The 70,643-nt window shown below is 44.7% G+C and overlaps 3 protein-coding genes across 8 annotated transcripts; 1 reads left to right on the top strand and 2 right to left on the bottom strand.

The window, feature by feature from the left end:
• Nucleotides 1-19,608: 19,608 nt before the first annotated feature.
• Nucleotides 19,609-39,358, bottom strand: CLHC1 (clathrin heavy chain linker domain containing 1). 6 transcript variants are annotated; one of them, XM_079968717.1, is made up of 12 exons: nucleotides 39,333-39,358; nucleotides 35,447-35,714; nucleotides 34,092-34,279; nucleotides 32,239-32,372; nucleotides 31,772-31,973; nucleotides 29,462-29,580; nucleotides 28,258-28,345; nucleotides 26,301-26,407; nucleotides 24,282-24,456; nucleotides 22,451-22,653; nucleotides 21,381-21,560; nucleotides 19,609-19,939 (listed from the first exon to the last, which is right to left on the bottom strand). In XM_079968717.1, exons 2-12 carry the CDS (start codon nucleotides 35,627-35,629, stop codon nucleotides 19,743-19,745), a joined length of 1,776 nt encoding a protein of 591 aa, XP_079824843.1. In that variant the 5' UTR covers nucleotides 35,630-35,714; nucleotides 39,333-39,358; the 3' UTR covers nucleotides 19,609-19,742. The 6 variants fall into 6 exon arrangements, with proteins under 6 accessions (XP_079824843.1, XP_079824841.1, XP_079824846.1 ...); XM_079968715.1 differs by lacking the exon at nucleotides 39,333-39,358 and adding an exon at nucleotides 38,918-39,269; XM_079968720.1 differs by lacking the exon at nucleotides 39,333-39,358 and adding an exon at nucleotides 38,918-39,269 and having other exon boundaries at nucleotides 35,609-35,714.
• Nucleotides 39,359-39,608: 250 nt separating this feature from the next.
• On the top strand, nucleotides 39,609-44,600 carry RPS27A (ribosomal protein S27a). The gene is made up of 6 exons (XM_079969083.1): nucleotides 39,609-39,701; nucleotides 39,787-39,851; nucleotides 41,647-41,701; nucleotides 42,062-42,147; nucleotides 43,840-43,971; nucleotides 44,416-44,600. The coding sequence occupies exons 2-6, from the start codon at nucleotides 39,804-39,806 to the stop codon at nucleotides 44,563-44,565; spliced, it is 471 nt and encodes a 156-aa protein (XP_079825209.1). The 5' UTR covers nucleotides 39,609-39,701; nucleotides 39,787-39,803; the 3' UTR covers nucleotides 44,566-44,600.
• Nucleotides 44,601-47,186: 2,586 nt separating this feature from the next.
• On the bottom strand, nucleotides 47,187-70,414 carry MTIF2 (mitochondrial translational initiation factor 2). Its single transcript, XM_079968641.1, has 14 exons — nucleotides 69,992-70,414; nucleotides 68,184-68,400; nucleotides 67,613-67,733; nucleotides 66,029-66,200; nucleotides 61,168-61,328; nucleotides 59,277-59,453; nucleotides 58,849-58,988; nucleotides 57,182-57,306; nucleotides 55,883-56,087; nucleotides 53,137-53,389; nucleotides 51,463-51,603; nucleotides 50,365-50,529; nucleotides 48,368-48,508; nucleotides 47,187-47,554 (listed from the first exon to the last, which is right to left on the bottom strand). The coding sequence occupies exons 2-14, from the start codon at nucleotides 68,391-68,393 to the stop codon at nucleotides 47,385-47,387; spliced, it is 2,181 nt and encodes a 726-aa protein (XP_079824767.1). The 5' UTR covers nucleotides 68,394-68,400; nucleotides 69,992-70,414; the 3' UTR covers nucleotides 47,187-47,384.
• Nucleotides 70,415-70,643: the final 229 nt, after the last annotated feature.

The following is a 70,643-nucleotide window of genomic DNA, read 5'->3' as shown; positions in this document are numbered from 1 at the left end:
TCACCGCCAGCAAAAACTAAAAAATGAATAGAAAAAGAACCTGCCCACATGATGCTGACACAAAAACCCTGCGCACTATGTAAAAGCAAGAAAGTTTACTACTCCCCCTACACCAGTGTGGTGTAGTGGTTAAGAGCAGTGGACTTGTAATCTGGTGAACCAGGTTCGATTCCCTGTTCCTCCACATGCAGCTTCTGGGTGACCTTGGGCTAGTCACACTTCTCTGAAGTCTCTCAGCCTCACTCACTTCACAGAGTGTTTGTTGGGGGGGGAGGGAAAGGAGATTGTTAGCCGCTTTGAGACTCCTTAAGGGGAGTGAAAGGCGGGGTATCAAGTCCAAATTCTTCTTCTTCTTCTTCTTCTTCTTCTTCTTCTTCTTCTTCTTCTTCTTCCACCCCTCACACTGATCCATGACATTATTGTCTCACATCAAATGTAACTGATCTGTAGAAAGGTCTGAAAGCAGAGACACTGCATGTACTTTTGTTACCCAAGAAAATCTTTAATAAAAATAATTTGGGGTGTGGGGGGGAGAGAGAGTAAGTCCCACCAGTGGCGTAGTGTGGGTTGTCAGCACCCGGGGCGAGGCAAGTAATTTGCGCCCCCTAACCCGTGGATTTGCGCCCCCTAATCCGTGGATTTGTACACCCTAACCCTAACCCCCAGATGTTGCGCCCGGTGCAGCCGGGCCCCCCTGCACCCCCCCACGCTACACCACTGAGTCCCACTGAATTCAACAGAACTCACTTTCTAGTTGGGTGTGCCTAGGACTGCAGGTCTGAGAACTGCTTGCAATCAGATGTGTGCCTTCTGGCACCTTGCATTTTGTTTATCTTGCCTCCTTGCTCTGGAGTGCTTTGGGAATTGTTTGTTTAGCTCAAGTTCCAGCAAGATCCATAAATAGGTCATGTGCGACTTCCTCACACACCCTCCCAAATACGGGTTAGGCTTCCAAGGGTTTTTATACAACCCAAGCAGAATTTCTGGAGAAGAAATCACAGGGTGAAATCCAGCTTCTCTTAAAACCAACGAGGCTTCTTCTTTGATCTTGACAAGAGGGAGATAACAGCCTTCCAAAGTCCATCCTTGTAGAATGCAGCAGCTGGGTTGGAGAGGCTTCCTTGGCTGTAACTCTGAGAGCACTTATAGGGTCAAGAGTGAGGAACATCCTTCAGAACGAGGGTCAAATTCTCTTCCGGAGTACCTTGTGGGCAGCGGGAGACACATGGCAGCTCTGGGCAGAGTGTCAGCAAAAGTGTGCAGGGCAACGAATGCAAAATTTACATCTGTCCAAAGTTGCAGAGAAAATAGTTACCTTCCACCAAGCGGTGAAAGCAAGAAAGTACAGAGGAAACCTAGAAGCCAGTACAGTGGTACCTTGGTTCTCAAACTTAATCCGTTCAGGAAGTCCGTTCCAAAACCAAAGCATTGCAAAACCAAGGCACACTTTCCCATACAAAGTAATGCAAAACGGATTAATCCGTTCTGGGCTTTTAAAAACAACCCCCAAAGCAGCAATTTAACAGGAATTTTACTACCTACCGAGACCATTGATCCATAAAATGAAAGCAATAAATCAATGTGCTGTACTATAAAATAAATAAGACAGTATTGTAGATGATAAAAATTAAAATTATTTTTTTCTTACCTGCACTGATGATAGTCATTGTTTGCTTTTATATCCATTTCCGCAGTCAATCAATCAGTAGCTGAACTAGGTTCCACACAGTCACAAAAACAAATTAACCAAAAAAGCCTCAGAAACAAAAATGCAAATTAGCAAAAAAAAAAAAAAAAAAAAAAGTGCGCACCAAACTTAATCCGTTCTGGAAGTCCGTTTGACTTCTGAAATGTTCAAAAACCAAGGCACAGCTTCTGATTGGGGCAGGTGCCCCGGAAACAATAGCCGACAGCCACATTGGACATTCGGCTTCCAAAAAACGTTCAAAAATCAGAACACTTACTTCCAGGTTTTCGGCATTTGAGAACCAAGGCGTTTGAGTACCAAAGCATTTGAGAACCAAGGTGCCACTGTACTGTATTCTTTGCACGTTGGATAGAGTTGCACTCCTGTGCTTTATTGTAACTGTTGAGATAAATTAACAAACCCTTTCTGCTTTCTTTGTGAGGTAGCTACCCTCAGTAAGAGCACTGATGCTGGTTTGTGCCAATCATATCATGCGGAAATGCCTCAGACTCTTCATCTCAGGGTTGTGGGTTCAAGCCCTAAGTTGTGCAAAATATTCTTTAAGTAACCTCTAGGCAGCAGGGGTCACAGATCTGGTCAGGGAGAGGGAAAACTTTATTCCTTGTTTATTTATTGCACTTATAACCCACCTGTTTTCATCCAAGGAGCTCAAGCTGGTGTACACGGCACTCTCTCTTCTCATTTTAGCCAGACAAACTTGTGCGGTAGTTTAGGCTGAGAGGCAGGGACTGGCCCAAAGGAGCTTCATGTTTGGGTGGGGATTTGAACCCTGGTCTCCCAGAACATAGTTGGACACTCTAAGTAGTAGTAGTAGTAGTAATAATAATAATAATAATAATAATAATAATAATAATAATTTATTATTTATACCCCGCCCATCTGGCTGGGTTTCCCCAGCCACTCTGGGCGGCTTCCAAAAAAATATTAAAAGACTGTGCTACATCAAACATTAAAAGCTTCCCTAAACAGGGCTGCCTTCAGATGTCTTCTAAAAGTCTGGTAGTTGTTGTTCTCTTTGACATCTGGTGGGAGGGCATTCCACAGGGAGGGCACCACTACTGAGAAGGCCCTCCATCTGGTTCCTTGTAACTTGGCTTCTCGCAGCAAGGGGACCGCCAGAAGGCCCTCGGTGCTGGACCTCAGTGTCCAGGTAGAACGATGGGGGTGGAGACGCTCCTTCAGGTATACTGGACCGAGGCTGTTTAGGGCTTTAAAGGTCAGCACCAACACTTTGAATTGTGCTCGAAAACGTACTGGGAGCCAATGTAGGTCTTTCAAGACCGGTGTTATATGGTCTCGGCGGCCGCTCCCAGTCACCAATCTGGCTGCTGCGTTCTGGATTAGTTGTAGTTTACGGGTCACCTTCAAAGGTAGCCCCATGTAGAGTGCATTGCAGTAGTCCAAGCAGGAGATAACTAGAGCATGCACCACTCTGGTAAGACAGTCTGCAGGCAGGTAGGGTCTCAGCCTGAGTACCAGATGGAGCTGGTGGACAGCTGCCCTGGATACAGAATTGACCTGTGCCTCCATGGACAGCTGTGAGTCCAAAATGACTCCCAGGCTGCATACCTGGTCCTTCAGGGGCACAGTTACCCCATTCAGGACCAGGGAATCCCCCACTTCTGCCCGCCTCCTGTCTCCCAAATACAGTAGTTCTGTCTTGTCGGGATTCAATCTCAATCTGTTAGCCGCCATCCATCCTATGCACTATGCCACACAGGTCAAAGGGAGAGACTCTCTCTAAGAAGGGGAGAGACAACTGAAGAGATGAACTTGTCTCCTGCAGAATGCTTATTGCAGGATTGCTAAACTTTACTGGCTGAATTGCTGAACTCCAGCTAGGTGGGGAGAACCTTAGAGCAGGGATCAGCAAACTTTTCGAGCAGGGGCCCAGTCCATCGTCCCTCAGACCTTGTGGGGGGCCGGACTATATTTTGAAGGAGGAAAAAAGAACGAATTCCTATGCCCCACAAATAACCCAGAGATGCATTTTAAATAAAAGCACACATTCTACTCATGTAAAAACACACTGATCCCTAGACCGTCCATGGGCCGGATTTAGAAGGCGATTGTGCTGGATCCGGCCCCTGGGCCTTAGTTTGCCTACTCATGCCTTAGAGCTTGGAGCTGCAGTCACAGTACTGTAGCCTCTCTGCTGCCACCTGCTGTGCCTTACTGAAATGAACCTCAGTTGCTGCTGCAACCTCTCTGCTGCCACCTGCTGGAGTTCTCTTTTGCAGTGTACCTGAGTTGCTGCTGCAGCCTCTCTACTGCCACCTGCTGGTCGGAGTTCCCACAGACTTCCTATGTATTAGCTGGACCTTGGAAGAAGATGGGACATTCCAAACTAAAATACATTTTTGTGCTGCATCGTTCATTTCTTGATCCGCGGCTGCTTGCTAGTTGAGCAGCGTTCAATGGGAGCGTGTGCATATTATGTGCGAGAAGATTGCCACTCAGATATCCAAACTGGAGTCGCTGGTTTCCTAAAGTAGAGGCTGGAGCCAGAACTCAATTAAATAAGAATATCCCCAGGATGCTGAACCCACTGGCCCTGAGTGCCGGCCAAAGGGTACATTTGCAACAGTTGTTGTTGTTTAGTCGTTTAGTTGTGTCTGACTCTTCGTGACCCCATGGACCAGAGCACGCCAGGCACTTCTGTCTTCCACTGCCTCCTGCAGTTTGGTCAAACTCATGCTGGTAGCTTCGAGAACACTGTCCAACCATCTCGTCCTCTGTCGTCCCCTTCTCCTTGTGCCCTCCATCTTTCCAGGGAGTCTTCTCTTCTCATGAGGTGGCCAAAGTATTTGAGCCTCAGCTTCAGGATCTGCCCTTCCAGGGAGCACTCAGGGCTGATTTTCTTCAGAATGGAGAGGTTTGATCTTCTTGCAGTCCATGGGACTCTCAAGAGTCTCCTCCAGCACCATAATTCAAGAGCATCAATTCTTCAGCAATCAGCCTTCTTTATGGTCCAGCTCTCACTTCCATACGTCACTACTGGGAAAACCATAGCTTGAACTATACGGACCTTTGTTGGCAAGGTGATGTCTCTGCTTTTTAAGATGCTGTCTAGGTTTGTCATTGCTTTTCTCCCAGGAAGCAGGCATCTTTTAATTTCGTGGCTGCTGTCACCATCTGCCCAAGACAGTAAAATCTCTCACTGCTTCCATTTCTTCCCCTTCTATAGTTCTACATATAACCCCCTCTGCCCTCTATCCAGTGAAGCAGGAGGCAGCATCAGAATTCAAGGATGTAGTCTAGCCAGACGGAAAAAACACTCATGGTGGGGGTATGAAGCAGGGTCACTAGTATAGATGGCTGGGGAACTTCTGTGGCCTGGGGAGAGTCCTGAGGACCAGACAGAGGGCTCTAAGGTCTGAGGTTCCCCACCCCTGTAGTAGTTGATAAGTTGCATTGAACTGAATCATAGAATCATAGAATTGTATAGTTGGAAGGGACCCCAAGGGTCATACAGTCCAACCCCCTGGAAAGCAGTAATCCTACCCACAGCCATCCCTAGGTGGGCTCGAACCACCAACCTTCTGGTCTAACAGCCAGGCACACTGACTCACTGAGCAACAGGAGGTATAGGATAATGACACTGACTTCTGAGTAATCATGATGTACTGAACTGAATCCTAGAACAATAGGATCCAGAATGCAGCAGTCTGATTAGTCCGCAGGAGCCACCCAATCCAGCTCCAGGTGGAAGTGAATCCGCAACCTGATTGGCCTGCAGGAGCAGCCAATCAGGCTCCTGGATGAAGTAAATCAGCGACCTGATTGGCCTGCAGGAGCAGCCAATCAGGCTTCTGGAGGAGGTGAATCCTCAACCTGATTGGCCTACAATTTGCCAATCACGCGGGGCTCATTGTGTAAATAATGCATATATAGCTAGACATTTTGGGGAAAGTTTCATTCATTAGCTTCTATGAGCTGAATAAAGAGCATGAAATTCACACTTGACTCCGAGTATATTTCACATGATTAGGTTCCTTTACGTGTACTTCAACTAAGCGAGCCCTCACGCTGTTATCCGTAGCTTAAATGCTATGCACACGTACTTTAGTGTAAGTCTCACTCAGTGGAGTGGAACTCACTTCCAAATAAGAATTTTTAGGATCAGCTGCAAAGGGGTCCACTGCTCACCCCGACTCCCTTGTTTGATTTCTCAGAAGTTTTCGATCAGGCTCGGCTGTGCTCAGCACAATTTATAAATATTTGAATTAACAAGTAATTAAAAGTTAAGACAAACGAGGGTAATAACCGACTTTATGGAGGGCATAATTCAGTGGAGTTTAATTGAACTGTCTGAGCTTGCTCGGGGACAAGAATCCCAATGTCATATGTTCCTTTTGCATTTCTGTCTAGCCTCTTCGCCAAGTTAAGATGTGTTCAGTTCAGAGCTAATATATGCTTTGAAAGGTGTGGGGCGCATTGGCAGCTATCAATGAAAGCGGGGTGTGTGCATTTATTGCACTCAGTTGTTTACGCTGGAAGAACCTCTTCATCTGCAATGAATTCCCATCAGCTCAGTTTCTCTCTTTTTAAAAAAATAATTCTTTATCGGATTTTACAAACATTTTCCAGCATGTCATCCTTTTAAACATCATTTCAAAATTTTTGGCTATCACAGCCTATGACTTCCTTCAACCTCAAATGATGGTTTTCTAAAATCCTTTCTAATTATTCATTTTGTTACTACAGTTATTGCTATAAATTCAAATCTTAATTCTTTTCACAATAATTTATATATTACTCCTTACAAAACTTCTTTTAACCCTACAAACTTGACGATAATGCAACCAATCATTCACCATACATTTTACACCTTCATATGGCTTTAGCGTCCATTTGTTCTCCATCTCTATTACTAATTGTTCATAGGTGGCCCAATTTTTACACATACAGTATTTGTCTTTTTTACATGCATTGCCTCAAGTGGCGAGAGCCACCATGGTGTCTTACGTTCTAATAGATTTCTCCCTTTGCTAATATGTTGTTCATTATTCCTTTCAAGGGTGCAATTAGGGTTTGACTCAATTTTTTGTAATATTTTGCTGTAAATCCATCCTGTCCTGGCACTTTCCCCATTTTTAAATCTTTTATTGTTCGCTGTATTTCTTCTTCTTCTTCTATTGGTTCATTCAGTCGGTCTTTTTTCTCCTTCGGGATCTTTTGCACATTTTCTTTTTTCAAAAATTCTTCTATTCCAGCTGCATTTTCCTTCCCAGCCTTTTTGTATAACTGTTCATCCGCTCAGTTTCTCAGGAGCCTACATGCCTTCATTCAGATGCTGCTCAGATGACAACTCCCATTGTTTTCACTGCGCTGAATGTTTGATTGTAAGCTCCTCGGGGCAGGAAGAGATTCCAAGAGTCATCTAGTCCAATCTCCTGCAATGCAGGAATTTCAGCACAATTTGCAGTAGTACCGGATCCTTCTTGAAGAGAAAGCTAGAATTCATATCTAATAAAGATGACTCATTAATCTTTTTTTACTTCCATCAGCCCTCACTTTTGGCATAAACCCATCATCAGACAGCTGCATATATAATAATAATATAATAATTTATTATTTGTACCCCGCCCATCTGGCTGGGTTTCCCCAGCCACTCTGGGCGGCTTCCAACAAAGATGAAAAATACACTAAAATGTCACATATTAAAAACTTCCCTGAACAGGGCTGCCTTCAGATGTCTTCTGAATGTCAGGTAGTTGCTTATCGCTTTGACATCTGAAGGGAGGGTGTTCCACAGGGCGGGCGCCACTACCGAGAAGGCCCTCTGCCTGGTTCCCTGTAACTTGGCCTCTCGCAGTGAGGGAACCGCCAGAAGGCCCTCTGTGCTGGACCTCAGTGTCTGGGTAGAACGATGGGGGAGGAGACGCTCCTTCAGATATACTGGACTGAGGCCGTTTAGGGTTTTAAAGGTCAGCACCAACACTTTGAATTGTGCTCGGAAACGTACTGGGAGCCAGTGTAGGTCTTTCAAGACCGGTGTTACATGGTCTCGGCATTGCAGGGGGTTGGACTAGATGATCCTCAGGATCCCTTCCAACTCTATGATTCTATGATAGACCTATTTGAAATAATCAGACAGGGCATGCTCAAAAAAATATAAAGGCCTCTTTCTCTCCTGGTTCACCCACAGAACAATAAACACATGAGCACATTTCAAAGGATTCTCAGGAAAGGATGTATCAGGTATTAACAAGAAAAATGCTGAGCCTAGGTTAATGAAATGGACCAATTTTTAGAAAATCAATGCAGCAGCAGAAGGGAAATCCAGCACATGAACAGATTCCTTTGAAGCAAACCGAGCGAAAAATGGCCCTTTCTTGCTTGTATGGATTTTGGCAGCCAAACTGTGCAACGTCTCCCCGCTGAGAGAAAACAGCAAACAAGAAACAGCCACACTTTTATCTGTGTCGTTAACGAAAACAATGCTGCTGCTGTTGTTGTTTTTTTAAAGACACGCCTGTGCAGTTGTCAAGCTCTTTCAGCAACACATTTTTACTACAGCCAGTTTGCAATCAATATGGCGGCCTGACCTCCTGACCGCAAAGCCCAGGTATTTAAAAACAAATCATACAGAAATCAAAACATACAATTGTATGGCTTTGTATTTTTATTGTTAGATCGTGTTCTGAAATATGTGCAGATTGCTTAATTTTATTGTATACTTTTGTGGTTTATTGTTAGTTTTGTTTATGACTGTTCTGTTATATTTTTTGCTACTGTTAGTTGTTGTTTTTTTAATGTTGTAAGCCACCTTTGGCATGATTTAACGGGAAAGAGGCAGACAAGTGAAGGGCGATGATAAACGATGGTGATGATGGAGCTGGAAGAGGCTTTGTAGGCCATCGAGTCCAGGGATGTGCAATGTGATGCCACTGGACTACAACTCCCATCACCTCTGTCCATTGGCCATGCTGGCAGGGGCTGATGGGAGTCAGAGTCCAACAACATCTGGAGGGCACCACATTGCCTGCATTGGCCAGAGGGCTGGAATAGATCAGGAGTTGTCTAGAGACCCTAGCAGATTTGCTGTGCCTTGAAACAAACAAACAAACATGACAAGGAACAAGTGTACACACTCAGAGGATGACCTGCAAACCGCCCTAAATATCTTCGCAGATGCTTACGAGAAGCTTGGCCTATCACTCAACATCCAAAACGCGAAAATGCTATATAAACAAGCATAAAACAACCCCTCTGCAGTGCCACAAATCCAAATCAATGGTGTAACATTGGAAAGTGTTGATCACTTCTCCTACCTGGGAGACAAGGGCCAACACTGGTGCTGAAATCCAGCATCACCTGAGCTCTGCGAGTGCGGCTTTATCCCAATTGAAGTGCGGAGTGTTTGAGGACTGGGACACTTGCAGGGACACCAAAATGCTTGTTTCCAAAGCTATTGTACTACCAACCTTAATGTATGCTTGTGAAACATGGACCACTTACAAACACCATCTCCAACTCCTCGAAAGACTCCATCAATGGTGTCTCTGAAAAAAATTTACACTTGGGAAGACAGGCGAACTAATACCGTGTACCGGAAGAAGCAAAGATCACTAGTGTTGAAGCAATGATTCTTCAACATGAACTTGGTTGGATTGGTCATGTTGTTCAGATGCCTGATTATCGTCTTCCAAAGAAACTACTCTCTTCCAAACTTAAAAATAGAAAGCGTAATGCTGATGGTCAACAAAAGAGGTTTAAAGACTCTCTCAAGGCAAATCTTTAAAAGTGTAGAATAAACACCGACAACTGGGAAACACTGGCCTGCGAGCGCTGCAGTTGGAGAACAGCCTTTACCAAAGGTGTCATGGGCTTTGAAGACACTCAAACTCAGGACGAAAGGGAGAAACGTGCTAAGAGGAAGGCATGTTTGGCAAACACTCACCGTGATCAACTCCTGCCTGGAAACCTATGTCCCCACTGTGGAAGGATGTGTGGATCCAGAATTGGCCTCCACAGTCACTTACGGACTCACCGTTAAGACCATGTTCATGGAAGACAATCTTACTTGGCTATGAGTGATCGCCAAAGAAGGAGAGAGAATAGCAACTGTTGCTTTGACTTATCTTTCCCCTACTTTTGTTGAGTTTTAGCCCTTCCAGAAAGCATTGGGTGGCAGCGTTAGGGGAAGTCCAGCAGGACAACTTAATAAAGCAGAATAAATCCACCACTTAGTCACTATCAGTGTGTAATGAACATGCAGCAGAAATGCACTTGCCATAAAACACCTGTCTGGAAGGACTGCAAAGAGGTTAATAGAAGAGACCCTTTGTCATGTGGGGCTTCTTGAATCACAGTATTATGAACAGGCAAGGCTAGTGGGACTGGGGTGGGGGGCATTAGGGGCCAAGGAGCAAGGGAGGGAGAGGAATTTCATATATCGATTCCAGCTAAATAACCTAAATAACCTGTTCACTGACTGCAGGCTTCTAGCATAACTAATTGCTATTGACAAACACATCATCCGTGAATATGCCTAATCCTTTATCAAAGCCATTTCAGCTACTGGCCTTCACTATATCTTTCAGCCTTGAATTATTTCAGTTTTAACTGTGAAAAAAGGCGTGGCTAATTGGTTTACGACCCCAATTAGGCCCAGCTTACAGCGATCTCCGGGTCCGGCACGTTTCCCTCAAGCTGCGCCGATCCTTCGCTTCGCCACGACATGCAGAGTGAAACACAGCGGAAAACTGTTGCTTCTCGGTGTATAAGATGCAAACACACCCAGTCGTTAGTGTGTTTATTCAGTCCTTTATTGCAGTAATAAAACAACAAATCAGCGTTTCTCAGATTCTCCTGGGCTGCTAGCATTCATGGCTGCTTCCGTCTCCCTCAGAGACAAAGACAGGCAGTGAGGAATGACTCCTCCCTCCTTCCAAATCACACGTCAGAATGGACAGACGCCACCCAGAACTCCTTAACCCTATGAGTTCTGAAAACACTAACACCCCCTCTTCTGTCCATTCCTGAGAGAACGTCACGCCTTGCAGGAGTCTTTGACCAACCATCCTGCTCATAGAACTCAGCGTGTTTGCTGATCAGAAGCTTACTCTGATCACCTCCTGGATATGCAAACCGCCATGCTTTAGAAGACGGTTCATACCCACAGAAGATCATTTTCTGGAACTTGGGTCCACCTGGCCTTTGCAAAGCCTTTGGCACCGGCACCAAGGCTGGTGACCCAAATGAACGGAAGAAGTGAACCTGAGGTTTCCTTCCATGAAGCATGAAAAACGGGGTGTCACCTACCACTGAATTGTAGGACCGATTCCAGGTGAAATTCACATTCTTAATTGCCTCCATCCAAAAGCTTGGAGGTAACCCAGAATCTGACAGCAACACCTGTGTAGCCTTAACCAGAGCTTCACTTCTGAGCTCTGCCACCCCCCTCTCTTGAGGAGAAGTCACCTTGTGACGTATCCCTTTCTGGTGAAAGAACTTCTGCAGAGCAGACCCAGTAAACTGTGCACCTCGGTCACTATTGACTGCCTGCACCTTGGTGGAGAACCTTAGTTCCACCTCCTCAACCCAACTTTTAATCAGTTGTGCTGCATCTTCCTTGGATTTCAGAGCATGTGTCCAGGAATTCTGCGTATGATCATCCTGCATCGTTAACAGATACCTGGCCCCTCCCAGACTGGGCTCTGCCATGGGGCCCAACAGATCTATGTGAACAAGCTCAAAAGGTTTTGTGGTTACCCTGTCCACCCTGGGGTAACTGCACCCTTTTACTTTTGCCCTTCTGCAAGCCTTACAACTTAGGGTTTTTCCACATTCCCGAATTTTACAACCTTTGGTACACTCCTGTAACACCTGGATTTCTTCAAGAGAACCATGGGCTGTCTTCTTGTGCCAAGCACATGCACATGAAACATGAGTGGGAACTGTAGCACGCATAGCTTGTGCCCTCTCACCCTCACCCCTCAGAGGCGTTTTAAGAATAAAGAGATCATTCTGCCCCTTTTCAACTCTGACAAGTTGCTTCCCTCCCTTGGAGATTGTACAAACAGCTTGTTTAAAGCAAACCTTAAACCCCTTCTGCAACAAATAAGGGACAGATAAAATACAGTGACGCAACCCAGACACAGTGCAAACCTCCAACTGCTCCTGCAAAACAGAAAAATAGACATTTGCAACGTTAGTCACATTTTTCTTTTCTCCATTTGCAAACTGAACAGTTTTTCCAGCTGGAACTGCCTTGCAATTCCACATCTCGACAGCAGGGGTCTCTGGAATCAGGTTTCTATTTGCCCCGGAGTCGATGACAAAGCAGAGTTCATTGTCTCTCTCAGAGCTGTTCTCAAACATTGCAAGACTGGCTGTCAGCTGATAAGCATCCTCATTGTCTCTAGCATGTCCGCTTTGCGCATTCCCACGCCTGGCTCCCTTGCCTGGCTGGTTACCATGGAAACCAGACTGGTTCCCATGTGAAGCGACCTTGACAACATCCTGCCTCGTCTCCCTGCTTCAGTGGGGGCAAGAGCGACGCAGATGGTCAGGAGAATTGCAAATAAAACAACGACGACGATCACCAGTGGAAACAGGGGAAAAACACTGCCCAGGGCTCCTTTCAGCTGGCCTGGCCCCCCTTCTTCCGGAAGAGCTCTCTGTGCCAGCCTTGCCCTCGCTGAAACTGCATTCCACTCCGTCACTCACAGTGGAAAACTTTTCAAACTTGCCTTTGGAATTCTTCGCCCCCCTGACTTGCTCATCAGCGCTCCTTGAGGCTAATTCATCAGGAACTGGGGCTGCAGCCATCTCTGGGCTCTTTATTGCTTCTCCAGGGCTCTGGCCTCCTGCTGAGCTTTCACACAAAGCCCTCAGCACCTCCCAGGCAGCCCTTGCTGACTCTATGCCCTCCAAACTAGGCAAGAGCGATGCGTGTACGCATGCTTTCAGCATACCAAGCTCTCTTTGCATTCTCTGCTGGCTATCTTCAGGCAACGCAGCCTCAAAGCCTGCAACGTCTGTCCCATCAGCACCTGGATTGAGGGGTAGTGGCTCTTTCTGGCTTACATCCCAAAGCCCTGTAGCCAAAAACAAACCCCGCACTTTTCTGGACCAGATTTCCCATCCTTGGGTGGTGAGCTTTTCAAACGGAATGTCCCCAAGGACCTGGCTGTCTGCCATGTTCTTCCCGGGGCCCCAGCTGTACTCACGTAACCAGTCAGCTCTTCCAGCACCCGGTTTTCAGCCGCTCTCAGCTCTCAGCTCTCAGCTCCTGTTCCCAGCCAGCTGCTCTGCCTCAGAACGCAGACCTCCGTCTTCGGTAGCGTCTTCCCAGCTGACTTCAAAGCACACCGGCACACTTCGCAACAGCTTTATAGCAGTAATTAGTCCCATAACCTGTGAAAAAAGGCGTGGCTAATTGGTTTACGACCCCAATTAGGTCCAGCTTACAGCGATCTCCGGGTCCGGCACGTTTCCCTCAAGCTGTGCCGATCCTTCGCTTCGCCACGACATGCAGAGTGAAACACAGCGGAAAACTGTTGCTTCTCGGTGTATAAGATGCAAACACACCCAGTCGTTAGTGTGTTTATTCAGTCCTTTATTGCAGTAATAAAACAACAAATCAGCGTTTCTCAGATTCTCCTGGGCTGCTAGCATTCATGGCTGCTTCCGTCTCCCTCAGAGACAAAGACAGGCAGTGAGGAATGACTCCTCCCTCCTTCCAAATCACACGTCAGAATGGACAGACGCCACCCAGAACTCCTTAACCCTATGAGTTCTGAAAACACTAACAGGTCGGTGGCTCCCAATTGGTGATCCACAGACCCCAGGAGGTCCTCGTAACTTACTCTGGGCGTCCATGGTACCATACACATAACAAAAACTACCACGGAGATTGTAGGAGTGCAAATATCCAGTGTGTGGGGTCAGATGGGATTACTATGAGGAATTATAAAATATGTGATACGGAAGGGGGGGCATGTCTTCTTCACCACAATATATCCATTTATTTCCAATTGTCAATGTCAACAGGAACTAAAATCTATAAAATTCATAGAAAATCAACGTGCCAATTTGCTCAATTTCTCTAGGACTCCATGACACCTCCCCTGTCCTCCATAATCCCTCAAGCAAGGCGTCAAGACCCTAATCCTGTCAAATCACTCTGTCAACCTTTTCTCCAGGCAATACCAGGTGCCAGACTTTACATATTTGGACTATTGTCCTCTCATCACCGATACTCAGGAAGCGCTTATCCGCGCATATCTCCAGCTCTGCATATTCCCCCTCCCTCCTCGGTATGTTATTCTCTGTAACCCAACCTCTCTTTAATGTATGCATGATGTAATCTGTGTAACCCAACCTCTCTTTAATGTATGCATGATGTAATCTCTGTAACCCAACCTCTCTTTAATGTATTCATGATGTAATCTGTGTAACCCAACCTCCCTTTAATGTATTCATGATGTAACTATGATGTATTTTGCACTGTATTCTGGGACATGGAGGGAAGTTTCAAAAACTCATGTCACCCCTTTCTCGCTGTTCAATCTCACCTTGAACGTGTTGCGCAATAAACTTGGATCTTCTGCTGCTTGCTCCTATCTCCAGCTGAGCTCATTTTCCTCTGCAGGGACCTGCGGACTTAGTCCGACGAGCTGGGTGGCAGAGCAGCCTTGCACCCAGATTTTACCGTGACATTAGAGATGCATATATATTTGGCTGAAAGCCTTCTGTTGATTTGTTTCATCAATGTGAAGTATCAGAAGATGGGCCGGAGGGTGGAGACAGATTATTATAAACACCCTTCCCAGAGTCTTGCTGGTTCAAGCCTCTGTGTGTATTCTTATTAATCAGAGTTCAATCCTTCCTTTACTTTGAGAACGCTTCAGAGATATCGATATTTTCAAAAGCAGCTTGGCTCTTGAAAAACAGAGGGTTAGCAGTGCTTAGTTAATTGGGAACCACTGGATTAGATGAAAATAGTCTTTCCTTTTCAGTGGTCTGCGTTTCCCCCCTGTTATAAGCTGTTATAATATTATAAACCTTTTGCATACCAGGTGTGAACAACCAAACTCATTGTACATCACTGGGAGTATCCTGGTGTGATTGTTCTTGGGGTACTGCATATTTTCCTGGGGAGTCCCTCGCTCTCACACACTGTAAGGCATTTAGACAATATTTGCTGTAACTGAGCACACAACAGCATGCTCAGTCTTGACTAGAGACCAACTGCGAATGTCCAAAATGCTCAAGCTTCCCATTGGTTGCCATGGCATTCTTCCCCGCCCCCACCCTGGACCGTTTCATAGCAAACCCTCACCCTGAGACATTGACTTGCATTCAGTCCTAGCCAGTGGCAAAGTCAGAATACACATCAGACGAGCCAGAAACATCCAACAGTCTGCTTTTTCATTGGTTACTGTACCCAGAGGGGAGTTTTAGCTAATAAAGCCATTGCAGGTTGAAAGAGAGATAACAGTCTCCCCAATTTCTGCTAATATAAGCCAGCCAGCACAGCTGTGCTTATCTGAGCGTTTTATATACCACAACGTGACTATATGCTAGGTCTGTGTCTGTGAGGGCCCTCAAAAATATATTCATTTAAAAATATTCACGTTTCAAAGAGAGAACAAGAGAGCAAGTCTGAAGTCCTCTTATTTAGCAGAGAGAGAGAGAGAGAGAAAGAAAGAAAGAAAGAAAGGGGACTATCTAGTCATCTCACCTGCCTTAAAGCCTTCTGGTCAGTGATGCGTTTCACAGTAACTTGGCACAAATGTTTAAATTTAATTAGCATCTCATTAACATTATTTGAAAAACCCAAATTGCTTATATTTAAAGGCATTGAGGACCTGCATTGAGTTTTTAGCTGTTTCACGTTTTTTTGAGGCCCAGTGTGTAAGAGAGCTGGCCAGCTCTGGTTGCTGCTGCAAAAATTCTGACGTTGGTCCTGGTTCTGCTCATTTGATGTTCTGCATTGCATCTGGAAAGAAGGGAAGTTGTTGCCATGCCTTGAACCAGGCGTGGGGGATCTTTCCTAGCCAAGGGCCATAATACCTTGGTGGAAACCTGCTGGGGGCCACATTCCAGTGCGGGGTCGAGCCGGATGCACATATAATTTAAAGACCCTTAACACCCATATAGACTCAATCACACTCTTTCAAAAAGCTGTTTCCCATGGAAAAAGAGACATATATTTAGATTGTTATGAGAAAAAACTGCTCTTTCCCTTATCGGGTACCCAAGAGCCCATATAGAGTCCTTTTGTAGGTTCTCTATCGGTAGGAGAAAATAACAGAGACCAACCAGAGAATATTGAGAAGCAAAGCAGCTAGTAAGCCTGATCTTTATTAACTGATGCAACAGGGTGCTCCCCCACACACACAAGGGGGGAGGGACCCCAAGCCATGTGCACAAGCCCTTATATAGACATTTTAAATTGCCCGCCCTGGAGTCCAAGAGCACCCCCAGAAACATCATACATACATCACAGAAAGGGCAGCCTACAACAGAAATCTGAGTGCGTTGTTTTTTTCTTGTCTGCTAGGTTGCTTGATTGGATTACCTAGGCATCCTGGCGGGATGCGGGTGATGCTCTGGTCTAAACCACTGAGCTTGCCGATCAGAAGGTCGGCGGTTCAAATCCCCACAACAGGGTGAGCTCCCGTTGCTCTGTCCTAGGTCCTGCCAACTTAGCAGTTCAAAAGCACATCTAAGTGCAAGTAGATAAATAAGTACCACTCTGGTGGGAAGGTAACGGCGTTTCCGTGTGCTGCTCTGGTTTTGCCAGAAGCTGTTTAGTTATGCTGGCCATATGACCAAGAAAAACTGTCTGCGCACAAACGTCGGCTCCCTCGGCCATAAAGCGAGATGAGCGCCGTAACCCCAGAGTCGTTCGTGATTGGGCTTAACTGTCAGGGGTCCTTTACCTTTACTTTACCTAGGCATCCTGGCCACTCTTTTATTACTCAATTCCTGAATACAGGTCACAGGTCACAGGCTCACACCCTATTCATATCTTAGATGTGCCCTTAAGACAGGATTTGTGAAAGAGACAATGGGGAGATTTCCCCTTTCCTTCGACCTTGCAGAGAAATATTTGAGGTCATTTTGGGAGAGACAAAATGGTTTCAGGACTTCTCTGTGGGTTTCAGACATGTGGTTTACATATTTGTATGTGTTTCCTTGGTACATTTAGGAACATCTATTTTTTATATATAAGACCTTAAAATTCTTATAACAAGTTCTTAGTAATCAGAGACGTAGCAAAGTCAGGTGGTACGCAGTGCGGGGTTTTTTTTGTCACGTCCCCCCAGCAGAGCTGCCCCAGTCTCCGAAGGGATCTCTGCGCCTTGCCAGCAATGTCTGGCCAAGCGAATGCCCCAGGCACATCCACTGCTTTCTCCACCTGTCTGGGCTGGGTGGTCAGGTTGGTTCCGGAGGGGAAAGCGAGCTTCCTATGGAGCGCAATTTCCAAAAAGCCACAGGGGCAAGGGCAGGGGGGAAGTTGTCCAATGGCAACAGCAGCCGCTTCCCCAACCTTAACTGATAAGACCATGTTTTTAACCCCCACATATCTCATGGTAATATGTGGGAAGTTTTTTTGGCGTGAACTGTAAGAATCTGATCTGAAATTTTAAGCAATGTAGTTAATGTGTTGTTTGTTATGTTGTTTTATGTGTGATGTGCAACTTGAAAATGAATAAAAATATTGTTAAAAAAGAAGACCATGTCTATATCTATGGCTATAAATGTAGTGGTTTTCTATCTAACTACATATATTAATTAACATAGCAAATTAAGGCTGATTATGTTATCACTAATTACTTTTGTTGTGAATGATCACTGTGTTTATGTTGCATACTTTAAACTCAACCACTTAAGAGATTTTCTTTACAATTAATTGGCATGCAAATTCTGTTGAATAAATGCACAATAATCTAAGCCTATATTTTATACATTCCATAGTCATTTTACTCCAATGTTTAAAACATTTTAAATATTAGTATTGCTACCTATATGACCTATTAGTCACTTACTACAAGAAATCTCTAAACAACTTATAAAAAAGTTAAGGCACAAATGTGTAGCCAAAACCATAACAATACATTTCAGTAACACCATTTCAATAATCCATAAAGAGACCCAGCAGAACCCCCTCCCTGCAGAATATTCCATCAAATAAGCCATTATCTAGCTAATCATAATCCATCGTTTTAGCTTAGCGCCAGAAAGATGGTTTATGATGGTGCCAGGTTGACCCCTAAATAAATTTGTTAAAGTGGTCCTGGATTCTTCATTCTTTTAGCAGCTTCAGGTGTTTTAATAAGACATTAGTACTAATAAGGGGGTCTTGCTTCTGAATAATCATGCATAGGATCATATTCTACACCTAACTATTTTAACGCCTGCAAAACAGAACCTTTTCCAATAAAACCCAGCAATGGCACTTTTTATAAGATGCTACTGCTTATTTTTATTTTTAGTGATTGTAATTTTAAAATTGCTTTTAACGCTGTATTTTAAATGGCTGCAACCCAGCACAGGGCCTTAGAGCAAAGGGTGGTTAATGAGGAGGAGGAGGAGGAGGAGGAGGAGGAGGAGGAGGAGAAGGAGAAGGAGAAGGAGAAGAAGAAGAAGAAGAAGAAGAAGAAGAAGAAGAAGAAGAAGAAGAAGAAGAAGAAAAGCAGCAACAGCAGCAGCAGCAGAAATGGAGACAGGATAAACTTGGTGCTCGGGTTTCCAAAATAAATGTATTGTGGGTGTCTTCAAGTGACTTCCGATTTGCCCAGCCTCCTCACCTAGGGATTAGCCCTCCTCACTGAATCCCAATGTGCAAGGACTGGCTGCAGTTACTGAAGAAAAAGTGCTGTTTGCACATGCTCAGGACCGCTCTTGCTTGCAATATTTTCATGAGTCCAAGGTGAAGCTGGGCAGGGGGAGAGGGAGAGGGAAATCATGCAAAGAGGGACGGCCCTTTATTTTTATGGTGGGCTGTATGGTTCTCCCTGTCCACTCACAAGAACAACCTTGCGAGGTTGACTGAGAGAGAGACTGGTTTACAGAAAAAGATAAAACAATAAAATTGTCACCCCCAAAAAATGATTATGGCCATAATTTTTAAAAAAAACATACAGAAAGATATATACGAGTCCCAAAGCAAAAATTAAGCCTTTGGGAATAACTGCCATGCTTTTTGGCAGTAGCAACTATATTCCAAAAGTCAAATATTAACTTTACTTGGCTGGAGTCTGATTTTTTAAAAAACAACAACAACCCCTTCACAAATGAATGATCCTGGCTACATTTTCTTACAAAAAGCTTCTTTGATAAATTAAGTCTGCAATCCTAACTACCTGCTAATTGGTCTCTAAGGTGCCACTGGAATTTTTTTTTTTTTTTTTGACTACCTGGGAGTAGAGATGTTGGAGAAATAATAATAATAAAAAAAACCAAACCAAATGTTAGCCCTGTATGGCATGTGGAAAGGCCCTGAGTAAGTCTTTTGGGGTGGGTACTGTGTGCATGTAAGTGAGAGGGAGGGAAGGAGTGAGGGAGCATTTCAATCACTGGGCCCAGTGGCATAGGTGCAATTGTGCAAATATGGAATTTTCAATTTGAAAAAATAGACCAAGTCATGTGGACAGAAACTATTTCGGAAGAAGAAAAAGTTGGGCGACAAAAATGAAATTAGAGGAGAAATGAAGTGAAAATAATTTTAGTATGAACGTGAAACTCCATGACCATGAACTGCTAGCAACAGAGTCTTTAAACCTGCCCCAGGCTTTTTGCTATAACAGACTTAGCACAGCTACCCTTCTGGAACAAGTCTTATGTGAAACAAGGATGACGGTATCCAAAACCAAATCAAATACAGACTTCAAATAACACAGTCATATTTTGCCATGACAAACATCTCTCCCAATAAGGACAGACACCCAGGTGTTTAATGTATTATTGTTTCTAAGAAGAAAGCACATTCACAAGTCAGGTTTTGTTGAGTCTTCACCCAGTTGAAGCGACTCTGGAGGCAAAGAGCTCCCCCCTGTGATTTACAGGGAAATTACCAGAAAACGTGTTCCATTAACTTGGCATCCTCTGCACCATCAGGAATTTCAACCACTCCTGCTTGGGCAGCCAGGATCGTGATAAGAAACTTGGATAGTTTTTCTCTCCTGATACTCTGGCATATTTCAGCTATTTCCTTCCAGCCATCCACATTACATTCTTTATCCTTTACAATCATTTGTTCCAGCACGTCTGTAAGGACATTCAACAAAGAAAAATGTGAAACAAAGCCTTGCTGCTTTTCCTTTCTGCTTGAATCATGAGTCGTAGAAAACAGAAACAGGCATACCTTTGGATAGGATCCTAAATCCATTACAGGGCAATCTATACATGTCTATGAAGAAGCCCCACTGAGTTTGATGATATTTACTCTCAGTATTGCATTCTTAAGGTTTCGCCCAAAATAATATGCAAAGGATTGTAACCTAACATCACAGAGGTCTGCACTGATGAACTGCAACCTATGCATGTTTTCTTGGGAGCAAGCCCCATTGGACTCGGACTGACTTTTGAGGAAACATAGGTTGGATTGCAAGGTTGAACTATGTCCCAGCAGACGTAAGATGCCAAGGTAGAGCAGGTCTTTAGAACAATGGCATTCATGTTAATATTATGTTTCAAAGCTTAAATCTTAAAGCTGGGGTAAAATGAAGCCATAAATAATTGCTACATTTAGTCACAGGTTAAACATGCTGACTTTTTAGTCAGATTGTCCTCTATGAAAGGATGTTAACTGATTAGCTAATTGAGTAAAAGCAACAGAGTTAATCCATCACGTTTAGTAGAACATCTGCATTACATATCCAATTAAAGCACCTTTCCCCAACTTAAAAGGTAAAGGTAAAGGGACCCCTGACCATTAGGTCCAGTCGTGGCCGACTCTGGGGTTGCTGCGCTCATCTCGCTTTATTGGCCGAGGGAGCCGGCGTACAGCTTCCGGGTCATGTGGCCAGCATGACTAAGCCCCTTCTGGCGAACCAGAGCAGCGCACGGAAACGCCGTTAACCTTCCCGCCGGAGCAGTACCTATTTATCTACTTGCACTTTGACGTGCTTTCGAACTGCTAGGTTGGCAGCAGCAGAGACCAAGCAACAGGAGCTCACCCCGTCGCGGGGATTCGAACCGCCGACCTTCTGATTGGCAAGTCCTAGGCTCTGTGGTTTACTTGGTGTCTTCCAAATTTTTTGAACTACAATGGCTTGGGCTGATGAGAGTCAGGACTCCAAAAAATCTAGAGGACACCATCCGGGGAATTAAAGGATCTTGGAAGCAAAAACATGATCTTAACTGCTGTTAATTTGGCGTATAGCATTGGTGGCCAGTAGTTTGGACAAGGGTGCCACAAGTGAAGCCCATGGTATGAAGGCCAAAAACAGACATGGCAGTGGGAGACCTGTGATCAGATCTCTCACTTGTTTTTAAAAGTTTAATTGAAGCTGAGAGCAGAGAGGGATCCAGTTGGGACTGCATCCCTGTAGCCCCTGCTCCTGATTAAAATCCTCCACCTGTCCGCACCCGCTACTTAGCCTTGTGAGACCAAACATATCTGCAATGTACAGGTGCCTGTAGATATGGGATAAATTGCAAGTACATGCAGTGACATTTCTACTGAAAAAAAACCAGCTGTGCTCACCCCTGCCTTCCTTGGAAATATCTTCCAACAATCGTACGCAAATGACTTTGTGTTCTGTGTCGATGAGTGTCAGGACTGTTTCCCCGAGGGACAAGAAGGGTGGATGCCCATTCCACTCTTGAGTTAGGCAGCGCATGAGTTCTACATTTGGGCAATGTTGCAGTAGGAAGATATAGTCCTCTGAAAACAAACAGCAATTCTGTTAGAAAGACCATCTGAAAACAATACAATCAACCATGCCAGTAAGTGGGGCACGAGGTGCACAAAATGCCTCCAGTTCTTTGCTGGCAAGCAGAGATCTACCATCTTTAAAAAGGCAAGATGGACTTGAGGATCCCATGGATGGACAGCAAATGAACTATTTTCCATGTAGAGCTAATGCTTGTTTCAAACCATAAGCAACAGAGAGAGGGGAAAAGCCATAATCACTTCCTCTTTCTCACACACAAAGCATTGCAAAAGTGTTTGAAGATGGCTGAGAAGCATTTATTCATTCAACATACAGTGGTACCTCAGGTTAAGTACTTAATTCGTTCCGGAGGTCCGTACTTAACCTGAAACTGTTCTTAACCTGAAGCACCATTTTAGCTAATGGGGCCTCCTGCTGCCGCGCCGCCAGAGCCCGATTTCTGTTCTCATCCTGAAGCAAAGTTCTTAACTTGAAGCACTATTTGTGGGTTAGCGGAGTCTGTAACCTGAAGCATATGTAACCTGAAGCGTATGTAACCTGAAGCGTATGTAACCTGAAGTACCACTGGAAAATAGCACATGTAATTAAGGCCTGAAAAAGCAGCTACTTGATGCATCATCACCATCCCCAACATTTGAGATCACAAGGGGAAGTCCTTTTCTGGATTTCCTGGCTTCTGGAGTCAGGCATGTGAGCTACAAGGAACAGGGTCTTCTAAGTATTAGTGCTGTTCTTGTGAAACTCCTTGCTGAAGGATGCTCACTAGGCTCTTTCACTTGCCACTTTTCAGAAGATGATTAAGATTTAAACAGGTCTTTGGTTAATTTCACTGCTGTCGTGGTTGCAGTGAGATATAAGTTAACAAGGCTTGGGAATCTACCTCTTGGAAAGCGTTTGCATTGCTGAAGGTAATCCATGGCTCCGTAGATCTGTCCTTGTTTGCACAAGCACAGGGCGGCTTTTTTGTGCGCTCCACATTCAAGGTAGACAATCTGAGCCAAAGCGTAGCACTGGGACTCATTGTGCTTATCCATCTGTGCATAATTGAAGATTGCATCGCCGGCTTCCTCACAGAATGCCAGTCTAGGGGAAACAAGAGCAATTAAACATTCTAGGGACTTATCAGGCTTTGGGGTATTGTGAAGGATTTCAATGTGGAATAATTGAAATAATGATACCTAGGATCATTTTGTAACTCACTTTGACTTTAGACTTAGTGGCGGGGCAGAGTAACTAATATAAAATATAATAATAATACAATAACAATTTATAATCTAAGTGATGCAAAGTAAAAAAAGAAAGGAACAGGAAGAGAAAACAAGGAATTGAGAAAAGTCTTGCTCATAAGGCAATGTTGGTGTAGGACTCTCTCTGCATATTCCAGGAGTTTGAGCATTACCCAAATGATTCCCATGCTGGGAAAGTAACTTCTGAGATTCTGCTCAGGTGCTTCCTGTTGACCACAAATCTGCTTGCTCCCCCACTGCCACCCGCATGCTGCCTCTGCCTCACTTTCTTCTCATCCTGGCTTGTGCTCAGCCCCAATGCAGTTGGGTCTGACAGAGCCAGGCTGCCTCAGTTTCAGAGTTAACTCTTCACATTTTGAGAACAATCAGCAGGAGCATCAGTAACGCATCTGGATCTGCCTTCTTTGGAGCCAGATCACTGGTTCGCATGGCCTAGCAGACCTGTGCAGAATGGGGGGCAGCCAAGTATACTTTATTGCAGATATTAATATTGTGCAGTTTGAAGCAATAGGATGAATTAAAAACTGGTTCCTCTTGCAATAAAAATTGTCCATACCCAAAATATGGTTTCAAAGCTTTACTAAAAGAATTTTCTTCAGACAGATAAAAATACAAAAAATGATACAGTGGTACCTCGGATTGAGAACTTAATTTGTTCCAGAGGTCTGTTCTTTACCTGAAACCGTTCTTAACCTGAGGCACGCTTTCGCTAATGGGGCGTCCCACTGCCGCCCTGCCGCCGCCACACAATTTCCGTTCTCATCCTGAGGCAAAGTTCTTAACCTGAGGTACTACCTCCGGGTTAGCGGAGTTTGTAACCCGAGGTGTTTGTAACCCAAGGTACCACTGTACATCCAAATAGTTGCATACCAAATGGGCCTGAAATCAAAGGTTTGTCTATCTCCACAGCCTCCATTACAGCCTGGAGCTGTTTTCTCTCCAGGAGAGAGAGACTTCATTAGCACACCTTTGTCTTCGGTGGCTTGAGAGAGCAAACGGCACCCTCAAAATGGCAATTTGCAACTGAATATCCCTTCCATGTGGTGTAAAGTTAAACACCATGTAAGAGAGCCAGTAGATAGACATCAACAGGTAATTATCAACCTGGTGGCACTTAGAGAGCTCCTAGTACAGCTCAATGGAATTTCCCATGCCCTTTTAGCAATACACATACAGTGTGATTTTCTGTTTCAATGTGCAATTAAACAATTATACTTAACACACTTGACCCGGGCCTCAGAGGGCTAAGATGGCTGTGGGGAAGGAGAGCCAGGGGCCTGCTAGACTGTCTTGGTAAGAACAAGACTCCTGCCCCCAGGCTTCAAACAAGCTCTGAATGGGCCTGTGGCCCAGTATTGCCTACTCTGAGGCTCAGTGGCTCCCCAGAGGGCTTTCCAGCATAAAAAGCACATCCTCTACCACTGAGCTATGAACCCTCCTTGAATGCTCCGAGTGGCCACTTACCTGTGCATGGTGACCCAGTGCATCACCAGGTCTAACCGTTTCTCATTCAAGGCACACTGGATGGCTTCAGCTACCAAATGGCTTGAAAGTGGCTGCTTAGTAGCTATGCATGTGCTTATTAGAGCTTCGCAGTACATGAGCAGAGGGAGAACCTTCCCTTTGATTGGGCCAACACCTGAAAGGGGAAGTCAGTAAGTTTCTTTTTTAAAAAAATTAAGCAAGCTATGGAAGATAGGAGTGCCTGGCGTGCTCTGGTCCATGGGGTCACGAAGAGTCGGACACGACTAAACAACTAAACAACAACAACAACATGCTTTTGCTTGGTCATTTTTCTTCTCTGCACTGCTGATTCCTCCTCAGTTCAGATTCTCCACTAAGGGAGCCTTAATTCCAACCTTGGATTTATATAATTGCTTGATCTTGGGGCTGTTAAGATTTAAAGAAATGAGGAAAATCTCAGAGAGGAGGAGGGAGGGGGGAAACAAGTTGTGGAAAGTGAGGAATGGTGGGTTTAAAAGGACAGAGGGACAAATATATTTAGCTAGCTATCAGTTTTAATTTTTTTATCCAGCGCAATCACAAAGTAAGGTAGCAACCAGGAATATTTTAAAAACTGCATTTTAATACTACAGGCTTTGATGAGACTTCAGGTGTAAAGAAATCTGAGAAAATATATCTACATAATGTTCTAACCTGCTACACTAATGCAACTACTTAGGGTGCTCTTTTGGTTGATTCTGTCTGTTTGGCTGTCAGAGTCTTGTAGTACCTTACAGAATTAGAAAATTGAAAGGTACATCAAAAGCCCCTCCCAGTGCAGAAAATCTTCTGCTACAGCATCCCTGATAGGTTGGCTATTCAGTGTCTGCTACTGAGAGTATCTCTCTGCATTCTTTTAAAAATAGTCTAACTTGACATACTAATTATGCTACTCAGAGCACTATACTGATTGATCTAAAACAGGAAAGTCATATAAACCTTAAATATTAATGAATGTATTATGACGTAAGCATTTGTAGACTAGACTCCACTTTATCAGATGCAGGAAGTGTTGTCCATGAAATCTCATACCTAATAAATGTTAGTTGTTAAGGTGCTTTAAGTGGTTTGTGCTACAAGAAACAACACGGCTAGAGGAAGTTAGCTGATCTAAGAAACTGCAAGGGAGAAAGACCACATCCGAGGATCTCCCTCATTAACATCCTTTCAGCACCAGACATAAACTTCTCTCTTTATCCAAGTATTTAAAAGGTTATGGTAAATGTCCATCCAAGTATTTAAAAGGTTATGGTAAATGAGCCAGTGTGGTGTAGTGGTTAAGAGCGGTAGTCTCGTAATCTGGGGAACCGGGTTCGCGTCTCCGCTCCTCCACATGCAGCTGCTGGGTGACCTTGGGCCAGTCACACTTCCTTGAAGTCTCTCAGCCCCACTCACCTCACAGAGTGTTTGTTGTGGGGGAGGAAGGGAAAGGAGAATGTTAGCCGCTTTGAGACTCCTTAAAGGGAGTGAAAGGCGGGATATCAAATCCAAACTCTTCTTCTTCTTCTTCTTCTTCTTTTTATTGCTGGTTTCTGCTCCTAAAGGTTTGCTATTTTGCTGGATCTGTTTATGGGTCACTAAAATTATTACTGCAATGTGTTTCATTTGCTTTTATGCTATGCCTTATTAATAATTTTTTGTAAGCAGTTTAGAAACTTACATATACCGTATTTTTTGCTCTATAAGACTCACTTTTTCCCTCCTAAAAAGTAAGGGGAAATGCGCCTTAGAGAGCGAATGCAGGCTACACAGCTACCACAGAAGCCAGAACAGCAAGAGGAATTGCTGCTTTCACTGCACAGCGATCCCTCTTGCTGTTCTGGCTTCTGAGATTCAGAATATTTTTTTTCTTGTTTTCCTCCTCCAAAAACTAGGTGCGTCTTGTGGTCTGGTGCATCTTATTTCGCTTTATAGAGCGAAAAATACGGTATATCTATTGAGTGACTAATAACTCATATACATACATACATACATACATACCCCTAAATTTCTCCATGGTTTCTTCATTGTGGAGGATTCCTCTTGGACAGTTTGCTGCATATATTGCAGCAGCCTCAAACTGACTACGGGAAAACAATTCATTGAACCTGGCACAGGTTAAAGAACATAAAGGTTCAAAGGCACAGGCAGTGGATGTGAAAACAATTCCATGCTTGGCAGTGGATGTACACTAGCCAGACACAACCCCAGAAGCTGTGTAACATGGGTATGATAGTCAAACTAGAAATACATAGCAAGATGCTCTTCTTTCATGCTCTTGCTATGTCGCTGTGCACAGCAAGACAGTTGTGGTGAGGAGCAAACCATCTCTTTCCAGCCTGCTGACCCCATTTTTATCTGTTTTATTTATTCATTTTGTATACCACCCACAGGGCAATTCACAACATAAAAATACAAAATGAGTACATAAAATATATAATAAAAACCAACACAAACAAACAAAAACCCCTCCCGCAAGCCCATTTAAAAAGGAGATAAAATGTTAATCAGCCCCTGGTTAAAGAGAAATGTCTTCATCAGGCACCTAAGGATATTTAATGAAGGCGGCAAGCAATAAGCCCTCGGGAGAGCATTCCACAGATGGGGAGCCACTGCAGGCAAGGCCCGTTCTCGTGTTGCCACCCTCCAGGCCTCTCACAGAGGAGGCACACGAAGAAGGGCCTCTGAATAACCCCACTCTGAGGTTTTGTGTAGATGTTAAATAAATGGGAGGGGGCCGTGGAGAAGTAAGAGGGAAGTGAAACAGTGAAATGGCGTTTTCTCATCTGAACAGACAGAGAAAACCATCTCTCTGGTTCCATTAGTCTTTTTGGTTATGGCTCTCCTAAGAATCCATTTCTCCAGCAAACCCTTGCCCAAAGACACCATTTGCTTCTCTCCTTCCCTGCACCTCCATTTTCCTCATAAGCTTACATCAATTCCTGACCTTATTCTCTACCAGTGCCTTGCCTATCCAAGATCTCTGGGGCAGCCCATGCTAATGACTAGCTTTGGCCCTCAAATACTTCTGTGTATTAAGGAGTAGAAGAAGCAGTTCTGTTTGGCACAGCCAACTGGTAAGGGATGCTCTTTGCTTCCTGCTACATCTCCCCAGTTCTGTTTTTCCCTGCAGTTTTGCTGGCTGTGTGTGCCATGTCCCCACCTGTGTGGGATGTATTATTACTAGAGCAGTCAAGTACAACATTTTCCTGTTGCCTAGAATGGACACACAGGGGAATGTGGCTCCAGACAAGGAGGACTTCCTGTCATACTTGTGTGGAGCTTCCTCCCCGTGTGTGACCAGGTAGATGACCCTAACTGACCAGATAAAAGGGTTGGCCACACAACCATCTCTCTCTTGAACTCTTAGTCTCTTACTTTTGGAGTCTCGTGGCTCTTAGCCAGCGCATGGCTCAACCTTCACATAGGTTGTAGCCCACAAGCAGAAAGTCTGAGATGCAGCTCAGACTTCTTTTTACTGTAACCACAAGATAAAGCATGCCTTCAGATTACTGCTGTGAACTGAATGCAAGTAAAACTTTATTCTTACTTTTAAAGAAGACTGTGTCATGTTATTATTATTTTAAGGGGGAAATAAAGGGAAAACTTACCAGGAACAATCCAGACTGGATTGCTTAATTATTCTAATGAATCATCAACTTGCTTCCAGTATGTTGCAAAGGGAATGTGCTCTGCTGTTTACTCACTAGCATGAGTGAGGAAGAATAGTATCAAAACAATATATCCTCTCCTACCTTCCTTAATATTCCCACAATCTGCACACCAAGAGTGTGTCACAGAGGGGAGCGGGGAGACTGCTTGTGCCCACTGCTGCAGCTGTCAGAGGATCTCCACCATACTGCTGCTCTCTGTTCAGTCGAGGAGTCTAATGGCCGCAATGTGCTTGATGTGCTAGTTGTGGCGGGCACAGACTAAAGGGCATGCTCCATCACCTTACCTTTCAATGTATTCAATCAGGTCTTCAGCCTCTTTGCTTTTGCTGGGGTCATGTTCAAATACGCTGGAAATGCTGCTGGCAAGTGTATCTGAATAGAGAAAGCCACCCATAACAAGTTACCATTTTACACTCTCAGAAAACAGAACCACCAGGAACCACAGGTTTACATCACTTTTAGTATTACTTTAAATGATATGGCTTCTTGTAGTTTGGTGAAAGTGCTGAGAATTCTGTTTAGAGAGCTCTACTCTGCACCGCAGAATTACATTTCCCAGGGTTCTCAGGGGAGAGGAAGGTCTGTTAAACTAATTTTGGCCAATAGCGAATGTGTGCCCAAAGACATCGCCAGCTGTTTTCCAAACACTGTGCAGCATTCAGAAGTGACATAGTCTCTGTTCAAAAGGCTTACAGTGGGCAGGAAAGACAGGAATGAGAGGTGTGGGCTGGATGTAGTAGAGAAGTAAGGGGAGGTCAGCTGGAGACGATGGAACATGAAAGGTGAAGTTAGGATGGTTCAGGAAAGGATTTGCTAGCACATGAGTCAAAGGAAAGAGTGCAGGAAAGGAATCAGCTTGAGCATAAGGTGTAGCTTGTCGGAATTCTTCAGAGATATAAATTTGAAAACTGACAAATAAGGATGCCGGAGCATTCCAATGAAAACAGAAATGAGAGCAGAAGTTGCCCATGTTCTCTTATTTGTCCCATGTGTCCAGAAGCAAAAACAATCCAGTGAATACAATCGGCTGTTTCTTTCAATCTGCACATGATACATAATTGATTACGTTTCCTCTCATTTGCACAGTGTTTCCTTTGCAGCGAAATGAATGGGGCAGAATAACATAATGACAAATTTATTTTACATAAGTTACATAATTACATAAATTATGCACTTTCACCTCAGCAGACAGCAAGAAGTGGAACTGCAGCAGTGTTGCATGTGATAGAAACAGAAAACAATGCCTTCTCTCCCCCCCCCCCCCCCCCGGATGAATGAGCTAGAACAGATCAGGGGACCGAAAGATTGGCACAAGGGGCAAAAGGCAAGCCCTACTTTGGCAAATAATTTCAAAATGAAAGGGAACTTTAGCATTGCTGGTTGCCACATGGATCAATTGTTTCAGCATGCATCACAGACAAATGTTCTTCCTTGTCCTCCTTTGATGGTTTGCTGTTAGATGGCAAAATCTGAACTCGTATATTTTACCTTTTGAAAGTTTCTCATTTTCTATCATTTGAATGATGAGCTGTTGCAAGGTTTCTAAACTCCTGTCTGAACTCTCCCAGATAATCACAACGTTGACAAACTGTGATAGTCGATAAAAGCTACAAAGGAGAGAATAGTGCGTGAAACTGGCTGCCTGGCTGTGGCTCATCAAAAGGCTCTTGTTAGCTCCCTGTTAGTGATTCCGCCTAAATTTCTCTTTTCCCCCAACCACACCTTTATTCTTATCATCTTGCTCCCTTTAGTCTTCAAAACAGAGGACTTGAGTTTTCTTTGCTACAGACCTTTCCTACTGCATGTTCCTTCATCAAGTGGCTCACAATTTGGGATGAGGGAGAAATTCAATTCCGGTTGCGTTTACAGGCAAACTGACCTAATTTAGCCATTTCTTCTTCTTTTTAATGAGCAATTTCCAAAACAATATGCAGACTGAAACACAGCCATCCTTCAAAATTCTCACTTATCTGAATACTGAAATGCAGTTCTCCAGCCAAGTAACGTGTACAAATATTTATAAATCTCTGTATAAATCCTTATCAATCTCTCTCCCATTTTTTATGCAAAGATAAACATATTGTCATAATTACTTTGTATATTAGTAATACTCATGGCTAGTTTCTAACAGAGACCAACCCAAACCTCCTTTGAACAGGGCTGGATTCGGCAGCGGTTGTTTGACAAGAAGATGCTGGGGAACTGAACCAGGGCCTAAGTGCTGTTGGTCCTCCCCATTAAATGAAATGAATGTCACTATGTTATAGTTGAGAACTACTGATCCATCTGCCTGGTACTAGCCTAACTATATGGCTTAGGTCAAAGCTATCTGTAAAGGTAAAGGGACCCCTGACCGTCAGGTCCAGTCGTGACTGACTCTGGGGTTGCGGCGCTCAACTCGCTTTATTGGCCAAGGGAGCCGGCGTACAGCTTCCGGGTCATGTGGCCAGCATGACTAAGCCACTTCTGGCGAACCAGAGCAGTGCATGGAAACACCGTTTACCTTCCCGCCTGAGTGGTACCTATTTATCTACTTGCACTTTGATGTACTTTCGAACTGCTAGGTTGGCAGGAGCAGGGACCGAGCAACAGGAGCTCACCCCGTTGCGGGGATTCGAACTGCCAACCTTCCGATCAGCAAGTCCTAGGCTCTGTGGTTTAACCCACAGCGCCAACCGTGTCCCAAAAATGGGCTTTGCAATCTTCAGAGGAAGTCTTACTACCTTCACGAGCACACCCGGTGAAGATGCAGGACAGACTTTCTCAGTGGCTGCTCCTAGTCTTTGGGACTCTCTTCCTAGACAAGCTACACTGTCTCCCTTTCTTGTTATCCTCCCACTGGCAGGTAAAGCCTTATTATTATTATTATTATTATTATTATTATTATTATTATTCCAGCAGGCTTTTAGGAACTGACTGGTTTTTAAGGAAAGGGCTCTGTACTATTTTTTACTATCTGCATTCTAGAAGATACTTTTTAACATTAATTCCTCAGGTGGTTTAATTGCTTTTGAAAGATAACCCTTTATATGTTTTCAGCTCTGTCCATTTTATCTGTATTTGCTTTAATTTTTGTGTGCCTCCTTGAGTTCTGGCAGAAAAGGTGGGATACAAATACAGTCAAACCTCGGTTGTTGAACATAATCTGTCCCGGAAGCCCATTCGGCTTCTGAAATGTTCAACAACCGAGGCACAGCTTCTGATTGGCTGCAGGAGCACTCAAGCAGCAGCCACATCAGATTTTTGGCTTCCGAAAAATGTTCGAAAACTGGAACACTTACTTCCGGGTTTTTGGCATTCGGAAGCCAGAATGTTCCAAAACGGAGGCTTTTGGGAACCAAACAACTCTGTGTGTGTCTGTGCGTACCAGATGTTGAATTAATAACTACAGTGGTACCTCGTGTTACGGACGGGATCTGTTCCAGAGGCCCATCTGTAACATAAAATGCCTGCAACTCAAAGTACTGTGTCTGTACAGGCGCGCTTTGGCGCTTCTGCGCATGCGCGAGCGGCGAAACCCGGAAGTTACCCGTTCCGATACTTCCAGGTTGCCGCGGAACGTAATGCAAAAAGACGCAACATGAAGCAGACGCAACACAAGGTATGACCGTATTAGGCATTCCGCCTCTGGGATCTAAGCCATAATCCAGCCTGATTATGAGGTCTGTACCTAGAGAGGACTGCATTGCTACTGCAGCTCCAAAATAGAGGAGTGCGGTAGAAGTTGAAAGAAATAATACCCTGCAGAGCTCTTTTAAATACAAGGTAAATTTCATGTTGCAAGGGGGATCATTATACCAAAACTTCAGCAGCTCATTCTGTTTTTCAGCCTCATTTCGCTGGATAAGGGCACGGTTGAGGTCCTCTTCAATGTCTACAGTGTTCTCCAGGGGGATGTACTTTGTCAACATGTCTTCTTTCAGGTCCCTCACCCTCTGTTGGAGGTGAGCCAGGTGGACAGAAAGGGCATTGATGTCGAGAGAATCTTTCATGCTGATGCCTGTTGGGAAAAGCGGAGCATAGGTTCCGGTGAACTCGCAGCCCGATTACCTGGAAATTCAACTTTGTTAAAACAAAATCAAAGCTGTGGTCATTTTTCATTAGATTCAATTTTCTCAAAGACAAGTGTGACAGCTAAATTGCATTACTTGCTTTTCCTTCATTGAAATCCACAAGACTTAATTGAAAAGTCTGTAACTATGGCTAGCTCATGCTCCAAATTTAAGAGAAACTTGATTGCTATATTAAAGAGAGCTGCTTCTCACCTGGAATGAGGATGGCAGGGTTGATTGTCTTGGTTGGGATTGGAGAGTCTTTTGCAGAGAATGTCTGCCTTAATGCTCTTACTTTCTGTATCAAGTTTGTGGTTCTTTCAGAATTTTTCTCAATTATTTTTATCCTGAGAAAAGAAATAGTCATTGAAATATTAATCCAGCCTCTCTTGTGTAAGCGGCTTTCATGTTCAAAGACACCCCCACCCATTCTGACATGTGCCACCTTGTGGGGGCCACATGGCAATGATGGGCAGGGCCAGAGGCAAAAGTGAAGGGGGGATAATTGTTACTCTTACCTTTGCACAGTAGGTGAAATTTCAATCATGCAAAACCAGAGATTTCTACATACACATCTCTTGATTCAGGCAAGCAAAGGAGCATTATTTCTGTTCAAGGGCATATTGTTTCCAGGGAAAAGGACTAGAGGAGATTGGAGGGCAGGGACATTGAGGAGCAGTGCTTTTATTTCTAAAAAAAATGTTTAGGGGTACTCTCATTTTCCTACTCATATGGAAATACTGCCCCTCAATGAGTCCAAACTTAGATTCACAAAATGTTTAGGGGTATGCGTTACCCCTGCGTCCCCCCCAGAAAAAAAGCACTGGTGAGGAGAGAAGCCTCGGGACAGTTCCAAGGGTCAGGCAGAGAAGCATTTTGCCCTGTGCTGGATTTCTTCAGTAAGTACACCAATGGGATGTCTGAGGCAACTTTACTTAATCAAACAGAACAGCGGCTGTGGGGGAACCCACAAACATGGAGTCCACAGGCCTATAAATTACAAACGCTCTTCTATGGAGGCATTCCTTCACCTTACATACCTCCAACATTTCTCCGATGTCTTATTCAAGACAACTTACCAAAAAAAAGCCCACAGTAAATTAAAAACAATAAAGAGTCGGGGGTTGGGGGGCAGGGGAGAGACATTTTATAAATAAAGCATATCAGCAGACAGTAAACTAAATAACAAGCCATCAAAGGCTCTGACTGAAAAATATGCTTGCCAGGACAGAATTGTCAAGAGCTTGTTTAAAAGTAGACCAGGAAAATCATCCCAAAATTTAAAAGAAAACATTGTTTGCTGATTTTACTTGACATTTCTTTCCCGAGAGCTTGCCACTGTACTCTGAAGAGTTGCAGTTTCACTACTTTCTTGTGTGGCTTTGAAGCCACACCATACATTTAAAGCACTCATACCACTTTAATAGGCAGGGCTCACCCTAAAGAATCCCAGCTATAATTCCTAGCACCCATAACAATCTACAGTTCCCAGGATTCATTGTGGGGAACCCATCACAGTTCAAGTGGTGTTAAGAGTACTTTCAATGTATACAGTGGTGCCTCGCAAGACGAAAAGAATCCGTTCTGCGATTCTCTTCGTCTAGCGGTTTTTTTGTCTTGCGAAGCAAGCCCATTGACAGCTTAGCGGATTAGCGCTATTAGCGGCTTTTAGCGGCTTATCAGCTTAGCGGATAAGCAGATAAGCGGCTTAGAAAAAGGGGGGGGGAGGAAAAAAAAGTCGGAAAACCTCGCAAGACATTTCGTCTTGTGAAGCAAGCCCATAGGGAAATTCGTTTTGCGAAGCGCCTCCAAAACGGAAAACCCTTTCGTCTAGCGGGTTTTTCGTCTTGCGAGGCATTCGTCTTGCGGGGCACCACTGTATTCTGGCAGGGAACTAGACTGAAACACGATCCATGAAAAATATGACACTAAACCGTACATAATTAAAAGTTTTTAACCCCATTTTACTAAGTCCATGCTGTTGTGCTACAGACTTGCTCAAAAATATGCCATGAAAGGCCATCCACCCCACCTCCTGTACTTAAAGTTGCCAAAGAAGTCCTTACTTTTCTTCCAGCTGACTAATTCTGTTCTTATAATACATGAGAGTTGTAGACTCGCAGGCTAAAATCTTTAATTTCCCATGAAGATAACAAGCATTCTGTTGGCCCTTCTTTATTGCTTCTATGAAGGCATCATATTCCTGCTTGATTGTAGTGAGGATATTCTTGTACGCATTAGCATGCTCTATTATCTGTGTCAATAATATAGAGGCTGGTAATTTGTTTCCCCTGCTGTATAACATACTAGGCACAAGTTATGAAAAAGCTTCATTCCAAAATCTTTGGAAGACCCTTCCTTGCCAAGTCAGACCAAAGCAGCCTTTCCCCTTCCATATGGCAGATATTGCTTGTCAACGTGATGCCTGAGGTTCCCAGTGTGTCCACCAGTACCTCCTAGGGCACCTGCGAAAGGTTTAAGTAAATATCCCCTCAAAATCTACACTACAAGCGAGACTGCTTGTTCTTCCTGCTGTTTTCACTCCTACGTTGAGCTCCCTTAAACATGCCCACATTTCACTGAATGCCAGGATTGGACAGCCACCCTCCCATCTGTTCTGAAAAGAGGATAGGTGCAAAAAGAGCTTCTCTCCATGAGAAAGCATGTGGAGAAATGGCTGGTGTAGATGTCTCTCCCCCACCCCCTGGCTGGACTGGCTACATGTCACTAAGACACCTGTTTAGTTTTTGGGTTTTGTTTTGTTTTTGCTATTTTACACATTCCAGGACACAGGCCTGGTATGATGAAGCCTAGCTCAATTGCAAAATGTTCATATCCATACTGATGAATACAGGCCCAGTAGATTCCTTGGCAAATGCCACTGGGAATAGATACAGGATATTATTATTTACTGACTTTATATACCGTCCTATACCTGAAGGTCTCGGGGCGGATCACAGGATAGTAGCTAGCAGGATGGACCATGAACCAGACTGGCTGCTGTTTTTCAGCCTCATAGGAACATAGGAAGTAGACTCAGACTGAGTCATGCCATTGGTTTCTCTTGCTCATTATCATTTACACTGACGAGCAGTGACCCTCCACAGTTTCAGACAGGTCCCACCCACCTGGAGATGCCAGGGATTGAATCTGGGACCTTCCTTCATGCAGAGCAGATTTATGATCTCCTCGGTCCTCCCACATGCAATATGGGGGATAATACTACTGATCTACCTTACAGAGTTGTTGCAAGAATTGCTGTAAAAATGGATGGGAAACATTTTGCACACTTAGTCCTATATAACGCTGCACATTATTATTTTGCCACTGATTTCAGTGAAAGTCAGAATATGTTCCCAAACTCCTAAGATCGCACCCATTTGTCTTGAAAAGCAAAATGTTCTTAGCAATGCTTGGTTACCATTTCAAACACATTTCTGTATATTATGTAATACTCCTCAGCCGGTCCTTGCTCAGTACAGCCCACTTTCTCGATTTCTGAGTGGATGTAACTCTGGATGCTCTCCAGAAATTCCTTCTCCGCCTCGGGGATGATAGGAGGCAACACTGAGCACTTTCTTGCCTTGACACTGGCAGCTTTCATGACGGAGGAGCAGCTAAGCTTCTACTGCAGACAGAAGTTGAGAATTCTCAGCTGTTTCTTTCGACCGAAACACTTCAGTCAAAATCTAAAAGAAAAAAGTGACAGGGACACTGTTAAAATAATTTAGAACTTCTCTGGCCTGTCTCGCTGTCTTCAGTGGGACTTATTCGCAGATAAACTGGTGCTGGTCTGGATGCAGCAATCAAGCATCTCACTGTGGAATAGTCATGTTAAATCCATCTTTGTGCAAGTATGCAGTAGCAGTGTCCTTTGTGAGGCTGGTCCAGAGGCTGAAACTACAGTAACTAGTTTGCTTGCTGGGCAAACTACCGCCAGCGTGAAACACCATGTTTCTGGAATGTGCAACAGCCAGTCTGCTACTGGGCCAAGTTCAAGGTCCTGGTACTAGCATGTAAAACCCTCCAAGTGCCTCCATTTTCCAGGGTTTACAGAAGCTGTCCCGGTTTATGATTTGATCCCAGAATGTCCCGCTTTTCTTTAGGACGTCTCTATTTTCATTGCATAAATGCTGGAGGTTATGCGACCCCCCCCAAGCCAAGGCAATAAGTAACTATGCAAAGTTTAGAATCATAGAATCATAGAGTTGGAAGAGACCACAAGGGCCATCGAGTCCAACCCCCTGCCAAGCAGGAAACACCATCAGAGCACTCCTGACATATGGTTGTCAAGCCTCTGCTTAAAGACCTCCAAAGAAGGAGACTCCACCACACTCCTTGGCAGCAAATTCCACTGTCAAACAGCTCTTACTGTCAGGAAGTTCTTCCTAATGTTTAGGTGGAATCTTCTTTCTTGTAGTTTGGAACCATTGCTCCGTGTCCGCTTCTCTGGAGCAGCAGAAAACAACCTTTCTCCCTCCTCTATGTGACATCCTTTTATATATTTGAACATGGCTATCACATCACCCCTTAACCTCCTCTTCTCCAGGCTAAACATGCCCAGCTCCCTTAGCCGTTCCTCATAAGGCATCATTTCCAGGCCTTTGACCATTTTGGTTGCCCTCCTCTGGACACGTTCCAGTTTGTCCGTGTCCTTCTTGAACTGTGGTGCCCAGAACTGGACACAGTACTCCAGGTGAGGTCTGACCAGAGCAGAATACAGTGGCACTATTACTTCCCTTGATCTAGATGCTATACTCCTATTGATGCAGCCCAGAATTGCATTGGCTTTTTTAGCTGCCGCGTCACACTGTTGGCTCATGTCAAGTTTGTGGTCAACCAAGACTCCTAGATCCTTTCCACATGTACTGCTCTCAAGCCAGGTGTCACCCATCTTGTATTTGTGCCTCTCATTTTTTTTGCCCAAGTGCAATACTTTACATTTCTCCCTGTTAAAATTCATCTTGTTTGTTTTGGCCCAGTTCTCTAATCTGTCAAGGTCGTTTTGAAGTGTGATCCTGTCCTCTGGGGTGTTAGCCACCCCTCCCAGTTTGGTGTCATCTGCAAATTTGATCAGGATGCCCTTGAGTCCATCATCCAAGTCGTTGATAAAGGTGTTGAATAAGACCGGGCCCAAGACAGAACCCTGTGGCACCCCACTAGTCACTCTTCTCCAGGATGAAGAGGAACCATTGATGAGCACCCTTTGGGTTCGGCCAGACAGCCAGTTACAAATCCACTGAGTGGTAGCATAGTCAAGACCGCATTTTACCAGCTTCTTTACAAGAATATCATGGGGCACCTTGTCAAATGCCTTGCTGAAATCAAGGTAGGCTACATCCACTGCGTTCCCTTCATCTACCAGGCTTGTAATTCTGTCGAAAAACGAGATCAGGTTAGTCTGACATGACTTATTTTTCAGAAATCCATGCTGACTATTGGTGATCACAGCATTCCTTTCTAGGTGCTCACAGACTGTTTGCTTAATGATCTGCTCCAGAATCTTCCCTGGTATTGATGTCAGACTGACTGGGCGGTAATTATTTGGGTCCTCTCTTTCCCCCTTTTTGAAAATAGGGACAACATTTGCCCTCCTCCAGTCTGCCGGGACTTCACCTGTTCTCCAGGAATTCTCAAAGATGACTGCCAGTGGTTCTGAGATCACATCTGCCAGTTCTTTTAATACTCTTGGATGCAGTTCATCTGGCCCTGGAGACTTGAATACATCTAAACTAGCCAAGTATTCTTGTACTATCTCCTTAGTTATTCTGGGCTGTGTTTCCACTGCTGAATCATTTGCTCCAAATTCTTCAGGTCGGGCATTGTTTTCTTTATCGGAGAAGACTGAGGCAAAGAAGGCATTGAGGAGTTCAGCCCTTTCTGTGTCCCCTGTTTGCATTTCACCATCTTCTCCTCTGAGTGACCCCACTGTTTCTTTGTTCTTCCTTTTGCTACGAACATACCCATAAAAGCCTTTTTTGTTGCTTTTAACCTCTCTAGCAAGCCTGAGTTCATTCTGTGCTTTAGCTTTTCTGACTTTGTGTCTACATCTGAAGGTGCCCTGTATATCGAAGGGTTTCTTTTTAAATGTTTAATTTTTTATCATGTTTTTATGTATGTTGGAAGCCACCTAGAGTAGCTAGGGCAAGTCAGTCAGATGGGTGGGGCCTAAATAATAAAATTATTCTGATTATGGAATAGAATGCCCCTATTTTCTTTGGAGAAATGTTGGAGAGTATGGTAAGGCCCTATGCAACTTGGGACTGGGATACTTGCAAAACTGTCTCATCAGACCTTGCACACCCATTAGGTCTTTATAGGCCGAACTGCCATGGAGATCAGCGAGGAAGTATAACTCCATCAGCCCCGTCCCATGAGGATCCTAAGTGCCAACAAGACCCACTGACTGTGTGGAAGCTCACAAGGTTTAATCCCCAACATCTCCAGTTAAGGCCGGGACAGGAATCCTGTCCAGCTGCTGCCAGTTTGTGTAGGCAATACTGAACTAGCTGGACCATTGGCCTGACTCTCCTCCATAAGGCAGCTTCCTATGATGGGGCTGCCGTTCCTAGAAACCCAGAGCTGTGCCACATCTGTAAGAATTAGGTTGTTTAGTGTGGCAGCACACACACTTTGGAACTCCCTGCCTCATGATACCAGGCAGGCGCCTTCACTGTATTCGTTTCGGCGCCTGAGGAAAACATTTTGGTTATCCAGATTACAGTCTGTATGAGTTTTAATTTGTTGCAGTCTATTCTGCGGCAGGTTTCACCCTCTGCGTGTTTTAAATTATGGACGTGGTTTTCTTATTTTTCTGCCTTTTCATAAGCCACTTTGAGGCTTTTTCCCCTAGTCGGCAAGCACAAACGTTTATGAAATGAGTAAGCAGAACTTGTGCCCACACTTGCTTTTTCCTCTCCTCCCTACCAAATCCCCTTTCCTCATAAGTTGCCATGCCTTTTTATGAGGGGAGACTGCGTGAACCTGAGGGCAGGGACCATCTCAGAGATCACGTTGGTAAGCTTCTCTGGGAGCCTATTTTCGGCCAATGGGCGGTGTAGAAATGCCTTCAATAAATTAATATAACTCATAAATACGGCCCAGGATATTATGTGGAAGGGGGAGGTCCTTCGGAATTACAATGGAAATGGAGTTTCTGCCTCACACTGAGGGAGCTCCGGGGCCCTTTTAACAACGCGCGCGAAAAGCGGCTCTTCTTTCCCTCAGCTGAGGGAGCCAACTGCCAACCGGCCCGGCCCCGCCCCTTTTGCCCCTGGCCCCGCCCCTCTGCCCCAGCGCGGACTCACCCAGGAGCCAACTGTCGGCAAGTAACCAAGCTGAGCTAAATCACTAAGCAAGGCGCAGGTTGCGTGGGTGGATTCGGAGCGGTGCATGCTGGGAAAGGTAGCTCCCCTCCCTCCCCGCGTGCCCACTTAAGCCTACAACTCCCAAGAGCCCTTTCGCCACCGGCTCAACCCAGGACGCGCCCGCCTTTAAAAACTACCGCTCCCGTCATACCTCCTCATACGTTCCAGGCGGCGGTGCACGACGGGAGTTGCAGTCCTTTCCTCAGCTAGCGTTTTCCTCTCTTCCTTCCGCTCCCCAGCCTTGGAAACCCCGTGCGCGGCCGAGCGGGTTCTCTTTCCGGCGTCCGCCATTCCGGGAGCGGGTCGTTGGTGAGTGGCTGCTCCGTGCGGGGCCTGCTTCTCCGTTTCCCTCAGCCTTCCTTCGCCTCATTTCTCGCTCTCGTTGCTTCCTCAGGTCCGACGGCCGCCGCCATGCAGATCTTCGTGAAAACCCTGACGGGGAAAACCATCACCCTCGAGGTGAGGGAGGGAAGAAAGCAAGCATATGAGGGGTTCAGGGCAAGGCCGCTGATCCTCGGGCCTCTTCGCCTCGTGTCCCCAGAGTTGGGCATCCAGGCCTTTCTTTCCCCTCCCGGTAGTTTGTGGCCTAGAGGGAAATGGCGGGTTTTGCCCAGTTCCGCTCCCTGCTCCCTTCCAAAAAGGAAAAAAAAAGGGGGGGGAGGAAAGCCTCTGGCTCATAGACTGGTAGTGCATAGCTGTCGATTTTTACCTTTTTTAAAGGGAAATTTCCTTATTCCGAATAGGATTCCTCGCAGGAAAAGGGAAAAGTTGACAGCTATGGTAGAGTGGCAATGGGGGGGGGGTCCCCTCGGGGTCATCTAGTCCAACCCCCTGCAATGCAGAAATCTCAACTAGATCACCCATGACATGGCCACCCAGCCTCTGCTTAAAAACCTCCAAGGAAGGAGGAAAGCCCATCACCTCCCGAGCAGAAAGGTCTTAACTGATGTTGGGTCAGAATCTCCTATCTTGAATCTGTTGATTTGGGTCCTTAGACCAAGCTGATACATTTGTGTGTGTGTGTGTGTGTGTGTGTGTGTGTGAATGATATATTTATGAAGATGGCTATCCCATCTCTTTTCCGGGCTCAAAGGCCTTGTAACCAACCCACCCGTTTTTGCGTTAACTAAAGACCACAACAAGGGACGCAGGTGGCGCTGTGGGTTAAAGCCTCAGCGCCTAGGGCTTGCCGATCGTAAGGTCGGCGGTTCGAACCCCTGCGGCGGGGTGCGCTCCCGCTGCTCAGTCCCAGCGCCTGCCAACCTAGCGGTTCGAAAGCACCTCCGGGTGCAAGTAGATAAATAGGGACCGCTTACCAGCGGGAAGGTAAACGGCGTTTCCGTGTGCGGCTCTGGCTCGCCAGAGCAGCGATGTCACGCTGGCCACGTGACCCGGAAGTGTCTCCGGACAGCGCTGGCCCCTGGCCTCTTGAGTGAGATGGGCGCACAACCCCAGAGTCTGTCAAGACTGGCCCGTACGGGCAGGGGTACCTTTACCTTTACCTTTTAAAGACCACAACAGTTCCATCACAGCTTGATGCTGCCCAGCAACACCCAGTATTCAGAGGCATGCTGCTTCTGATTTTGCAGTTGGTGTGTGGGCACGGCGACTAATAGCCCTTGTTTTTCATGTCTTTGTTTAATCTGCTTTTAAAGCTGCCTAAATTGGTGGCCGTCGCTGCCACCGGGTATAGGGCGGTATATAAATTCAATAATAAGTTGAATGCACTTTTTTATCTCCTCCCTTGCCCCCATCCCATGTCCCCACAATAAAGATAGGTGTTTTTATATCTGAACAAAGAACCCAGCCAACAATAATATAACCGCCTTCTTTGCCTCTACCACTTGCTGTTGCTGAAAGGAAAGGTTTGAGAAGGAGATGTGCACTCTTTCCATTCTAGCCTGGTGATGGCAAGGCAGACAGCTGACAAGCCAAGCACCAACATTTTCCTACCATTTTATCTCTGTGCTGTGAAAAACTTTGTCTCCTGTATGTTAAAACTGCTGTTAAAAGTACAGGAGCAGGATTGGTGTTTGTATGTTGCTACAGAGAATATGACAAGAGCTCAGTGTTTGGTCTGTTAACCAACATTATCTTGTCAATGGCTCTGTGTGTGTTTTAAGAATTGCTAGTCTAAACAAAGTCACTGAGCTAATACGCATGTACTGTTCTAATGCCTGGATTGGAGCAGTAATGAATTTATAACTATTTAAGTCTGTAAAGCAATTCAATGGTGACTTATTTTTATAAACAGGTTGAACCATCTGATACCATAGAAAATGTCAAAGCCAAGATTCAGGATAAGGAAGGTAGGTGTTGCTTTTGTTTTGGAACTTGTGGTTTTAAAATTATTCTACTGTGGAGTAAAGCTTCCTTGCTAGAATTCTGTTTACCTGTACCGTTCTTTTCCATCAAATTTGGTCTTCTAGGAGGTCATAGAATGATGCTTGCAGGGTCAGTTCAGTATGCTGCAGCAAACAGGATACAGCTAGGAATGATGCCGCCTTTATTTAAAAATAAAATAAAAGCTAGCAAGTATAATTGGGGTACATGTAGAATGAGGCTTATTTTGCTTTCCCCAAAAGGATAATAAATAGATGGAAACGCACTAAATGTTCTTATAAATAACTGAATCAGTTATTCATACTCCACCATTATTCCTCTATTAGGAATTCCTCCTGATCAACAGCGATTGATTTTTGCTGGGAAGCAATTGGAAGATGGGCGCACTCTGTCTGATTATAACATTCAAAAGGTATGTACTAGGTGTTCTAATACAGTGGGTGGAATTTACTGTTGCTCTATTACAAACATTCTGTCTGCACAAACATTTCAGCTTGCCAGGCAGAATGTTCCTCCCTCCACCTGGCCTGTTCTGTGGGTTCTCTCAATCCCAGTCAGATTCAGTGGGGGGAGCCCCATTGTGGAACCCCATGTGCTTGCTAAACCATAAAATTTAAGAGCATGCTGTAAACTTGTACCAGTAGGATGAATCCTTCTGCTTCAAGTAGACAAAATAAGCAGGTGGTGGCAGCAGGTGGACATTGGTCCCACATATTCATTGTTAATAGGATATAACAGTTGGCTGTGGGCTTCTAAAGATGGAGACTTCATGAAAAATGCCTTTTCCCTTCTAGCACCTAAACCTGTCTGCCTTTAAAGGCACACAGAACCTTAGTAGAAACAAGCTGGAGGTTTAATTACATGAATACAAAGAGCATAGTGAACTGAATATAATGGACTTTAGCTTATCCCAAATATCAGAAGTTGTGCTGACCTGATCAAATATGAGGTGAGCGTAGCAAACTTGGATTTGAAAAGCACAGTAGGTTGCATCCAGCAGTGTTGCTCAGCTGATGGTAACAGTTCTATCAGCAGAGTGGAGAGGGATCAATTTTCTGTTATCTCTCCTGCGCCCCACATTCCCAGTGCAGCTACTCTGGAGGATTGGGGGACCTTCTACAGATCTATTCATACACTGTTTCCCATCCAAGGATTCCGGAGCAGTTTGTTGGATCAATCCATCAACCTCTGATGGATGATTTAGAAGGATTGGGTCCTGCCTCACTTTCGCTGTGCATGTGTGCCAGTATCCATACTCTGCAGAGTTACATCTTAATGCAGCTCCTTCCTTGGAAGCGTCTTTGGGGTTGAAGGTACACACAATAGGCAATAAACACTCATGGACACCATAAAGATTCAGTCGAGTGTAGAAGTTTACTTGACAGGCATAAATGCATATTGGTAGCAAATATATACAGACATTCACCACTGCCGTGGTCAAGGCATGCTTAGAGTCCAGCAAGAGTCCAAGACTCACTCTCTGCTTCTCTCACCGCAAGGCGCAAGCAAGAGACTCACAAGAAGTTGCACAGAACCATTGTTATCAGCACTTCTTGTCACACTGTGTATGTCCAAAGAACAGTTTCCACAGAAAAAGTCCTTGCATAGACAAAACAATCTCGGCCTTCTGCTGCTTCTTCAAACTTCTCTGTTCTTCGCAGTTTCTGGAATAAATAATTCTCTCTCACACACACAGAATATCCAGCACAGTTCACAGAATTTGGGTGCGTCTGCAGAGGGCTTCAGGGGGAGTTGCTTCTCACACAAGCCCATCTAGTTGCAACTCCATTTAATGCAACCCAATGACTTCTGTAGTATTTACCAGTCATTGAGATTATTTCCAGTCTATTTAGCGCACCAGCAAAGTGCCAGTTATGTGCTTTGGTATTTTATCCATTTGCTACTCTTCTCTCACTCGTCCTTAAAAGAGCACAGGGTGACGGTCTGGGAGGTGGGCTGGGCTAAGCGACTTGTCCAGGGCTATTAGCTTCGTGGCTGAGCAGAGAACCTATATTTTGCTTTCTTGTGCCCGTCCCAACTCCTAACTGTTGCATGACAACAGCTGTCAAAATTTTTGTGTCCTTTGTTGGCTTTCTAAAACTAGGAGTCGACCCTTCACCTTGTGCTGAGACTTCGTGGTGGAGCAAAGAAGAGGAAGAAGAAGTCTTACACCACTCCTAAGAAGAATAAGCATAAGCGAAAGAAGGTGAAACTCGCTGTCCTTAAGTACTATAAGGTAAGAGCAACTTCAGGTGGGAATTGACATACTGGGTCAGCGGTAATTAATTGCCTGTGAAGAGCTTGCGGGTTCTTTCTACTGATGGCTGTTTCTGCATTTAGTTAGAATGCCAGCATGAGCCCGTCTTCTGGTGACAAATGTAACTAAGTTTGTTTGGAAATAATGCATGAGCACAACTGATTAATAGTACTGGTTAGGGCAGTTATGCTGAATTGTTGGTTGGGGGGGGCATAAGTTATTTTCTTGCATTTAATGCTTAAATGGCAAATATGGCCACCCCGCTCTACTAAATTTTGTTGGGGTTGAGCGTGTAACCTTAAATGATAAGTTGGTGTTTCTAAAAATTGCAAGCAGTGGTAGTCTGGGCTGTAAGTCAAGCTTCTGTATTTTTTTCAAGGGAGATGGAAAATGCAATACGATTTAAAGCCTTTCTTCTTGCAGGTGGATGAGAATGGGAAAATCAGCCGCCTGCGGCGCGAGTGTCCCTCCGAGGAATGTGGGGCTGGAGTATTCATGGCTAGCCACTTTGACAGACATTACTGTGGCAAGTGCTGCTTGACATACTGCTTCAACAAACCAGAAGACAAGTAAATGTGTCTATTGTAATAATTAAAAGTTGCTTTGAATTTTGCTGTGTTTTTTCTGGTTCCATGAGTGTTCAAAGCAGGGGCTCTAACATGTTTGCTAAGTGGACCAGAGAGGAGGGGAAGGTAGATAAATGGAAGACATGGGGCTACTCATCATCATTGCTGATAAGAGGAGTTTGTATTTGATATCCCGCTTTATCACTACCCTAAGGAGTCTCAGAACGGCTAGCATTCTCCTTTCCCTTCCTCCCCCACAACAAACACTCTGTGAGGTGAGTGAGGCTGAGAGACTTCAGAGAAGTGTGACTAGCCCAAGGTCACCCAGCAGCTGCATGTTGGAGGAGCAGGGAAGCGAACCCGGTTCCCCAGATGATGAGTCCACCGCTCTTAACCAGTACACCACACTGGCTTCTTTGTAAGAAACTTCAGTGAAAGCCTTTTCTGTCTCTGTTAAAAATTGAGGCTACTTTAGAGCAGCCAGCCCTCTGCAGTTCTTGACCAGTACAAAAGCTTTTGCTTTGTTTCATTGAATAATACTATTGTAGAGTTGGAAGGGACTCTGAGGATCATCTAGTCCAACTCCCTGCAGTGCAGGAATCTCAACTAAAGCATGCAGCTGGCCCGTATGGGGATTGAACTCACGACCTCGGCATTATCACCACCACGCTTTGACCAACTGAACTGCCTTGTAACTTACCTGTTTAGTATGAAATACTTGCTCTGATCCAAAAATGAGATAGTACAAGTTACCTTTTATCTATTCCAAATGGCCCCTTTTTTACAGAAAATGAGGGCAATTGTTTCTGTTATAGTACATAAGCAGAGATACAGCTCTTGCTTTATTTTGCATACATTGCGTGGAACGCAACATTGCACTCTTCTAGTCATTTTCTCTCTGCAAATGTGGCATATTGGCAGCTGGAACAATCTAGAGTCACTCTTGTGGGGTGCGGGGAGGACAGAAGTCCTGTTGCAGAATTTTTACAGAGGGCTACTGCTCATTGGGCTGGTCAGGTGAATCCAACAGGGCCTACAGCAGAGACACGGGCATATTTTTTCTTGCTTGCTTTTTTTTGGGGGGGGGTCTTGTGATTGCCTAGTTTCCACACCTTGAAGTCATAGACTTAAAAAAACAAATTAAGGTTATTAGGCCTGCTGCATTTTATGGCCCATTTCTAATATAGTTGGGTGGGACATAAAAAACTAAAACAGCAGTACTGATTCTAAAGTATGGATTCATGATGGGAAAAGTACAGTGGTACCTTGGTTTACAAACACTTCAGGTTACAGACTCCACTAACCCAGAAATGGTACCTTGGGTTAAGAACTTTGCTTCAGGATGAGAACAGAAATCGCACGGCGGCAGCAGCGGGAGGCCCCATTAGCTAAAGTGGTACCTCAGGTTAAGAACAGTTTCGGGTTCAGAACGGAGCTCCACAATGAATTAAGTTCTTAACCCGAGGTACCACTGTATGAGGTTTCTTGCCATCACTAATTCCCTCTCCAAACCTGGAGCGGCGGGCTGCCAACCTTTTTGTCCCGGGTACTACTATCCACCCCGCAATGTGTTCTGACTACTATAAAGTCTCATTTTAGGAATAGGGAAGTATCTTTCTGGGCTGAGGAATCCCTTTGTGATGTCTCTGGGCACCATGTTGGCACCCCCTGCTTAGACACTAAATACCAAGGTAAAGGGGACCCCTGAGCATTAGGTCCAGTCGTGACCGACTCTGGTTGCAGCACTCCTCTCACTTTATTGGACAAGGGAGCCGGCGTACAGCTTCCAGGTCATGTGGCCAGCATGATTAAGCCGCTTCTGGTGAACCAGAGCAGTGCACGGAAACCGTTTACCTTCCCGCCGGAGCAGTACCTATTTATCTATTTGCACTTTGACATGCTTTCGAACTGCTAGGTTGGCAGGAACAGGGACTGAGCAATGGGAGCTCACCCCGTTGAGCGGGGATTCGAACTGCCGACCTTCTGATCCTTCTGATCGGCAAGTCCTAGGCTCTGGTTTAACCCACAGCGCCACCTGCGTCCCTAAATACCAAGTTACGGTAGCCCTATTTCACAACCATGGCTGTTCCACATTGGTGTAAAAAGGCTTTGGTGGGTGGAGATGCCATGGCTGCTATCATTCACCCAGCACAATCTGAGCATGGAGTCTTGAGGAAGAAGGGGCAACGATTCTTGTAAAGCATTGCAGGAATTGACTCCCAATGATCATGAAAATGTGTTTCTAGCTTGAAATACATAGGGAGTCGTGGGACTCCTGTTCATTCCCCTGGAAGCGCACAACGGTGGCAGCAGCTTAGCTTTACCTTCCACATACACACTGCTTGAATGTGGCATGTAGGTAGAGATACTACCTTCATGTGGTTCTTGAATTTGTGGCAAGCTGGTGCTGGCCCTGTAATCCCCTCATGTAATTTCAATGTGTGAGGGAATTTGTACTCCCAAACTGATTTGAATAATAGCTTGGCACACATGTCTGCAGTGACAGATCCTCACATAGTTAAGCAAGTACTCAGATCTGTTCAGCAAAATGTATTATTTTGGCCCAGCCTATAACGCACAAGTTTCAGGATGCTCCTATTGTAACACATAAAATATAGATCCAGGTGGTTTCACTGTACAGCTAAGCTCTCCCACAGTTTTTATTGAAATTTACAACATAATGATTTTTTTAAAATATTAAAAAATACATTAAAGCCCCCTATTCATTTTTACAATGCAAGCTGCTTCTCAAATGTCTCTGTGATGCAGTGCAAATAATATAATCTCGAGTTTCTCAGCCCATCACATATTTGGCTGTTTTGAGATTTAAAATCCTGGGTCCCAAGAGATCTTCTGCTCAATTTCCTTTTCATTGAAACAAACAATTTCATCTCCCACTTGAAATGCTATGTTCTTGTCCAAACTGAGCCCACAATCCATGCCAGTCTTGACTACAGGGACATCATCTTTATGGTGCTTCATTGACGATAGGTATCCTAGGGAAAATAGACATACATAAAGCAAAAACTCCAAATTGTGGAACATTTATTACAAGGCGAGAAATGTTTAGAGTGCAGAGATTGCTCCAATCCAGACCATGTCTTAACTTTTCATATAAATCACAGCACTCCAGAGCACACTACTCAGAATCAGAATTGTAGAGTTGGAAGGGACCCTGAGCGTCAACTAATAATAATATTAATAATAATAATAATAATAATAATAATGATGATAATGATAATAATAATAATAATAATAATAATAATAATAATAATAATATCTTTATTGTCATTGCCCCCTCTCGGGGACAACGAAAATTACTCCAACCCCTGGCAATGCAGGAATCTCAACTAAAGCATCCAGTGTTCTCATGGTTGCCACATATAGGATTTAACCATCAAATGCCTGGGTAAATGGTAATGTTTTCAAATTCCTCCTGAAAGTTAACAGTGTTGGAGACACACACCTCACATGAGATTATATGAACACACCTCTCCAATAATTCAACACAGTCATACGGAAGAGAATCAGTAACTGATTCCACCTGGAGCTCTGCTACCCACAAAAAAATTCTACATAGCATATTGGGAAAGGGCTGTGACTAACATATGACTGAGGAGGATCAAACTTTTTTTGTATAAAGAGGTGCTTAAATATCGGTTCCTTGTTCAGTCTATTTGCTATTTTTTTTTAGTAAGAATTTCACCTAGAGGAGGGGCAGAAAGCAGGCTTACAAAATCCAGGAGTTTCATAAAATTGTGGGAACTGGGCAGTAGAACTGGCTGCTTAGGAAATCAACCGCTACTCACCTGTCCAAATAACTTCTTGATTACGAATTAATTTAAATTTCATCTTTCTGTCCAGCTGCCCCTTCTGTACTCTGCAGCCAGCTACTGGAACTGTACTTTTTCCAACTGTGACATCAAAGATTGCTAAAACAACAGCTGTTCCTAAGGAAAACAAAAAAGCATGAGAATCCTAAAAGTGTAAAAGTGCCATTTAGACAGTCTCTGCTCATTAAAAAGCATATGAACATTAATTCCAATCAAAATACAAAAGCTAAAGTGACTTGTATCCAGTACTAAAAAAACCCTGCATCCAAACTTTCCAAGTCAAAAGCTGGATTTTGTGCCTTTTAAATAACGTAACTAAACAAGTCAGCAATCCTTCCCCTTTCTTGTTTTGTCGTACTCTGCAGCTTTAGTCTGTTTTACTTCATTCAACAAAGTTTTACTTAGCTTAGATTCATTGAAATGAACGTGATTGGTAGACCCACTGAACTCAGTAGGTCTGTTCTGAGTAAAAGTTGAAGCCCATCCCTTTTCCCCCTAGTCATGACCTACAGAAGTTCTGTTCAAACTGCCCCCCACTAAGTGCTGTAAGATTGCAGCAAACACTACAGTGGTGCCTCGCAAGACGAAATTAATCCGTTCCGTGAGGCTCTTCGTATAGCGGTTTTTTCGTCTTGCGAAGCAAGCCCATTGACAGCTTAGCGGATTAGCGCTATTAGCGGTTTAGCGGCTTTTAGCGGATCAGCTGATAAGCGGCTTTTAGCGGATCAGCTGATAAGCGGCTTTTAGCTGATCAGCTGATAAGCGGTTTAGCGGCTTAGAAAAAGGGGGGGAGGGGAAAAAAACCCGCAGGAACTCGCAAGACATTTTCGTCTTGCGAAACAAGCCCATAGGGAAATTCGTTTTGCGAAGCGCCTCCAAAACGGAAAACTCTTTCGTCTAGCGGGTTTTCCGTCTTGTGAGGCGTTCGTCTTGCGGGGCACCACTGTACAAGCAAAGTTTCAAGCACTGTATACCTGAAGGGGTGTCTCCAACCCCATCGTCCAGCCCAGCTGGACTCAAGGTCCAGCTCCGAGGGCTTTCTAACCTTGTGAGAAGCAAGGTTACAGGGAACCAGGCAGAGGGCCTTCTCAGTAGTCAACACCTGCCCTGTGGAACGCCCTCCCAGCAGATATCAAGGAAAGAAACAACTATCCGACTTTTAGAAGACATCTGAAGGCAGCCCTGTACAGGGAAGTTTTTAATGTTTGATGTTTTACTGTGCTTGATGTTTTTAATTTGTTGGAAGCTACCCAGAGTGGCTGGGGGAACCTGGGCAGATGGGGGCCATATACATGAAGAATTTTGCATTAAAAAGAAAAATAGATCCTTAGGATGTGGAATTTCTGCGGCCGGTTACAGCACTGCGCATTTCTGCAGATAATCCTGTCTCTGGTTTGTCACTATTTCATGAATATCAGTACTTTTAGAAAAAGGCAAGGTAAAGGACCCCTGGACGGTTAAGTCCAGTCAAAGGCGACTATGGGGTTGCGGCACTCATCTTGCTTTCAGGCCGAGGGAACCGGCGTTTGTCCACAGACAGCATGACTAAACTGCTTCTGACGCAACGGAACACCGTGACGGAAACCAGAGCACACGGAAACGCCATTTACCTTCTCGCTGCAACAGTACCTATTTATCTACTTGCACTGGCCTGCTTTCGAACTGGTAGGTAGGCAGGAGCTGGGAGAGAGCAATGGGAGCTCACCCTGTTGTGCGGATTCAAACCGCAACCTTCTGATCGGCAAGCCCAAGAGGCTCAGTGGTTTAGACCACAGCACCACCCGCATCCCGCTTTTAGCAATACCTATGCTGAAACTGCTATCCCTTGAATGAAAGACTTCTGGTGTATCATCACGCCAAAGGTCCAGTGGCCAGACAGCTGCTTTTGGGAAGCCAACCACTAGGGCACCTGGGTCAGCAATGCTTACCACCCCCACCCCCTTATTTCCGCCATCTCAAATTCAGAAGTATACCCAACACATGCTCCTCTAGAGAACAGGGCAGGGTGCTGCTCAGCTCCGCCAGTAAATCTTCAACAAGCCGGTAGATGATTTTGTGCATTTTCAACTTTATTCCCTTCTTGGCAGCCAGCTGCTGAATAGGTTTATTTGCGTTCACATTGAACCCGTATACAACACCTGACAATGCAACAAAAGAGGGTAAGTGTAAAATTGCTATTTTACTTCTTCTTTCTAATGGCTCAAATTAAGCATACTTTAAAAGTTCCAGAGTTGCTCTATTTACCAAACATTAAGGGCAGGGCTGAGTATATTCATGAAGAGAAAATTCAAAACATCTGCAGCATGGTAACATTTTGCACCAAGGAATGCTAAATTCTGAAACCCAACTGAATCGCACACATTTGCACGCACCTGCTTATTTTGCATAATTTATTCCACATCTGCAAGAAAGAGATGGGGAAGAGACGCCTCGGGAACTGAAAATCCTACTCTACTCCTCTCTGACTTCCATGATTTCACCAAGCATTCCACACACACACACCTCTCAAGCCTATCTTGGCAGCCATGTGGGAGAGAGACCTCCTTTACAATAAAGATGAGTTTCTTGCGATGTTAAATTCTGTGTCCTGAATTGCCACAGCCATGCAGAAAGCCATTTATTTCACTTATAAAGACCTGCAAGCTGCCTTTTCTCCCACAAAGGGCCTCAAGGTGACTTACATGAAAAGCATTACGTGAAGACTCTTAATCTTGCATGCAAAGCATTCAGAAATCAGGATGGTATATGCAGCAACTATTCCTAAACCAGGAGAGTTAATGTGCAGCTCCAATAGTTGGCATCAAAGGTGCCAGCTGGCCACAGTCTTGACAGGTAACACAATGTGTCGAGGGGATGAGATCCGCATTCCTGACTTGCCTTGCAACATGGGTGGGAAAGTGTGTCCCCGTTCTGCTCCATGGAAACCCTGCCTGCAGTCTCTGTAGCACACCTTCTGTGCACTTTAAGGCCATTTACTGAGCTGCTGGCTGCTTGCAAGGCAAAGTGCTTTGGCTCTGTAGCCATCTAAGACACATGACTTTGTACCGCTTTCTTCAATGGCCACCCTTTACCTTTAAATGTCTCTGCGAGGTTTATGTCATTTTCGCTAATATCCCCAATCCCACAGTGGACCACATCTAGTTCACACTCCTCATCGGCGTCATAGGTGTCCAGGATGTTCAAGATGGCTTCCACAGAACCATCAACGTCACCTGGGCAGAGCAAAAGTCCCAGTGAGTTTAAATTTGAGTGGCACACACAAAACAAAGAACAGCACAACTTCTTATTGTACAATCCATGAGGAACTTAAGTCTCATGCAATTAAATGAGAAGGAGCTGAGCAAGGAATAGAGCTTTGATTAAATTCTTGGAAACTGTGTCTCACAGACACACTGAGAGCCAGCGTGGTGTAGTGGTTAAGAGCGCTAAGACTCGTAATCTGGGGAACCAGGTTTGTGTCTCTGCTCCTCCACATGCAGCTGCTGGGTGACCTTGGGCCAGTCACACTTCTCTGAAGTCTCTCAGCCCCACTCACCTCACAGAGTGTTTGTTGTGGGGAGGAAGGGAAAGGAGAATGTTAGCCGCTTTGAGACTCCTTAAGGGGAGTAAAAGGCGGGATCATAGAATCATAGAGTTGGAAGAGACCACAAGGGCCATCGAGTCCAACCCCCTGCCAAGCAGGAAACTCCATCAGAGCACTCCTGACATATGGTTGTCAAGCCTCTGCTTAAAGACCTCCAAAGAAGGAGACTCCACCACACTCCTTGGCAGCAAATTCCACTGTCGAACAGCTCTTACTGGGATATCAAATCCAAATTATTATTCTTCTGAAATTAAAACCTCCCAGGACTTTCCAACAGTCTGATTAAAATGTTGTGGGGTTGCTTGGAATTCAATAAAGAAGAGTCTACAAGTACAGCCATTAACAGTCATGACTGTTAATATCTGTATTGTATTTGCGTTATTAAATGCATTTCACAAAGAATAACTGGTATGGGGAAAGGAGGTGGCAGTTGGCAAGCTACTCTGTTAGTTGATTTTTTGGCTGAGAATTGCGAGGGTGTCTGGAGGAGTTTGTGAGGACAGGCAAGCTATGGACTAGTAACTTATGCACTGCTATGGAGGAGTTTTGAAAACAAAAAGGACTAAACCCTCTCTTGGGCTCAAGGGAGAGAAACACACTGTAGTCATTAACGTATACGTGAATAATACTTGCTGTTCAACTGTTGCCAACTTGACAAGTCTCAATTTATCTTCAGGTCTTGTGTAAGGTGCCTATTTTATCATAAATGGCTAACAATGACAGGGGCCATTCTCAATGCCAGTTAAGCCACACCTGTGTGTCAGTTAAGTAGCATAAGCAAGGACCACAGTTCAAGAATTAAAGCATTTGCTTTCCATGCAGGAGGACGACCTAAGTCCACTGCCCAACACCTCCAGGCAAGACTGTGGGAGCTCTGTCTGAAATCCTGGAAAGTCGCTACCAATCAGTGCAGACAATACTGAACTAGGCAGACCAATGGTCTCTCTTGATATAAGGTAGCTTCCTATGTGCCATGTGTGCCCCCTTGTGGGCCTTGCTTTCTCCAGGCTTCAAATGGTGCTATTTAATATTATATGGGGAAGTGCACCCTGACCAGTGCTGGGGAAGAAGAAGAAGAAGAAGAAGAAGAAGAAGAAGAAGAAGAAGAAGAATAGCAGCTCTTGGGAGCAGGACAAACCCAACTGAGTAAGAAAGACTCTACCTTTGATGATGATGTGCAGCACATTTTTGTCACTCTCCCCTTTTTCTTTCGGTCGTATAGCCAGGAGATGCTTTTTGCTCTTGTACACTGCCACCCTTCTCTGCTTCCAGGACATGTTTTCCATGCCTTCTCTGTCCTTCTTGTAGGCGTCCCTGTGCTCCTTCTGCTTCACCTCGATGACCTCTAGGTCCTTCTTCGCTTTCTCTTGTTGCTCGGTGTAGGTTCTCCACTCAACAACTTCACGAGCCCTTTGCTTGGCAGAAGAACAAAAGAGCTGCCTCTCTGATCTAGCATGATAGCTGGGATCCCATCTGCAGCCCCCACCCAACAGCCCAAGGGTTCCCCTCCCACCAGCAATTTATTTTCGGTGTGCACCGAGAGCTACAGAGAGAAGTGGGGAACTGTGTTCGGTACCTGGAAGGGAAGGCAGTAGTCAAACCAATCTCTGCAGCACTGACCAGCCAGATGTTAACAGCTCAAACTAGAATGGAGTCAGCCACTGAAGCTGGTACTCAAATATATGTTGCCTCCAAACACAGCTGTTCTGTTTAAATTATCTTAGGGGTTTTTTTAAACCTCTATTTTTTGCCTTACACTTTTTTATTATTACTTTATCTATTTTAATTTTTTATTCATTTTGTGTACCACCCTATACTCTTAGATCTCAGGGTGGTTTGCAATATTTACTGTATTTTTTGCACCATAACACTCACTTTTTTCCTCCTAGAAAGTAAGGGGAAATGTCTGTGCGTGTTATGGAGGGAATACCTACGGGTGGCATGCCTATGGATTTTCCTCCTCTAAAAACTACATGCGTGTTATGGTCGGGTGCGTGTTATAGAGCAAAAAATACGGTAATCACAATATAAAAAACACAAGATACGTAATAAAAATAAGAACAACACACTAAAAATCTACCCGCCCCCCCCCCAAAAAAAAACATTAAAAAGGGCATTGGATGTCAATCAGCAAAAGGCCTGGTTGAATAGGAATGTTTTTGCCTGGCACCTAGAGGTGTCTAATGAAGGCACCAGGCAAACCTCCCCGGGGAGAGCATTCCATAAGTGGGGAGCCACTGCAAAGAAGGCCTGTTCTCATGTTACAACCCTCTAGACCTTTCGTGTGGGAGTCACACAAAGAAGTGTGGAGTTTGGAACAGACAGGGTTAAAACTCCGTGGTGTCCTGTATCTGGAAGGAGCCTGACGCAGAGAAGTGTGTCACAGTCTGTGAGCAGAGTTGCTTTCACTTCTGACTGAGAGACACAGCTCAACTGAGAGGCTGTGAATGTGTGCTTTTGGAAGCACGGAGATGGCCGAAGTTTCCGATGGAAAGAGACTGATTTATGGCTTGTAAATAAACGCTTCTAGAGATAAGAACCGAACTGCCTCTGGACTTGATTTATCCCTATTCTCACAGCGACGCAGGACCGCTGCTGCTACTCTGCTCTCCTGCCAGGTCAGAGCTTCCAAGCAGACAGCTGCCCAGAGGAAGCATGTAAAGGTAAAGGTACCCCTGCCCGTACGGGCCAGTCTTGACAGACTCTGGGGTTGTGCGCCCATCTCACTTAAGAGGCCAGGGGCCAGCGCTGTCCGGAGACACTTCCGGGTCACGTGGCCAGCGTGACATCGCTGCTCTGGCCAGAGCCAGAGCCAGAGCCGCACACGGAAACGCCGTTTACCTTCCCGCTGGTAAGCGGTCCCTATTTATCTACTTGCACCCGGAGGTGCTTTCGAACTGCTAGGTTGGCAGGCGCTGGGACCGAGCAGCGGGAGCGCACCCCGCCGCAGGGATTCGAACCGCCGACCTTTCGATCGGCAAGCCCTAGGCGCTGAGGCTTTAACCCACAGTGCCACCTGCGTCCCAGAGGAAGCATGACTGGACGGCAATTTATATTTACCCGAAGGTGGATTTATAGTCACCCGAACAAGAAGGGCTTCAGAGGATGATCTCAGGGCCCGGAGCAGTTCATATGAGGAAAGGTGGTCAATGAGGTACAGTGGCACAGTGGCCCCATTCAGAGTACAGTGGTACCTCGGGTTAAGAACTTAATTTGTTCCGGAGGTCTGTTCTTAACCTGAAACTGTTCTTAACCTGAGACACCACTTCAGCTAATGGGGCCTCCTGCTGCAGCTGCGCCGCTGGAGCACGATTTCTGTTCTCATCCTGAAGCAAAGTTCTTAACCCGAGGTACTATTTCTGGGTTAGCGGAGTCTGTAACCTGAAGCTTCTGTAACCTGAAGCGTCTGTAACCCGAGGTACCACTCTATTATGCTTCTGGTGGCTTGAGGAAAGATCAGAACAAGTGTTGCTTAGTGCACAGAGATTGTGGGGCCCACTGTGCTTTCCATGAGCTGCTGCACCCTGCCGTCTGAGTTAATTGAGTGGAAGAAAGCAGGATGCAAACAGCTTACGTTCCAGGAGAGAAAATAGTTTCTTGTGCTGCCACAGCCAAAGCCAATCCGTGTTCATTAATTCTGCTCCTTCCCTCTAGTACACGGATGGGGGCCCAATACGGCCATCCTGATATTGTTGGGCTCTAACTCCCATCAGCCTCAGAAAGATGGGAGTTGCAGCCCAACGACATGGGGAATGCCGCAGGTTCTCCATCCCTGCCCTGGTAGCTTGTCCCTGCTGCTTTCCCCCCTCAGAGGCCTGGAGCCCAAGGTGAATGTGTCCTCGTTGCCCAGTGAGAGGACCCACCTTGGGGGAGCCAGGCTTAAATGCTGAATGGGAAATCTGTGGTACCTCAGACTCTACTTCAAGGATTTCCTCTCCGGCTGAAGGAACCTCCTTCCATCCCACGATCTCCACTGGCATGCTTGGAGGGGCAACTTCCATGGCTTTGCCGTTCTCGTCAAACATCATACGCACTTTGGCCCAGCTTTTCCCTGCAACCAGAATACAGCCCTTTCTCAGAGTGCCTCTCTGGATGATGGCAGTGGTCACTGGACTAGAGGGGAGAAGGAGGGAAGATTGCGTTTGATTTCGTACAACCAATTTTACGCTACTAATTTTATTTGCTTTTTTTTAATATGGTGAGATGTCTTGAGACACGTTATAGCATATGTGGATTGTAGCCAACAAATTCACAATGCACATGCTTTCTGTTTACAGTGGTACCTTGGGTTAAGTACTTAATTCGTTCTGGAGGTTCGTTCTTAACCTGAAACTGTTCTTAACCTGAAGCACCACTTTAGCTAATGGGGCCTCCCGCTGCCGTCATGCCACCGGAGCACGATTTCTGTTCTCATCCTGAAGCAAAGTTCTTAACCCGAGGTACTATTTCTGGGTTAGTAGAGTCTGTAACCTGAAGCGTATGTAACCTGAAGCGTATGTAACCCGAGGTACCACTGTACTTTGATATCTGTTTTACCACACTTGAGCCCGGCCCTTCCAAATAGTTCAGGACAGTGTACCTAGATTCCCCACTCCTTAAGTCAGGGATGGGGAAATCAGTGGCCCTATAGATGTTGTTGGGCTTCAACTCTCCTCAGCTCCAACCAACAATCAGGCATGATGGGAAATGTAGTCTTGCAATATCTGGAGGGTCACTGGTTCGCCAACCCCACAGTTCCTTACTTAGGTGAATTATGATGGGGATAAGGACCAGTCCCAAGTTCGCCCACTACATTCCCGGTGGCTCTCCTGTGCCTTCCCAGAAGCACAGAAAGAGATAGATCGGTTGCACACTGGGTTCAACAGCCTAACCTCTCTTAGTGTTGCAATAATAGAAGCCACTTTGCTTCTAAATAACAGGAAATGGAAATGCAACAGGAAATGGAATTTGGACATCTGGAACTGGGCATGAATTAAAGGATATTTAACAAGGGAGGGGGGAATTATGAAATATTATTCCAATATGTGATCACAGTAGAGAGATTTTAAGATGGACATGGATGGAAAAATATGGAGGACTGGTGGTGGCAGTTAATGGAGATAAAGTTAACATTGAAGAAAAAAGCATGGTTGACATTTACCAATAATAATGACTGAAATGACTAGTGATTCTGTCAAGGAATGAAGGGGCGTGTGTCTGTGGCTCACCCTTTTCCTTTATCTGTGCGAGACTCTATGATGGTGCCTTCCACGGGGCCCGTAGAGTCTGCCTTCAGTTCCAACACCTCCGCAAGAGCCACGGTTGCCTCTGCTAAAGCCATCAAGTTGTCACCCTACGCCAAACAAAGACAGTTCAGAAAAGAGCTGAGTTGCTTGGGATCAAGGAAATGACACATCAGTTACGTTACGACAGGAGATGAATAGCTTCTAAAACAGAAGGCTGTTTGGGGATGAGGATGATTTAAACCCCTCTGCATGGAGACTGTCATTGTGTGGCCAGGTATTCCTTCATGTCCAGGAACATGCATCAGCATCAGGGAATTTTTCCCCAACCCACAGTACTTCCTTTGCTGGGTTGTGGGTTTTTTGATCATTTGCAATGGCATGAGGAAAAGACATCCAATCTGTATGGTCCGTCATATAGCAGCTTTGTTGCTGCCTCTGCTCTTTAAGGAGGCAACCCTAGGGCTATAGGATAAACAGAGAGAGGCCAGAAGTTGAATTCTACCTCCTTGATGCTACCGAAACCTGGCCCTACCAATGGATGTCGGTAGAGTCAAAAAGAGGGTGTTTCAAGGAAGCACCAGGAAACAGCTTGAATCGGACAGATCCAAAAGCCCAGGTGATGGTGTAAATCACACCTTTGTATTACCCTCCAAAACAGGGTTTCTAAGAACCCACAAAATGGACCTCCCTTCTGCCCTGCTGGTGAAAACACAACAGGGCTTAGCTGCAGACGGTAGCGAAATCATCTTTGGGTCCCACCCATTTTAGGATTGCAGATTTAGTTGTTTATTCAACCTCAAAAATTAACATTTGCCCCAACTAATTATCTCCCAGATCGATGTATGAAACGTCTTAGCGTTAATCTAATGATCTGCAGATCTACACCTGCAGACACACAAGAATGACACAAGCATTTTTCTTTTGCACCGTGAAAAACACTACAAATTACCTTCCAGAATTACCGTATTTTTTGCTCTATAGGATACACCGGACCATAGGACGCACCAGACCATAGGAGGGGGAGAACAGGAAAAAATAAATTCTCCCCCTCTCTGCTCAGCACCCCTTCAGCGAAGCAGCAGGAGAAACAGAGCCCATTCCATTTCTCCTCCCGCTTCGCTGAAGGGGCGCTGCACAGAGAGGGAAAACTGTGCAGCGCCTCTCCAGCGAAGCAAAGCCTGGAGAGCAAGAGGGATCGGTGTGCACCGACCCCTCTCTCTCCAGACTTCAGGCGGCTATCCGCAAGCCTTCGTAGTGCAGCGGGAACTCCTACTGCGCTCCGAAGGCTTGCGGATAGCTGCCTGAAGCCCCCGGAGCGCAGTGGGAGTTCCCGCTGCGCTCTGGGGGCTTCAGGCGGCTTCAGCGAAAGCAACGCGAAGCCTCCGGAGCGCAGGGGGAACTCTCCCTCTGCGCTTTGGAGGCTTCGCGTTGCTATCGCTGAAGCCAAGGAGCCTGCATTCGCTCCATAGAACGCACACACATTTCCCATTAATTTTTGGAGGGGGAAAAGTGTGTCTTATAGAGCGAAAAATATGGTAGCTGGAACTAGCTTATGGGAAAAGGAAATGTGCTTCTGGAAATAGCACGCTTCCAGAAATCAAATCCACCTATGACCCACGGTTAGCACCGTGACGACAGGTGAAAATTACCTTTAGTGCTGAAACATGGACAGCCTGAACATCTCCTCCATATTCTTCACAAACTACATTGTGAGCCAGGAGCTCTTTCTTAACTCTATCCGGGTCGGCTTCAGGCTTGTCGCATTTATTAATGGCAACGATAATTGGAACTGCGAGAGAAAAGGAAACGGGGGAGAATGCCAAAGTCTAAACAGCGAAGCATGGGAAGCAGCAAACCAAAGACGTTTCCCCAAAACTACAGTTCAATCGAGTGAAAGGATATTTATTTGTGAAGCTGTTTTGATCCCACCATATCAGAAAGAGCAGCTCGCAAACAGGTAAGCATCTGACCTAAGGGCCTTGGAAAAAAGTGAAGGCTTTCGGTGATTATATATGGTATTTGACCAATGGCACTTATCTCTCCATTCCTCCCACCTGTTTAAAGAAAAGTGCTGTACCTTTGGCATTTTTAGCATGTTGAATAGATTCCACAGTCTGCTTCATTACGCCATCTTCTGCAGCTACCACCAATATAACAATATCTGTGACATGTGTACCTCTCGCCCTCATGGCTGAAAATGCAGCATGGCCAGGAGTATCCAGAAATGTGATTTTTTCTCCAGAAGGCAAACGCACTGCAAAAAAAACCCCAAACCCCAATAACAATCAAATCTACACAGCACTATTGTAAAAATTATAAATGCATGTCAAAAATCTGTGCTCCACAGAGCTCCATGGTTCTTTTTCCCCATCAAAAAATGGTTACACGATTGCAGATTGCTCAAATTTCTTTTGAACATGGATTCTGTTAAGGCAGCAGGAGTTCTTCACAAAGCCAAACTCCAATTTCTACTCAGGGAATCTGCTAAACATATATTTTTTAAAGGTTTATTTTACTGTCACTGCTGCAGTCCCAAGCTCCACTGTATGCCTTCATGATAAATATTATTTTCTTGGAAGCCACACCCCTTATTCTTGAAGCTGGTCTTCATTTCCGTGCTGTACAGCAGAGTAGTGTCAGCAACTCAATCTTTAGATCTGGGACTGTTTTCTGACACCAAAACACCTTAGGAAACAAGACTGTGTTGAGATCCCAAGGAATCCTGGGGGCTGTTCAAGGGTGCTGAGCGGACACCCTTAACAGCTATGACCATTAAAGTGGCCCAAGAGTTCTTTAAATGTATGGTGTGGATGGGACAATCCGAGGAAAAAGCTGGCGTAATTATCAGTGCACGTTAAAATTGCTGAATGGTCTCTTTAAATTTGAAGGTTCATTATTGTTCCACAAGATGTGTTTTTCTTTAAGGGCCAGAGCAAATAACATGACCTAGTTTTACAGCTGTGAAGCAGTATAGTAAAGGTAAAGGTAAAGGTACCCCTGCCCGTACGGGCCAGTCTTGACAGACTCTGGGGTTGTGCGCCCATCTCACTTAAGAGGCCAGGGGCCAGTGCTGTCCGGAGACACTTCCGGGTCACGTGGCCAGCGTGACATCGCTGCTCTGGCCAGAGCCAGAGCCGCACACGGAAACGCCGTTTACCTTCCCGCTGGTAAGCGGTCCCTATTTATCTACTTGCACCCGGAGGTGCTTTCGAACTGCTAGGTTGGCAGGCGCTGGGACCGAGCAGCGGGAGCGCACCCCGCCGCAGGGATTCGAACCGCCGACCTTTCGATCGGTAAGTCCTAGGCGCTGAGGCTTTAACCCACAGCGCCCCTGCGTCCCGAAGCAGTATAGTAGGTGCTGTTAAAGGTAAAGGGACCCCTGACCATTTGGTCCAGTCATGACCAACTCTGGGGTTGCAGCGCTCATCTCGCTTTATTGGCCGAGGGAGCCACGTACAGCTTCCAGGTCATGTGGCCAGCATGACTAAGCCACTTCTGGCGAACCAGAGCAGCGCACGGAAATGCCATTTACCTTCCTGCTGGACCTATTTCTCTACTTGCACTCTGGCATGCTTTCGAACTGCTAGGTTGGCAGGAGCAGGGACCGAGCAACGGGAGCTCACCCCGTCGTGGGGATTTGAACTGCCGACCTTCTGATCAGCAAGTCCTAGGCTCTGTGGTTTAACTCACAGCGCCACCCGCGTCCCAGCAGGTACTGTTAAGTTATGTTAATTAAGCTGTAGGGTATAGTGTATAAAGAGCAGCACCAACTCTCTCAGTACCCTGGTGGATGGGTTGGTGGTTGGGTCATGCTTATTGATATATTGTAAAAGGAGTTTTTGTTTTTGTTATTAAAACCTAGCAAAAGTAATTTTTGCCTTCCTTGTAATGTGTGGTCTCCCCAGCACGCTTTCTGCAGTGCAACTAATCTGCAAATAGCCAACAAAGATGACTTTTATAAATCATACCAAGAAAGGCACCAATATGCTGCGTGATGCCGCCTGCTTCCATTGCTGCCACCTGAGTTTTCCGCAGCGTGTCAAGCAACGTGGTTTTCCCGTGGTCGACGTGGCCCAGGATGGTAACAACCGGAGGCCTCAGAGTTAATGAAGCAGGATCTGCAGGAGGCCTGCAATGAAAAGAAACACACAAGGCTTGCAGATGAAGTCAACTAGGGGTCAGCAAACCTTTTCAGCAGGGGGCCGGTCCACTGTCCTTCAGACCTTGTGGGGGGGCCGGACTTTATTTTGAAAAAACAGACAAAAACAAATTCCTATGCCCCACAAATAACCCAGAGATGCATTTTAAATAAAAGCACACATTCTACTCATGTAAAAATACCAGGCAGGCCCCACAAATAACACAGAGATGCATTTTAAATAAAATGAGACATTCTACTCATGTAAAAACACACTGATTCCTGGACTGTCCGCGGACCAGACTGAGAAGGCGATTGGGCCAGATCCGGCCTCCGGGCCTTAGTTTGCCTACACATGAAGTAAACCCTCCTTGTATTTCTCCTTAACATTTTTCTCTTAACAGATCCCTTAAAATTCCTGAGCATCAATGATCTCAGCATGCGATCCTCAGCAACGAGTCACAGCCCAATGCCAGTAGCCTGCCAAGATGTGGTTGTTTTTTCTTCAGGAAACGGAAGAAGCATGGATATGTGGCTAAATGAAACGGGTTGCTCTCTTCACAGCAAATGGCTTTACTTCAGTCAGCGCTTCTTTGTTTATTGAGCTATAGAAACTAAAAGATTTGAGAAGGGTTTATTTCAAATACTACTGACCAAATGAGATTTCCATAACGGCTAAAATGGTTTTTATTTGGACTCGTAGACAGAAGCACAGGAATCGTTTTCCAACGTATTTCTTATCAATAAAAATTTCAGTGTGGCGCAAGCATATTTTTATTCTGAAAGCGCAGCTCAGAGAAAAATGGTTGAGAACCACTGGGCTAGAGGATAAGCAAAGCAAAAGGGGTGTGGACAGAGAGAAAACAAAATTGGCTCAATATTAATTAAGGCTTTGATTGACTATTTAATTTCTATACTGCTTAACATATTGAAAATATCTCTAAGCGGTATACAAATAACTGAAGCAACAACAGACAACTTAAAACAAAATATTATGAAAATGCAGTTAGATATAATTTGTACATTCATATAAAGTTACTAATATGCGAAGGAGAAACTAGAACCCAAACAACTCTATGCGAAGGAGAAACTAGAACCCAAACAAATTTGCAAGGATGAGGATGGAAGAGTTTTAGGAATTCAAATTAACTTCCAGGGAGAGAAAATAAACGTGGTAACAGTCTATGCCCCAAACTCAAATAGAATGGAGTTCTTTAAAAAACTGGAACAATCTTTATTAGAGCTAGACAACAATAAACTGGTCTTACTTGGAGATTTAAATGCGGTTCCGACGCCAGAACTAGATAGAAGTACAAGAAAAAAGAACATAAATCAAGGGAAACTACCGAAATCGTTTAATGATCTGGAAGAAAATCTGGACCTAATAGATATATGGAGATACAAAAACCCTACAACGAAACAATTTACCCATTTCTCTGAACCACATCAGAGCTGGAGCAGGCTGGATCAGATATGGATCTCAAGAGAACTAATAATAAGAACGGAGAAGTGCGAAATTCTACCCAGAACCTTATCGGATCATAGCCCAATAATATTACAATTAAAGTGGAAGATTCAAGGGCTGTACAGATGGAGAATGAATGACTACCTACTTGAAAAAGAAGAAGTGATCGAAAAAGCTAAAATTACCATTAAAGACTACTTTGACTTAAACATCAACAAAGGGACAGGTATAGACACAGTATGGGATGCTAGCAAGGCTGTGTTAAGAGGCCTCCTGATACAACAAAATACCCAAAGAAAAAAGGCTAAAGAGAAAAAAGAAGAAGAATTAATCCATCAATTGAAAGAATGCGAAAAAAATATGATAAAAAACCCAAATGACGATGGCTATAAGCAACAATATAAAAGCCCCAGGCCCAGACGGGTTATCTGCCAAGTATTACAAGGTCCTAGAGGAACACTTAACACCAGTACTATGTGACGTAATCAACGAGATACTAAGAGGAGGAAAAATGCCAGCATCCTGGAAAGAAGCCTATATCACGTTGATTCCGAAACCAGATTCAGACAAACTTAACATCAAGAATTATAGACCGATTTCATTACTAAATAACGACTACAAGATCTTCGCAGATATAATGGCACACAGGCTTAAAAAGTGTTTAACTAATCTCATCCATATTGACCAGGCCGGTTTCCTTCCCAACAGACAAATAAAAGATAACATTAGACATACAATAGACATCATTGAATATTTAGAATGTCATAATGAAATTCCCGCTGCTTTAATGTTCATCGATGCCGAGAAGGCTTTCGACAATGTCTCCTGGGGTTTTCTGATAAAGTGCCTGGAAAGATCAGGGATAGATGGCATATTCCTGCAAGGAGTTAGAGCAATCTACACACAACAAAGAGCTAGATTAATTATTAACAATACCCTGACAGAACAGTTTGAAATAGCAAAAGGCACTCGACAGGGGTGCCCTCTGTCACCGCTGTTGTTTATCATGGTTTTAGAGATAATCACAAACAAGATAAGAAAAACCCCAGAGATCCGTGGCATAAAAATAGGAGCGAAAGAATATAAACTGAAAACATATGCAGACGATCTTATGCTGTCATTGGAAGAACCAAAAGAGAGCGTCGGCAAAGTGTTAAAGCTACTAGAGGAATTTGGAAAATTATCCGGATTTAAATTGAACAGAGCAAAGACTAAAATAATGACCAAAAATATGGAAGAAGAAACCAAAAACGATCTTGAAAGTCAAACTGGAATTAAAATAACTAAAAAAGTACAATACCTTGGAATCCGGTTAACTATGAAAAATATAAATCTGATTGAAAATAATTATAAGAAAACATGGAAAGAAATAATGAAGGACTTGGATACATGGAATAGAATACATCTCTCGTGGTTGGGGAGAATGGCGGCGATTAAAATGACCTTACTACCTAAATTACTCTTCCTATTTCAGAATATACCGATAATTAGAGGAACCTCAATATTCAAAGAATGGCAGAGATTACTTTCTAAATTCATTTGGCAGGGAAAGAGACCAAGAATCAGATTTAAATTGCTCACAGACCAAAGAGATAGGGGTGGCCTTGCGGTTCCAAACTTGAGGTTATATTACGAAGCTGCATGTCTTTGTTGGGTAAAAGACTGGATTGTCATCAAAAACAAAAATTTGTTAGATCTAGAGGGGTTTAATCTAAGATTCGGTTGGCATGCCTATTTATGGCGAGACAAGGGAAGGGTTCATAAAGGTTTTTCTAACCACATTTTCAGAGGGCCACTGCTGGAAGTGTGGGAAAGGAATAAAAAACTGTTGGAGCAGAAAACGCCCTGGTGGTTATCACCAATAGACATTTTAACAATTAAAAAATTAAATATAGAGGGGGAAAGATGGACATATGAAGATTTACTAACCAAAACAGAATCCGGGTGGAGGATTAGACCTTATGAAGAAATAAAAAGCAAGCTGACTGGCTGGATTCAATACCATCAAATTAATTCAATGTGGAGGGAAGATAATAAGATCGGAATAAATGACAAGAAATCTAGATTTCAGATTGAAATAATAGAAAGTAAAACAAAATTATTATCAAAAATGTACAACCAGTTACTTGAGTGGGACACCAAGGACGAGGAAGTAAAGGATGTAATGGTGAAGTGGGCCGTAGACCTAGGGTACAACATAGAGTTTGACAAATGGAAGGCATTGTGGTGTAAAGATATGAATTTTTCAGCATGCACGACACTAAAGGAAAACATGTATAAGATGATGTACAGATGGTACATAACGCCGGTAAAACTACATAAAATGTATAGAACGGGCGATAAACTGTGTTGGAAATGTAAGAGCAAGGAGGGCGAATTCATTCATATGTGGTGGACGTGCGAGATTCTCAAAAAATTTTGGGAATCCATCTATAATGAATTAAAAAAAATTCTTAAATACACGTTTGTTAAAAAACCCGAAGCCTTCCTGCTGGGGATAATTGGTAAGGATATCAAAGAAGAAGATAGAACCCTTTTTCAATATGCAACGGTGGCCGCCAGAACCCTCATAGCACAGTACTGGAAAACACCAAAAATCCCAACACTAAAGGAGTGGCAACTTAAATTATCTGATTATTTGGAGCTGGCTAAATTGACACAGAAAATAAGAAATCAAAGAAGTGCAAAATTTAACAATGAATGGGATAAATTTAGGATATATATGGAAATAGAGACAAGGGGAAAATTAAAATGTTGATCAGAAACACATATGTACTTATAGAAATCACAGTAGGCATGAGATAACGCTTACTACGTAAAAAGTTTTATTAAGGAATAGACACAGCAGATAGATAAACAAGATAATAATTTCCGAAATCGAGATAAAGGGAAGTCGATCAATGTCATCAAAGTTGTATGTATTTCATGTTTTGTTTGTTTGTTTTTTTCTCTTTTTCTGTTTTTTCTTTTTCATTTTGTCTTTTGTATGTTTGTGAAATATATTTATGTCAAAATTTAATAAAAAATTAAAAAAAAAAATAAAGTTACTAATATTTTTAAATCAATATTAGCACACACAAAAACCTAAGCGAAAAGTTAGGATCCAAGCTTGTGAATGAGTATCAAAGACTATAGACATCAAACATAAGCCGGAATAGCAAAAGGGCAATGGAAAACAGGGTCTGCATAAACCTAGCAACCAAAATCAATTAACCCAAGCCATTACCTCTTTACGGCATCTTTGTTTTCTTTGATTTTGTCTTCTTTCAACTTGGCCCATTTGTGTTTCATGCCGGATTTTTGAACGATGTCCTTGATCAACACTTCATCCAGGACCGAGTCGGGTTTTAGTGCGTCTATATCAACGCTCGTGTTTAGCAAGGCTTCGTATATATGATCTGAAAACAGAAACGGAAAGTTGTATTGGTCAGTGCACCAACCTCAGGAAGAACATGGTTGATGAAGCAGCTCTAAGAAGAGCCTGCTGGATCAGGCCAGTGGCACATCTGGGGCAGCATCCTATTCTCACATTAGCCAACCAGATGCTTATGGGAAGCCCAAAAGCAGGAAGTGAGAACAACTGCACTCCCTCCCACTTGTGATTCCGAGCAACTGCCAACTGGACGCATACTGCCTTTAACAATGGAAGTAAAACAGAGCAATTTGAACTACTTGGAGCCTAGCTGGATAGGGTCTTTGTCACACAGGGACTTGCAGTCACCACCACAGCAGCTGCTGAATTCAAGCCTGGATTTCAGTGCTGTATAGTTAAAGCTATGGTTTTCCCAGAAGTGATGTATGGAAGTGAGAGCTGGACCATAAAGAAGGCTGATCACTGAAGAATTTATGCTTTTGAATTATGGTGCTGGAGGAGACTCCTATCTATTCGTAAGGAAATCAGCCCTGAGTGCTCACTGGAAGGACAGATCCTGAAGCTGAGGCTCCAGTACTTTGGCCACCTCATGGGAAGAGAAGACTCCCTGGAAAAGACCCTGATGTTGGGAAAGATGGAGGGCACAACGAAAAGGGGACGACAGAGGACGAGATGGTTGGACAGTGTTCTCGAAGCTACCAGTATGAGTTTGACCAAACTGCGGGAGACAGTGGAAGACAGGAGTGCCTGGCGTGTTCTGGTCCATGGGGTCACGAAGAGTCGGACACGACTAAATGACTAAACAACAAAATTTATCACTACCACCTTGGGAAAATATATTTCATATGTGGGGGAAAAACTCTAAATGAAACAAGCTAAAGAAGTACAACAAAGCGTTTCCCATTCTCCTCTCCCAACCCCCCACCGCAAAAAAACCCCCATCCAACTGGGACCAATTCTATGGCAAATTCATTTAATTCAAACCTTTCTCAGATGAAAGTAGCTCAAGCACATCGGAAGCAGATGGCTGAGGAATGCTCTAGAGGATGAAAGACATCTTACACAAACCTCCTTTATGGCACTGGAAAGGCAGGAAATCTTGAAACAATTAAAATGGGCTAATGAGTGACATAAGCTCCGCTGCAGGACTCCCAAGTCAGCAGATACAAGGCCCACATTCTCCTGTCTTGTCAGCAAAGGAAACTGCAATATACTGAGTTAGACTATTGGTCCATCTATCTCAGGGTCTCTTCAAGGTTTCAGACAGGAGACATTGCCAGCGCTGCCTGGAGAGGCTGTGAACTCAACTTGTATGCATGCAGGGCAGAGCTTCACTATATGCTATACTGAGCTTCACTAAAAGGGGATTCAAGTGGGAGCAGCTGAGAATGAATTCTGATGATGGTACCCTTTGCAAAGTCAAAGAAACAGTCTCACCTATGTCTTTATGCATGGCTTTTGAAAGGTCTTCTACGGTCATCCTGGACATTATCTCAACCTCCTGCTTCTCTGGTTTTGGTTGTGCAGGTCGCTGTTTCTCCTTGACCGATTTCTTTCTCTGCAAGAGAGTTCAAGGAGCGCACATGGGATGGATGGAAGGGGAAGCAGTTTCAAGCAAAGCTGTAAAATCTTAAAACGCAATGCCTGCTTTGCTTATACGGCAGCCGGACACACACAGCTATGTAAGAAAGATCCACAGGGACTCAGCTCCGGTGAACAAAGTGCTGATGCACTTTGAAAGAGGAAGAATTAAACCATATGTTGTGCCGTATTACCATTTTTTCATCTTGTTTCCAATGGTTTCCACTTTTGTCATTTCAAGATGGGCTGGGCAAAAGGCACACTTGAATTTGTTCGGAACAGATCAAACACTTTTACTCAACGCTTCTTTTGCATTAACCACAGTTTTTGTTTCTCTACAAAATACACTGAAGATTCCTCTACAAAACAGCTCCAGGCACACACAACAGGCATTCTTGGAAGCAAGAATAAAGTAGCTGTTAATTACCTCCTTGGTTGTTAAAAGCCTGAATTGTGAGCTGGTGTCTGGCTGCCAGAGCAGGGGGTGCCGCTGAACTGGGCACATGGGATAGGCAGATGACAAGACAGGCTTCCACTGTGTTCGGTGTACTTTCCCATAAGCCAGGGAGTGCAGCTGGCGGCAAGCACGGTGCAACTGGCCCAAGTTCTCCAGCGTCAGCATCACCCTCCAGTTCATTTCTTCTCTGAAGGAAAGGATAGAATGAGTTACCTTTCAAGATATATGGACCATTAGAAGCCACAAATGGGAACAAACAGCAGCACCAGATGCAAAGGACGAACAGGAATGCTGTCTCTTCCATGGCTGTGTGGAAGAGGAAATGTCAGCAAGACATGTTTATTGGGGGGGGGGGTGTTTGTGTGAAAACCATGCTTACTGTATCTGAAGAAGTATGCATGCACACAAAAGCTTATACCCAGAACAAACTTAGTTGGTCTCTAAGGTGCTACTGGACAATTTTTTAATTTATTTCGACATGCTTACTGTAATTCAATAGTCTACATAACTATTGAAAACCACAGAGGATCCCATTCTCCTTTGTTCCTGGCACCCTAATCAGAAAATAATAATAGGTTGTCATGTCCGGACCCCAAGAAAGAAATCTGGCCATGTTATGAATCAAAAGGAGGAATCTCCCCAGATGTGGACTGTGCTGCAGTGATGGAAGAAGCTGCACACGGCAAAGATGAGAAGATTGTCAACAGACAGCTTTTCCAGGTCATGTGGCCAGCATGACTAAGCCGCTTCTGGCGAACCAGAGCAGCGCACGGAAACGCCGTTTCCCTTCCCACTGGAGGGGTACCTATTGATCTACTTGCACTTGGACGTGCTTTCGAACTGCTAGATTGGCAGGAGCAGGGACTGAGCAACGGGAGCTCACCCCATCGCAGGGATTAGAACCGCTGGCCTTCTGATTGACAAGCCCTAGGCTCAGTGGTTTAGACCACAGCGCCACCCTAGTTCCATACGTCTGCTTTTAATTCCCCCCCTTTTTTGGGGCTTTTAACTCATTTTAAACTTTTCTTGATGTTATTCTCTGGTTTTGTGTTTCTATATCGTTGCAAACTGCTGTGTGTGTGTGTGTGTGTGTGTGTGTATTTGCAGCCGCTACAAAGATATACTGTATATTTTTATAAACATGAGTACTTGCTACCAGAAAGCAGGAGGATATGAAGATCTTATTTTTATTTGTAAGCATGCCTTGAGTCACTGTCAAGCAAAAAAAAAGCGGGGGGCGGGGGATAAATAAATAAATAAATAAATAAATAAATAAATAAAGTAACAATAACAATAGTAGAAGACAGGAAACAGAGTGACACAGACACGCCCATGGGCTTTGTGACATAAACTCTATGGCAAATGGGCCGCTCTTCCTTATATGAAGAAAAGAAAGAGGGCGGGTGAGGGAACAGCCAATCCTGCTCCAAGGCTCCCGTTCATCCATTCAAATCAGCGGGAGAGGACCGACAAGCCCCGCCCACATTCTCATTGCTTCAGTCCCCTCGCCGTGCGGCTTCCCTCCTGCTTTCCCACCACCCTGCCTGAAGGTGGCGCTCGCGCTCCTCGGCCGTCAACGGCTCCCTAAAAAAAACACAAAAACCAAAAACCACCCACCCCTCGCGCATGCGCAACCCAACTGCCGCGTCTCGAGACAGGGCCGTTAGGAAAGCCGCTGTCGCCGCCGCCGCCGCGGCTTCTCGTGCTGGTATTCCGCGCCGTCCTCGCCCCCCCCCCCCGCATGGCACCCACCCGGGTGCGTGTGTTTCTGTAGCTACCTGTTCTCCGGAAGAAGCCTGCCCTCTCCCTCTCCCTCAGCGGGGAGCCGAAGGCCCCAGCGCAACCCTTGAAAAGAAAAGAGGAGGAAAGGTGTTCTTCATGCCGAGTTCTTCACTGAGCATGCGCCACCCTTCCTGAGCATGCTCGGTAGCGGCGGCCGAAGCCCTGTAGCCCTTCTCTTGCCCTCACTCGGGAAGGGCGGGGCCGCAACTCACGTGGTGAAAAGGGATGTTAGAGAGCTGCTGAGTGAAAGCTGAATAAGCCCCTGGCTGAGTTCTATAGGTTTTGCTTCCTAGTAATTAATTTTCAACTGATGTTTGTCGCAAGTTTACTTGAAGCTATTTATATACCCACTTCCTGCCAGGGCGCAAAAGTCGGTTTACAATGTTAAAACTTAAGCCACAAAATAAACGGTATAAAGTGTAAAGTTGGGGTCAATCCTGATTTTGAGTCGTCCTTGAGGGTTGCATTTGCCTCCCTCACTTATAAGAGGTGGAGGTTACACTGTATTCGGTGCTGCCAAATAAATACAAATAAATCACTGCAACCCACTCCTTTGTTCAGTGATAAAGGTAAAGGGACCCCTGACCATTAGGTCCAGTCGAGACCGACTCGGGGGTTGCGGCGCTCATCTCGCTTTATTGGCTGAGG

Source organism: Podarcis cretensis (assembly GCF_951804945.1).
Source record: "Podarcis cretensis genome assembly, chromosome: 3".
NCBI classification, from domain to species: Eukaryota; Metazoa; Chordata; class Lepidosauria; order Squamata; family Lacertidae; genus Podarcis; species Podarcis cretensis.
This window is presented reverse-complemented; position numbering and strand designations above follow the sequence as displayed.

Bases quoted from the DNA above. Each gene is read 5' to 3' on its own strand.
- CLHC1 (XM_079968717.1), bottom strand. From the start codon at position 35,629: ATGAAAGCTGCCAGTGTCAAGGCAAGAAAGTGCTCAGTGTTGCCTCCT. The intron at 32,373-34,091 runs GTAAGGACTTCT...TTCTTTTCTCAG, and splicing joins ATTAGTCAGCTGGAAGAAAA to GATAAAAATAATTGAGAAAA. The intron at 21,561-22,450 runs GTAGATTCCCAA...GTTTGTTTTCAG, and splicing joins ATGCAAACGCTTTCCAAGAG to AGGACTATATCTTCCTACTG.
- RPS27A (XM_079969083.1), top strand. From the start codon at position 39,804: ATGCAGATCTTCGTGAAAACCCTGACGGGGAAAACCATCACCCTCGAG. The intron at 41,702-42,061 runs GTAGGTGTTGCT...TTCCTCTATTAG, and splicing joins CAAGATTCAGGATAAGGAAG to GAATTCCTCCTGATCAACAG. The intron at 42,148-43,839 runs GTATGTACTAGG...TTCTAAAACTAG, and splicing joins CTGATTATAACATTCAAAAG to GAGTCGACCCTTCACCTTGT.
- MTIF2 (XM_079968641.1), bottom strand. From the start codon at position 68,393: ATGAACTGGAGGGTGATGCTGACGCTGGAGAACTTGGGCCAGTTGCAC. The intron at 66,201-67,612 runs GTGAGACTGTTT...TTCTGTTTTCAG, and splicing joins AGCCATGCATAAAGACATAG to ATCATATATACGAAGCCTTG. The intron at 47,555-48,367 runs GTGAGTAGCGGT...TATTTTCCCTAG, and splicing joins TCAAGAAGTTATTTGGACAG to GATACCTATCGTCAATGAAG.